Source organism: Podarcis muralis, chromosome 7 (assembly GCF_964188315.1).
Source record: "Podarcis muralis chromosome 7, rPodMur119.hap1.1, whole genome shotgun sequence".
Taxonomy (NCBI): domain Eukaryota; kingdom Metazoa; phylum Chordata; class Lepidosauria; order Squamata; family Lacertidae; genus Podarcis; species Podarcis muralis.
Window position 1 is genome coordinate 89,986,205 of NC_135661.1, and position 54,801 is coordinate 90,041,005.

General features: G+C 48.1%; 1 protein-coding gene across 1 annotated transcript; it reads left to right on the plus strand.

The window, feature by feature from the left end:
• The first annotated feature begins 2,938 nt into the window (after positions 1–2,938).
• On the plus strand, positions 2,939–42,508 carry LOC114603015 (neuroglobin-like). Its single transcript, XM_077932412.1, has 6 exons — positions 2,939–3,344; positions 12,391–12,670; positions 35,017–35,124; positions 38,067–38,187; positions 39,349–39,429; positions 41,052–42,508. The coding sequence occupies exons 2-6, from the start codon at positions 12,447–12,449 to the stop codon at positions 41,175–41,177; spliced, it is 660 nt and encodes a 219-aa protein (XP_077788538.1). The 5' UTR covers positions 2,939–3,344; positions 12,391–12,446; the 3' UTR covers positions 41,178–42,508.
• Positions 42,509–54,801: the final 12,293 nt, after the last annotated feature.

Sequence of the window (54,801 nt, forward strand, 5' to 3'; positions counted from 1 at the left end):
AGCGCAGACAGAAAGGACATCTGCGGACGTAGGGGGTGGGGGACAAATTTGAGCCAGTCTGCATTTAAATGCAAGCTTTCCCAAACTTTCCGGAACAAGGCGGAGATTGAAACGCAGTCTTCCTCCGAATTTGGTGTTTCTCTGAATTTTGCACTGCCGTTCTCCAGCCAAACGACGCTTCCATAAATCCATCAGTTAAGGAAAGCATACATAAAGATCATGGATAGGCAAACTAAGGCCCGGGGGCCGGATCCGGCCCAATCACCTTCTCAATCCGGCCTGCGGACGGTCCAGGAATCAGCATTTTTTTACATGAGTAGAATGTGTCCTTTTATTTAAAATGCATCTCTGGGTTATTTGTGGGGCATAGGAATTTGTTCATCCCCCCCCCCAAAAAAAATATAGTCTGGCCCCCCACAAGGTCTGAGAGACAGCAGACCAGCCACCTGCTGAAAAAGTTTGCTGACCCCTGATAAAGATGAATATTTATATTGGTGAGAATAATTGCTCCCAGAATATTAGTCAAAGCGGTATATAAAAAAATGTGTGCTTGTTAGAAGTTCATACCAAAATGTCCCAGTGAAAACGTATCTGCATTTTGGTGTGTGGGTGTGGGTGTGTAACACCAAAAAAAATAAAACTCAAATAGCTGCAAAATGTGGGGAGCTGAATTTAAGACAAGAAGAAATGAGAAATTGACAGATCCTTCCGTCTCTACCTGTGGGCCAACTGGAAGATTTGCACCACAAATACCTTATAACTCTTTTATTGGTTGCGGCCAAAAGAGTTATAGCTTGCTGCTGGAAAACACTTGAAAATCCTTTGTGGTCTGTCAGGTTTATGGAAAAACTGACCGGAGCCTCGGAATGTCAATCAGAGGGCAATGAATTTATTGGCATGTGGTTTCACTTTGTTTCGATATATCACAGAAAAAGAACATTGCCATACACCCAGCCAACAACACATGGATTCCTTCTTTCTGGGGTGTGGAGACTTTGAAAAGGTAAAGGGACCACTGACGATTAGGTCCAGTTGTGGCTGACTCTGGGGTTGCGGCGCTCATCTCGCTTTATTGGCCGAGGGAGCCGGCGTACATGTGGCCATGTGGCCAGCATGTCTAAGCCGCTTCTGGCGAACCAGAGCAGCGCACGGAAATGCCGTTTACCTTCCCGCCGGAGCGGTACCTATTTATCTACTTGCACTTTGACGTGCTTCCAAATTGCTAGGTTGGCAGGAGCAGGGACCAAGCAACAGGAGCTCACCCCATCGCGGGGATTCGAACCGCCAACCTTCTGATCGGCAAGCCCTAGGCTCTGTGGTTTACACCACAGCGCCACCCGCATCCCTGTGGGGACTTCAGCAGGGAGATCCAAAGTGTAGGGGCTGCCATACTAAAAGATGGAATTCTTGCATCCCACTCCTGTGGGAGGGAGCTCCGCAGATTAACTCTGCGCTGTGAAAAGAAGCACTTCCTGTTATGTGTTCTGTAGCACCTGTCGCAATGCCAGTTCTGACAGAGGTAAAGTACTGATTGAGGGTTTCCCGGCTCAAGCACTCATGCTGAGGGATCCTTTGCACACCTACTCAAGAAAAAGGGCTGCCCATTGCCAGTTCCAGGAAGTGAAATTGGCGCCTTTAGGAGAGATCCCTCGCTCCCTCGCTCTCTCCTTTCCTTCCCAGTGTTCCCCAAGAAGTAGGAATTCCTTTTAAGCAAGGTTCGCTCAAGTGGGGAGTCCACAGTCCAGTGTTGCAGCTCACAGCACCTGGGGACACTCTCTTGAACCCGGATCAGGACCACAACGCCACGGGTGTGGGCAGGGTCGGATTGAGGTTGGATGAGGCCCTAAGCAACTGAAGGCAATGGGGCCCTTTCTATGTCCAGCTGTCCTTTGTCAACAACAAATGGTCACTGTTTTTTGTGTTGAATAGATGCTAGATGGTAATTTATGGACCTCATAGGTATCTCAAGCCATTTGCATATCACAAAATATGCATTTTATCAAAGTAACTGTTGAACTGAAATACAAATAAGAAGTTGTTTATCTTATATTTTGGAAATGTACATCCAGATTTTTTCCCGTTTAATTTTTTTGGGGGGCCTCCCCAAGAGTGTGGAACCCTAAGCTGTAGCTTGTTTAGCTTATACAGTGGTAGCTTGGGTTAAGAACTTACGGTAATTTGTTCTGGAAGTCTGTTCTTAACCTGAAACTGTTTTTAACCTGAAGAACCACTTCAGCTAATGGGGCCTCCCGCTGCCTCTGCTGTGCAATTTCTGTTCTCATCCTGAAGCAAAGTTCTTAACCCGAGGTACTATTCTCGGTTTGCGGAGTCTGTAACCTGAAGCGTCTGTAACCCGAGGTAAAGGTAAAGGGACCATTAGGTCCAGTCGTGGCCGACTCTGGGGTTGCGGCGCTCATCTAGCTTTATTGGCCGAGGGAGCCAGTGTACAGCTTCCATGTCATGTGGCCAGCATGACTAAGCCGCTTCTGGCAAACCAGAGCAGCGCACGGAAACGCCGTTTACCTTCCCGCCGGAGCGGTACCTATTTATCTACTTGCACTTTGACATGCTTTTGAACTGCTAGGTTGGCAGGAGCAGGGACCGAGCAACGGGAGCTCACCCCGTCATGGGGATTCAAACCGCCAACCTTCTGATCGGCAAGTCCTAGGCTCAGTGATTTAACCCACAGCGCCACCTGCGTCCCATAACCCGAGGTACCACTGTACATAAATCCGGCACTGGCAAATGCTCAGCACAGGGAGTGGGGTGCAGGAAATGCAGCCCACCCGGGTGCCAAAATGCAACGCTCCTTTTCCTTCCTTTCTCCCATTCCTGGCGCCCAGCCCTCCTGCCTGCCAGCCCTTATTCCCCAGGAGGGAGGGAGAAATCCTCTCCAACGCGCTTGTTGTTCACAGATGGGCGCCGGCAAACATTCCCCCCTCCATCTCTTCTGCGCATTAATTGAACCTCTGCTTTCATTGCTTTGCTTCAGGTGGAGATGAAAGGGAGAATGATCCATTTGTATTTAAATAGAGCGGCGGCAGGAGAGCTAAGTGATGGTGATGGCGTTGTTCTGCTGTCTCGGGAGAGGAAGGAGGGCGCGCGGGTCTGAACGAGGCAGGCTCTAAGATCCTGGAGCTGCCCTCGTGTGCTTGATCTGCAGGCTGCATATGGGATTCACCTGCTGGAGAAGAGAGAAAAGAGTGTGAGCCGGAATCACAGCAGCGCAGGAGGGAATTTTCTTCCAAAGACAGTTTGTTGCTTTTCCTCGCTCTGGAATTTCCTCCTGGAGTTGCTGAACCGGGGTTTTTTTTTCCAGCCCTTGCGGAGAAGAACTTGCGCGGGTAAGTGGGCAATTTTTGGTCTTTTATCAAGGCTGAGTCTTTGCCGCCCTCCTTCCCCGGTGCTGGCTGCAACCCCAAACCGAGGCGGAAATAAGTATCTGCGCCAGAGAACTTGCAAACTTAACTGTGGACAGTGGGGCATTCTGGGGTCTGTTGCATCGCCAGGGAATGAGATCTCTCTCCCCCTGCCCCGCAAAAAAAAAAAGCTGGCTGCAGTTCTAACATTGCATTAATTTCATAGATAGGCACGGGAAAATAAGCCCACGTAGCGTGCGCCCCCCACAAAGCAGGGAACAGGTCGCTGCCCCAGAGAGCTTACAAACTAAATGTGGACAGTGGGCGCTTTTCGGTCTGTTGCATTGCTAGGGAATGAGATCCGCCCCCCTCCCCCCCCCGCAAACTGCAATATTTGTTGAAGTTTTGTTGCATTTGTTGCACCAATGCACCCTTTTATCCAAGGAGGTTAAGGGGGCATAAATGGTTCTTCTCCCCATTTGATGCTCACACAACCCTGAGAGGTAGATCAAGATGAGAGGCAGTGACTCGCCCAAGTTTCATGGCTGAGTGGAAGATTTGAACCCTGGTTCCCAGGTACTACTCTGTGACGCTCTAACCATTGCATCACACTGCCTCTCTTGCTGTTCTAAGATAGTATCACTTTCTCTGCCATCACCGAAATAAATAGTGGTCTATTGGGCAAATAGCCAAGTAGAATTGTCTTCCATGAACATGGTCTTAACAGTGAGTCCGTAAGTGACTGTGGAGGCCAATTCTGGATCCACACGTCCTTCCACAGTGGGGACAGAGGTTTCCGGGCGGGAATTGATCCTGGTGTGGATTTGCCAAGCGTGCCTTCCTCTTAGCACGTTTCTCCCTTGCGTCCTGAGTTTGAGTGTCTTCAAAGCCCAGGACACCTTTGGTCAAGGCTGTTCTCCAACTGGAGCACTCACAGGCCAGTGTTTCCCAGTTGTCAGTGTTTATACTACATTTTTTAAAGATTTGCCTTGAGAGAGTCTTTAAAACTCTTTTGCTGACCACCAGCATTACGCTTTCCCTTTTTAAGTTTGGAATAGAGTAGTTGCTTTGGAAGACGATCATCAGGCATCCGCACAACATGACCATTCCAATGAAGTTGATGTTGAAGAATCATTGCTTCAACACTCGTGATCTTTGCTTCTTCCAGTCCACTGGCATTAGTTCACCTGTCTTCCCAAGTGATGTGTGAAAATTTTTGGAGACGCGGTTGATGGAATCTTTCGAGGAGTTGGAGATAAACACACACACACCCCCCAAAAGTGGGGGAACAAGTCTCTGTGCTCCACAGAAGTTACAAGCAGAATGTTGACAGGGGTGGGAAGCAAAGTGAATCTTCCCTTGCTTGTGAATTTTATTCTAGCTTGACCTTTCTTGCATCACAGCACAATCCTATGTGCGTTTAAGGTAAAGGGACCCCCGACCGTTAGGTCCAGTCTTGGCCAAGTCTGGGGTTGCGGCGCTCTTCTCACTTTACTGGCCGAGGGAGCCGGCGTACAGCTTCCGGGTCATGTGGCCAGCATGACTAAGCCGCTTCTGGTGAACCAGAGCAGCGCACGGAAATGCCGTTTACCTTCCCGCCGGAGTGGTACCTATTTCTCTACTTGCACTTTGACGTGCTTTCGAACTGCTAGGTTGGCAGGAGCTGGGACTGAGCAACGGGAGCTCACCCCGTGGCGGGGATTCGAACCGCCAACCTTCTGATCAGCAAGTCTTAGGCTCTGTGGTTAACCCACAGCGCCACCCGCGTCCCTAGCTTTACACAGAAGCAAATTCATTTAGTTTGGCGGGGCTTGCTCTCAAGTAAGTGTGCACAGGATTGCAACCTCAGTCTGAGTTTGTTTTCTGTGCCGCTGGGTGGATCAGAGGCTGACCTCTCCTCCAGTTCTTATTTATTTCCCTTCCTTCCCTCCCCCTCCCCTTTTTATGAAGATTACCCACTCAGGGATCCCATAGCTAATTCTCCCCTGGTCTCCTCGCTGGCCCAAATAGGACTAACTTACCCAGCTAGCCCTGGTGCTCATATAATGTTTATTGGATGGATTTCCCCCTTAAATTGATTTTTGAATTCTGAATTTATTGTTATTGATACTGTATTTTATGCTGTTTTTTGTTGCATCAATTAAGTGTTTTAAATTTGTTGTTAGCCGCCCTGAGCCCGGTTTTCTGAACTGGGAAGGGCGGGGTATAAATGAAAATTTATTATATTATTATTAACCCTCCTGGCAGCATGGGTGCTGCTCCAGGGTTCACCCAGTCCCCAAGACCCACCAGTCAGCCCCATCCTTGTCTCCCTGATGGTGGCTTGGAAGTGAACGTCCAAAAATGCTCAACCTTGGGAGATTTAGGGCAGAGAGTTATCCTATGGAACTCCCTCCCACTGGAGACAGTGATATCCAGCAGCTTGTAGGACTTTGAAGGAAGAGTGGGCCAGTTCATGGAGGCTATTGATGGTTGCAGAGACATTACCTTGCCAACAAAGGTCCGTATAGTTAAAGCTATGGTTTTCACAGTAGTGATGTATGGAAGTGAGAGCTGGACCATAAAGAAGGCTGATCGCCGAAGAATGGATGCTTTTGAATTGTGGTGCTGGAGGAGACTCTTGAGAGTCCCATGGACTGCAAGAAGATCAAACCTCTCCATTCTGAAGGAAACCAGCCCTGAGTGCTCCCTGGAAGGACAGATCCTGAAGCTGAGGCTCCAAGACTTTGGCCACCTCATGAGAAGAGAAGGCTCCCTGGAAAAGACACTGATGTTGGGGAAGATGGAGGGCGCAAGGAGAAGGGGACGACAGAGGATGAGATGGTTGGACAGTGTTCTCGAAGCTACCGGCATGAGTTTGACCAAACTGCAAGAGGTAGTGGAGGACAGAGGTGCCTGGTGTGCTCTGGTCCAGGGGGTCACGAAGAGGCGGACACGACTAAACAACTCAACAACAACAACAATTGATGGTTGCTAGCCAGGATGGCTGTGTTCTGCCTCCACAGTCGAGGCAGCCGGGCTTCTGAATCCCAGCTACTGGAATCCGCAGGAAGGGAGAGTTGCTAATTGTGCTGGCATTCTGCTTGTGGGTTTCCCAGAAGAGCCTTCTGGGTGGCGGCAGGATCCTGGAGTGGCGCTGAGAACATCAACATTGCAGGTTCGATCCCCAGATGGGACAAGTGCATCTTCCCACATTTTGGGGGGGGGGGGTGAACTAGATGACTCTGGGGGTCCCTTCCAACTCTACAGATCTATGATTCTATGACAAGAGGGGCCATTAGCCTGATCTAGCAAGTTCTTCTTACATTTGTTAAGTGATATGCAGGAAATTTGGCCCCGCTCAGTATCGTGCTTTGCACAGACCTGGTCAATCTGTGGGTCCCCAGATGTTGTTGGACTACAACTCCCATCATCCCTGAACTAGGGATGATGGGAGTTGTAGTCCAACAACATCTGGGGACCCACAGGTTGAGAACCTTGCCAATTAAGGAATTTGAAACTGCTCCTTGGCTTTCTTAACTGAGGAATCGGTTACTTTCTAATAACCCTGAAAAGCCTCACTATAGGTTCCTTTGCTTACCGGTAATTAAATATTGTTGTTGCTCCTATACAGGGCATAGCTGTCAACTTTTCCCTTTTTAAAAAAAGGGAAATTCCCTTATTCCGAATAGGATTCCTCGCAAGAAAAGGGAAAGGTTGACAGCTATGATATAGGGGCGTCTTACTCACAGAGATTAGTGGCGCAGGGGCGCCAGATTTTGGAGAGCGCCACAGGCTGAGTGTCCGGAAAGGAGAGTCAGGGCGCGCTCTCTTCCCCGCTCCCCTCCTCTCAGCCTCCCATCGGAGCGCGCTGCGTCCGGCTCAGGGAAGCCCCTTCGCGTCCTCTCCCTCCGGGGCTGCCTGGGCACCTGGCGGGCGCAATCGGGGCGGGCGCAAAGCGCGTCTCTCCCGTCCCTCTCTGGCCACCTCGCTGCCTGCCGCCTCCCTGCGGAGACTGCCAGCGGAGCAGGGAAGCGCCCAGTGCGATCCCGGAGCCGGGCGAGGATGGCACAGCTGGCGAGCCACCTGTTCTTGCTGGTAATCCTGTCGCGCGGACTTCCTCGGAGGGGGACAGGTAAGGGGCGCCGGGCTGCGATCCGGGAGCTTCTTACTTAAGTGCAGCGCCAAGCCCGGGATGTAGACGAGCTGGACAGAAGTCCCCACCCCTCCGCTTAAAAAACGGTCCTGGCTGTTAATAATCATCAACAACAAAAGGTACCCATTCTTTAAGAATATTTCTCTTTCACTATTCCTTACATTAACACACCAGAAACAAAAGACTGCTCCCTTCCTGGCTTCGACTGGTTGTTAATCAACAAAAAAATTGAGTTGATTAATCTGTCAGTTAAAAAAAACAACCCCAGACCATTTGAAAAAACTGATTATATTAGAGATCTCTGGTTGCGTGTCTACATTTCCTCCTTTATGTCCTACCTAAAAGTAAAGGGACCCCTGACTGTTAGGTCCAGTCATGACCGACTCTGGGGTTGCGGCGCTCATCTCGCTTTATTGGCCAAGGGAGCCAGTGTACAGCTTCCGGGTCATGTGGCCAGCATGACTAAGCCGCTTCTGGCGAACCAGAGCAGTGCACGGAAATGCCGTTTACCTTCCCGCCGGAGCGGTACCTATTTATCTACTTGCACTCTGACGTGCTTTCGAACTGCTAGGTTGGCAGGAGCTGGGACTGAGGAATGGGAGCTCACCCCGCCGCAGGGTTTCGAACCGCCGACCTTCTGATCGGCAAGCCCTAGGCTCTGTGGTTTAACCCACAGCACCACCCACGTCCCTATCTCCTACCTAACTTATTTGCAAATTAAGTCTCTGTGGTGTAGCCTGAAGCATTTAGCATGCGGGGGTGTCAGCCGGGTGTTCAGAAGTGCATCTGTCTCCTGGTGTGTGTTGAGTTTCTGCTCAGTTGCAAACCCGGGTTTGTCACAGTGCAAGGCGAGAAATTAAGGTCGGGGGACACATTCCTGTGCATGCAAACCCCTCGAAGGCTGCATTCTAGCGGGAGATGGTGGCCTGACTTTTCCCTTTGTCCTGTCGGCTGAATTCCGGCCACACACAAATTTCTACAGATATACACAGGCACACAACTCACAGTCCACTTTTCCATTTTCCAAAATTGGAGAAGAGGTATAATACCGACAAAAGTGGCTTGCCAAATTATTGGAGTATTACAATATATCCAAAACAATGGGCGAAATTGGAAGGATCTCAAAAGAGAAAATAGACAAGGACTGGAAGGATATTTGCAAAATCATTGTGAAAAATCAGAACTCCTATTAGAATAAATAAGTTCCGTTATAAATACTGAAATACTAAATAAGATGGATAACAATGTGTAACAGAAAAAGAAGTAGAAAGTTGGTTTAAAAGTGTGTGAAAGAAAGTAATAGAAGTGGAAAGAAATTGCAATTGAGTAGATTGGAAGTCTAACACAAGGGTGGGGTGAGGGGTGGTGGGATTGAGTGTAGGTATGTTTGAACATTTTAAAGGATTGTGTGAAATGTATGTTTGTATATTCGTAATATGTATGTATTAATGTTGAATTATTTTAATAAAATAAAAATTTAAAAATTGCAAAACAACAACAACAACTCAGTCCAGTTTGGGAAAAGGCACAGCCACACCTTCCATGCAGGTAACAGCACGCAAGAATGGCGCAGAGAGACGAGGGCTGAGGAGGGGCACACCTGGGGAGAAAGGATGTGGATTAGGGCTGCCAGACCTCCAGGCCTGATCTGAAGTCTCCAGGTGGGCAGGGGGAGAAAGGGCTTGAATCTCCAGGTGCACAAGAGCACCCTTAGCAATAACTTCAAAAAATATTAAGAAGTTTGCTCCACATCACAGCAAAGGCGCTCTGAGCAAGGCTGATCTGCCCTCCCAATTAACCTCCGTCTCCAGGGCCCAGTAGAGACATCACCTTGCCGACGAAGGTCCGTCTAGTTCAAGCTATGGTTTTCCCAGTAGTGATGTATGGAAGTGAGAGCTGGACCATAAAGAAGGCTGATCGCCGAAGAATGGATGCTTTTGAATTCTGGTGCTGGAGGAGACTCTTGAGAGTCCCATGGACTGCAAGAAGACCAAACCTCTCCATTCTGAAGGAAATCAGCCCTGAGTGCTCACTGGAAGGACAGATCCTGAAGCTGAGGCTCCAAGACTTTGGCCACCTCCTGAGAAGAGAAGACTCCCTGGAAAAGACCCTGATGCTGGGAAAGATGGAGGGCACAAGGAGAAGGGGGTGACAGAGGACGAGATGGTTGGATGGTGTTCTTGAAGCTACCAGCATGCGTTTGACCAAACTGCAGGAGGCAGTGGAAGACAGGAGTGCCTGGCGTGCTCTGGTCCAGGGGGTCACGAAGAGTCGGACATGACAACGACTAAACAACAACTCCAGGGCCCACCTTGTAACATTGCCAGAGTCCGCCCTAAGTTTGTGCCTCATAAACTCGGGGCCTGAGATGCTCCTTGCGAGCTTTGGGGTCCCCCCATCCCCATCTCCATGCTCCCTTTGGGTCCTCGGAGATTCCCCGGTCTATCTCACCCACCCTCGTACTTTTCCGGGTGGGAACTGGCACCGCTTCAGCCAAACACTTTGCCGGCGCCTCTCCATGGATCTCCTCCAACAGCTCAGAGGCTTCCGTTCGCAGCCTGGCAGCGGCTCCCAAGTGGCCATGTGTACCAGCAGAGCCGGTGGGTGGGAGGCAAGAAGTGCCCCCCCGCTGGCGCCAACCGCTTCCCATCCACCGCCTGCCCCCCACTGCAAAACCTCAAGCTCTTTGTCGAAGTGCAAGGAACACTGTTAATTGCAACGTGCACCCTGCGTTTACTGAGTTTAGGCATTCCCACGCCGCTCTGCGTACAACCTGGGAGCTGCTTACAATGAAAAGAGAAACCAACTTAAAATATGCACATTATTATTATTATTATTATTATTATTATTATTAAGAGTCCCATGGACTGCAAGAAGATCAAACGCATCCATTCTTAAGGAAATCAGCCCTGAGTGCTCACTGGAAGGACAGATCCTGAAGCTGAGGCTCCAAGTCTTTGGCCACCTCATGAGAAGAGAAGACTCCCTGGAGAAGACACTGATGCTGGGAAAGATGGAGGGCACAAGGAGAAGGGGACAACAGAGGATGAGATGGTTGGACAGTGTTCTCGAAGCAACCAACATGAGTCTGGCCAAACTGCGGGAGGCAGTGGAAGACAGGAGGGCCTGGCTTGCTCTGGTCCATGGGGTCACGAAGAGTCGGACACGACTAAACAACTAAACAACAACAACAACAACAACATTATTATTATTATTATTATTATTATTATTATTATTATTATTATTTATTACATTTTATTTATACCCCGCCCTTTCCCAGTTCAAAAACTGGGCTCAGGGTGGCTAACAACAAATTTAAAACAATTATAAAAGCAGCATAAAATACAGTATAAAAACTTCTTGTTGTTTAGCTGTGTCCGCCTCTTCGTGACCCCCTGGACCAGAGCACGCCAGGCACTCCTGTCTTCCACTGCCTCCCGCAGTTGGTGGCCTCTCCTTCCTCGGAGGTTTAGAAGCAGATGTCGGATGGCCATCTGTCATGGATGCTTGAGTTGAGACTCCTGCATTGCAGCGGGTTGGTCTAGATGACCCTTAGGGTCTCAACTCTGATTCTAAGTTATGGTTACCAGATTTTTTTTCAATGAATCCAGGGACACTTTCCCCCCCTTTTTTGAATCTGAGTAGCAGCAGGGAGTCAGTAGTGGGGATGGCGAGGCAAAAGACCCTGGGCCCAAGCACTCATGCATATTGTAGAAAGGTGCAAAGCCCTTCTTTCGCACCCTGTGAAACATAAATGGGCAGAGACTGGGCAACGGCGCCCCCCGCGCCCGTGACTCCCGAGCCTTCCCCAATCTCCTTCCCCCTTTGTTTTGACAGATCAGGGGAGGCTCAGGAGTCACAGGCAGGCAGCCGTTGCCCAGGAGGGGCCAGCCTGGTAGCGCAGTTGGCTCTGGCTGGCTTCAGGAGCTGCTCGCTGCCTTGGCGCAGGAAAAATGGCAGGCACCATTGCAGCGGGCAGCTCCTGAAGCCAGCCAGAGCCAACTGCGCTACCAGGCTGGCTCCGGGCTGCTGAGGCTGCCGCTGCCACGTTTCCCGGGGACAGATTTGCAAATCGGGGGACATTCCGGGGACGGAATTTGTCTGGGGACAGATTTGCAAATCCGGGGACTGTCTCCGGAAACCGGGGACGTCTGGTAACCCTATTCTAAGTTCCAAACGCAACAACCTTTTCTCACAGGGAAGTGGGGCGTTCTGGTTCCCTTTTCCAACAATATCCATTTTGAGGCAAGGCGACCAGAACGCTACACAGTGTTCCAGATGCACTATAGATTTGCATAACGGCTTTATTATGATAACAACAGTTTTATAGTCTGTTCCTTTCATAATGATCACTAGCATTTGCCCTTTTCACAGCCTCCACGCACATCTACCCTTTTCATTCGTTTGAGCGTGTGCATGAGTGTTTTTAACCTGAGCTCTGGGTTCAAATCCCTGTCCAGCCCTTGAATGTCCTGGGTCGCTGCCATCAGTCAAGCTGGCCTACCTTACAAGGTCGTGATGAGGTTATCTGGGGTGGGGCGGGGAGAGTCTGCCCTCTGCTCTTCAGGGAGAGGTCTGGATAGGAATATAACTGAAACTAGCTTAGGCGGGAAAGCTCAGTGGGCAGAGCATGAAGCTCTTAATCTCAGAGTTGTGGGAAAGATTCCTGCATTGCAGGGGGTTGGACTAGATGACCCTCGGGGTCCCTTCCAATTCTGTGAAACAAAGTGGGCCTGGTGGACCGCTTTCTGCTCGCGTGCAATTTTCAACGGGAACAACGTGTGCTGCGAAGCCATCGCCAGCGCTTCTCCCTTCTCCCCTGAGAGCTGATTCAATTAATGCCTGTTTGTTCCGTCTCCAGCTATCTTTGAAATAAAAAAATTCTGTTTGCTTTAGCTGGCGTGGAGGGAAAGGAGGACACAGGGTGCCAGAATCCGTCCCCCCAGAGAAAGATGGGGTGTGCCTTATCTGGACCAGGCGTCACACCGGAGCCAACTTTTGACGTGGAAAAGAGAGGGTCGTTTGTGGAAGGCGGGCTGGACTTGAGCAAGGAGACGGAGTGCGGGGAAAACCCTGAGTGGCTCTCCCTTTTAGAGTCTCAGAAGGCCCTGATCCGAGAGTCCTGGAAAATCCTGCACAAAGACATTGCAAGGGTCGGGGTCATAGTCTTCATCAGGTAAGGGCCGGGTGTGTGTGTGTGTGTGTGTGTGGCACGGAGGGGTTCCTTTCAAATTTATTATTTCGGTCACAGACCAGCTCACATACACTATCAAGGAAGTCATAAAACACAACAGAGATACATTTGGATTCGCAATTAGATATAACAGGGACAATACAGATACAATGGATGCTCAGGTTGTGAGCGTGATCCGTGCGGGATGCACGTTCGCAACCTGCAGCGTTCGCAACCCACGTCTGCACACGCACCCATTGTGATTTGGCACTTCTGCGTATGCGCAAAGCACAATTTAGCGCTTCTGCGCATGTGCAACCGCCGAAACCCAGAAGTAACCCATACTTCCGGGTTTCGGCATTCCGTACCCCGAAAAAACGCAACCTGAAGAGGCTGTAACCCAAGGTGTGACTGTATAAAAAGGTAAAGGGACCCCTGACCATTAGGTCCAGTCATGACCGACTCTGGGGTTGCGGCGCTCATCTCGCTTTATTGGCCGAGGGAGCCAGCATTTGTCCACAGACAGCTTCTGGGTCATGTGGCCAGCATGACTAAGCCGCTTCTGGCGAACCAGAGCAGCGCACGGAAACGCCGTTTACCTTCCCGCCGGAGCGGTACCTATTTATCTACTTGCACTTTGTGCTTTCAAACTGCTAGGTTGGCAGGAGCCGGGACCGAGCAAAGGGAGCTCACCCCGTCGCGGGGATTCGAACCGCCGACCTTCTGATCGGCAAGTCCTAGGCTCTGTGGTTTAACCCACAGCGCCACCTGCGTCCCGTGACTGTATAGCAACAGTTTAAAAACATATAAGTTAAAACTTAGTCACTACAATATAACCTAAATTTATCATTTAAGGCCTTAATCATTATGATAGCACAGCTTGTTCCCCAAGTTTTAGGGCAATCACACAGAATTTGGCTACCCTTAACGTGATCTCAGGATCCTTGTCCTCTACCAGGGATTTTAGACTTTGAAGTTCAGATTCAGTTGGAATTGAACTGGTCAGAACTGAACATCCTTGTGATGCGTAGGAATCTCACAGGTGCGGCTGATGCATTAAGAGCCAATTGACAGCGGGACGGTCTCCTCGGAAGTCAGTGGACTCCATTGGAGGTTTCTAGGCAGGGGTTGGATGGCCATCTCTCATCGTTAGTTGTGATTCTTGCTTTTCAGGGCGTTGGGCTAAATGGAGGACCCCCTCCCAAGTCTAGAATCCTATAATTCTGTGATATGATAAGGTACAAGCCAAGTTCTCAAAAAAAAGGGAGCAAAAAAGTTCTGCTATTTCATGAACCTGTGGGGAATGCATTGGAGCAGACCCCTGCAGCTAGCAGGATTGGACCCTGGTGAGCAGAGGGTTCAATCCTGCTCGCTTTGGCTTTGCAGGTGTGTTCCCCTGCTTGGGAAAGAGGCGCTTGCATAGCCAAGGCTCAGTGCGGGGCTGTTTCAAAGCCCTTTTGCAAAGAGCCCTGTGTTGTTCTTTGCAGAGGGGACCTGCGACTCCCTCTCCCACCTCCCCCCCCCCAAAAAAATTCTTTATTATTCCAAAACCAAAGAGAATTACAAACATCAAATTCAGAATCCATATTCATTTTCTAACTTAAACCTATTGCATAAGTTACCTGAATTAAAATATACCTAATTACCCTAATTACTCTATGGATGCGGGTGGCGCTGTGGGTAAAAGCCTCAGCGCCTAGGGCTTGCCGACCGAAAGGTCGGCGGTTCGAATCCCCGCGGCGGGGTGCGTTTCCGTTGCTCGGTCCCAGCGCCTGCCAACCTAGCAGTTCGAAAGCACCCCCGGGTGCAAGTAGATAAATAGGGACCGCGGGAAGGTAAACGGCGTTCCGTGTGCTGCGCTGGCTCGCCAGAAGCGGCATAGTCCTGCTGGCCACGTGACCCGGAAGTGTCTGCGGACAGCGCTGGCCCCCAGCCTCTTGAGTGAGATGGGCGCACAACCCCAGAGTCTGTCAAGACTGGCCCATACGGGCAGGGGTACCTTTACCTTTAATTACTCTAAACTTCCCTTTGCTGTATATAAATACAACACGATTAGAAAATTTATATTATAAATGATATTATAAATTCCCATATACCCCCCACTCCCATTCACCCATGCGTGATCTCAATTTTTTACTTCTTCCGTCTTCTTGTGTTGTTCCCTCTCCCACTTTTTGAGATCCCTGGATCTCTCTGGGCAGGCCAATGGCACTGTCTGAACCAGATTCGGCCGAAGCCAGGATCCACCCAAATCGCCCTGATTTCAGTTGAGGATTCGGACTTCATCCAGATGGAGAGCACGGCCCTATTCATTCTGCACCCCAGCATTGCGTAGTTAAACGAGGGAACTCCCTCCAGCAGGAAACAGTGGTGCCCACCATCTATTGATGGCTACTGGCCATGATGGCGCTGCTCTGCCATCACCACTGAAGGCAGCAGTGCTTCTGGGTACCAGTTGCTGGAAACCACAAGAGGGGATAGTGCTCTTGCAGGGACTGCTTGGAGGTTTCTCACTGGGGCACCTGCTTCCCTGGGAGAACAAGATGGGCCCTTGGCGTGATCCAGGAGTCAGGCGTTCCTGATGGAACCTCCAGGCCAAGAGCAGTCTATCTAGAGACCAAGGTTCTTGTGAGATCAGGGTGCTGGAGTGAATGATCCACCAGGCTCTTCTTCTCTTTTTGGGTACCTTGACGCAAGCATTGGTCCCTAGCCCAGCCTAATAATAATAATAATAAATTTATAATTTATACCCTGCCTGTCTGGCTGGGTTTCCCCAGCCACTCTGGGCAGCTTCCAACACAATATTAAAATACAGTAATACATCAAGCGTTGAAAGCTTCCCGGAACAGGGCTGCCTTCAGATGTCTTCTAAAAGTCTGGTAGTTGTTGTTCTCTTTGACATCTGGTGGGAGGGCGTTCCACAGGGCGGGAGCCACCACCGAGAAGGCCCTCTGCCTGGTTCCCTGTAACTTGGCTTCTCGCAGTGAGGGAACCGCCAGAAGGCCCTCGGAGCTGGACCTCCGTGTCCGGGTAGAACGATGGGGGTGGAGACGCTCCTTCAGGTATACTGGACCAAGGCTGTTTAGTGTTGCCCACACTGGCCAGCAGCTGCTTCCTGAGGCTTCAGGCAGAAGTCTTTCCCAACACCACCGCGGAACGAATCTTCGGCGACTCCCTTTCCAAACATGCATTCGGCCGCTGGGCCAAATACCGTCGCCGTGACGACCTCCCTTTTGTTTGCTGACATGCTTAGGGATCCAGAGATGCTGAGAGCAAGTTGCCATTGACCTTCTTGAGTTTGTTTTCCCTGTGCTCTCTGCATTAGAAGGGATTGATTCCAAGAGAAAATGGGGCGTTTGCGGTTACCGCGCTCAGGATGCCTCGATATTGATTCCCAGGTAATGGCGAGAGCAAGCAGGCCGCCTGCCTGTATGTTTACTCGGGGGGGGGGGTTGTTGTTGTTGTTTGTGCATTTCCCTGGCAAGCGGGCAATTCACTTTAGGACTTTAAAGCAAAGTAAAAATGGGCAACTGCTCAAGAGGGGGGTGTCAGTTTCCTTCAGGCAAGATGCCTCCTTCGCAGGCATCCTCCATCTTTGCTAAATCATAGAACTGTAAATCCAGTGTCGGATTTCCGTATAAGCTAAACAAGCTGTAGCTCAGGGCCCCACTCTCTTGGGGCCCCCAAAAGAATTAAAGGAAAAAACAAACTGGATGTACATTTCCAAAATACAGTGACACCTCTGGTTGCGAATGGGATCCGTTCCGGAGCCCTGTTCGCAACCTGAGCAGAACGCAACCTGCATCTGCGCGTGCGCGGGTCGCGATTCGCCGCTTCTGCATATGTGCGTGACGTCATTTTGGGCGGCTGCGCATGCGCGAGCGGCGAAACACAGAAGTAACTGTTAAGTTGTGGGCGAACATATCAGACGACGCAGCGATTTCTCCAAAGCAGCTCTTTATTTGTAAGCTGGAACAGAACTGAACAGCAAACAGCTCAGCCGGCCTGCTTTTATAGGCAGCCGGCTGTCAACATTGTAGCAACAACAGCCCAGGGTTTCCCGCCTAAAATAACTGACGTGGACCTGAGTGAAAACTACATACACAATACTCCTAGTGGCCAGGGTGAGAACTTCAGTACATAACACCCCTCCCCACCGAGATAAGGTGTTAGTTACAATCGTAATGGTTTCCTTATATACAGCACTACACGTAATGGTTCAATTAGGCACAAAAGCATATCAGTTACATTTCACATATTTCCATTAGACCAACAGTGTTACATGTCCAACAACATAGTCCTTTAAATACGGTCTACTGGGCTTGTGGATTTCCTGGGCGGAGAGTTCAGCAGCTTCTGTGGCCACGGCCTCCTCAATGGCTTTCTGCAGCGTGAGGTCTGGCCTGGCGAGGAGATGCCGTTGCAGACGGATGTCCCGGACCCCGCAGACGAATCGATCCATCAGGGCATCGTCTAAGTCTCGGAACTCGCAGTGCATTGCAGCCTGTCGGAGGGTGGTGGTGTAGTTGTTGATTGACTCCCCCTCTGCCTGGTTCCGGTGGCAGAACGCATGGCAGGCAGCAATCTTGGACGGCTTTGGCGCGTAGTGGTTGCAGAGCTTCTCTTGAATCGTGTCCCAAGGTGCTGCCTGGACTGCTAGAGGCGCAACTGATGCTCGGGCCATCGCGAACACTTCGGGGCCACAAAGTCTGAGGAGAGGCCCCACTTCTGCTCTACAGACCCTCTTGTCAGCTCATTTGCTTGGAGGTAGCAGTCGAACCGGGCGAGGTAGGAGTCCCATGATTCAGAGGCTGGGGCAAACAGCGGTAGAGGCACGAGCGAAGCCATGGTTCCGATGGCGGAGAGAAGGGCGATGGATGGAATACTGTGCCAGAACGGTCAGCTCTGAATTGGTTCTGCTCCGTGATTTCGCTCCGTGTTTCAGCTCCGTGATTCAGCTCAGCTCAGAGGATGGCCGCATCTGGCTGTGCTCTGATGTCCACCGATCCCATCCTCGTCGCCAGTGTTAAGTTGTGGGTGAACATATCAGACGACACAGCGATTCTTCCAAAGCAGCTCTTTATTTGTAAGCTGGAACAGAACTGAACCACATACAGCTCAGCCGGCCTGCTTTTATAGGCAGCCGGCTGTCAACAATGTAGCAACAACAACCCAGGGTTTCCCGCCTAAAATAACTGACGTGGACCTGAGTGAAAACTACATACAGTGGTGCCTCGCAAGACGAAATTAATTCGTTCCGCGAGTTTTGTCGTCTTGCGATTTTTTTCGTCTTGCGAAGCACGGTGTCGGGAAAGCTTTGGAAAAGCTTCAAAAATCACCAAAGTCTTTAAAAACCTCAAAAAAGGCTACCACACCGCATTCTATGAGTTGCTTCTCGAAGTCAAGTCGCAACTGTATTAACGGTGTTAAGAAAAAGGAAACAAACTTGCAAGACGTTTCCGTCTTGCGAAGCAAGCCCATAGGGAAAATCGTCTTGCGAAGCAGCTCAAAAAACAAAAAACCCTTTCGTCTTGCGAGTTTTTTGTCTTGCGAGGCATTCGTCTTGCGAGGTACCACTGTACACAATACTCCTGGTGGCCAGGGTGAGAACTTCAGTACATAACAGTAACCCTTTCCAGTACTTCCAGGTCGCCGCAGGACGCAACCTGAAAATGCTCAAGCTGAAGCAAACGTAACACGAGATATAACTGTATAAGATAAAAAACAAATGAAACAAAACCTACCTACAGCAACCGTGTTTTGTGTTGTGTAGGCTCCTATGATGCAAGTCATGGGCTCCGCCTGCTAGCCTGCTCCCTCAATATCCCTGGTTTGCTCCTTTCTATATATAGGGTGCCCACATTCTGCATGGGCTGGTTGCAGGACAACATGTGCAAATGGCTTGAGATACCTATGAAGTCCAAAAATTACCATATAGCATATATTCAACACAAAAAACAGTGACAATTCATTGTTGAGAAAGGACAGCTGGACATAGAAAGGGCCCCATTCCCTCCAGGAGCTGAGGGCCTCGTCAGACCTACATCTGGCCCTGACCCAGCCCTGACCCTCTGCATCCAGGACAGATCTCTTTAAAATCAAACAAGGAAGGGGAGCCCAAAACCTTCCAAGGGAGTCCGTTCCACTCTTGAACAGCGCTTATTGCCGGAACGTTCTTCCTCATGTTTAGCCGTGACCATATAGCACTGGTCCGGAAAGACCTACATTGGCTCCCAGTACTTTTCCGGGGACAATTCAAAGTGTTGGTGCTGACCTTGAAAGCCCTAAACAGCCTCAAAGGCCCAGTAGACCTGAAGGAGCGTCTCCACCCCCATCGTCCAGCCCGGACACTGAGGTCCAGCTCTGAGGGTCTTCTGGCGGTTCCCTCACTGCGAGAAGCCAAGTTACAGGGAACCAGGCAGAGGGCCTTCTCGGTGGTGGCGCCCGCCCTGTGGAACGACCTCCCATCAGATGGGATTTCTATTAGCAATCCGTTCATCCAAAGCTTTTTGATGCATTTCCCGCTCACCTCCCTAACTGCAAAATATCCAGAATTGTGTTGTTGTTTTTAAAGTGGCTTTGTTGCACTTTGCTAATCCAATTTAGCCTACATTTCTGGTGCATGTGCTTGAATAGTGACATTGCAGAAACATCTTTTCTTTCTGGATCAATGTATTCCCCACCCCACCCATTGAAACCAGGAATTCTGAGACTTTTTTAAGGAGCGTGCTTTGAAGATAGCAATCCAGTTTGCAGATGAGCAGCTACCTATAGACCATTAGAGGTGACTTCCTTCTCAACCTGTTCCTTTAGCCTTCCTTCCTTGATCTGGTGTGCTTTTAGCTTCTTGCAAGAGGAAGTGCGCATTGGTCAATTGAACCACCTGCCCTCCGGCCTTCAAGGAAGAACTTCTTTGTTTTAGATGTACAAATAAAGCAGGCACGCTGGATGGTTACGTGGCAGCCGGTTGAAGTTAAATCCTTCGAAGACAGAGGTCCTTTGGCTGGATCGGGACGATATGGAATTGCGGGGGGGGGGGGGGGGCAACTCCCATCTCTTGCGGGGGTGCAATTAGTGCCAGCACCATCCGTTAAGAGTTTGGGTGTAATCTTCGATACCTCCCTCTCCATGGAGGTGCAGATTGCAGCTATAACAAAGGCGGCATTTTTCCATCTCCGCCAAGCTAAGCAGTTGGCTCCTTCCCTCTCTCGCCCTGACCTAGCCACTGTGATCCACGCGACCGTCACCTCCAGACTGGATTATTGTAAATCGCTCTACGTGGGGCTGCCCTTGAGACTGACCCAGAAACTCCAGCGGGTGCAGAATGCTGCAGCGAGACTCCTTACGAGGTCTTCGCTGCGAGATCACATTCACCCGGTGCTATACCAGCTGCACTGGCTCCCGGTGGAGTACAGGATCAGGTTTAAGGTGCTGGTTTTGACCTTTAAAGCCTAGGACCCTCGTACCTATGGGACCGCCTCTCCCGGTATGCCCCACGGAGGACCTTACGGTCTTCAAACAAAAACATCTTGGAAGTCCTGAGCCACAGAGAGGTTAGGTTGGCCTCAACCAGAGCCAGGGCCTTTTCAGTACTGGCCCCGATCTGGCGGAACGCTCTGTCACAAGAGAGTAGGGCCCTGCGGGATTTGACATCTTTCTGCAGGGCCTGCAAGATGGAGCTGTTCCACCAGGCCTTTGGCCAAGGCACAGTCTGACCCCCTCCTTTGGTGAGCCTTGTAGAACTCTAACCCAATGGTTGCCATTAATTTGATTTTGAATTGATTTTAGAATACTGATTTTAGAATGCTGTGTTACTTTTATTGCTGTTAGCCGCTCTGAGCCCGGCTTCGGCTGGGGAGGGCGGGATATAAATAAAATTTTATTATTAGTAGTAGTAGTATGGTGGGAATGCACTTCACACATGCTCAGAGGTATTTACGCACAGCAGCAGGCTGTGGGGCCGCCTTAGCGTTGGGGAGCAAAAGGAGAGGAACCAAGGTATTTTGAGCTGAAACGAGCCTTTTCTAGCACCCCTCCAGAAAAGAACCTTGAAAATAAACCTTGTAAGAAAAAAATCTGCCCCTTTTCCCTTATGGGGTACCCAAGAGCCCATATATAGAGTCCTTATGTAGGTTCCCTATTGGTAGGAGAAAATAACAGAGGCCAACCAGAGAATATTGTGAAATAAAGCAGCTAGTAAACCTGATCTTTATTAAAGCTGTTGCAAGAGGGTCCTCACCTGTGCCCCACGCAGGAGGGAGGAGGAACCCAGAACAATGGCGCTCCAGGCCTTTATATAGACTTTTGAAATTGCCCACCCTGTAGATCAAGACCACCCCCAAAAACATCATACATACATCACAGAAGGAGGCGGTCTACAGCAGAAATCCTGCTTTGCCAGGATACCTGATAATGGTCACTGATTGCTTTACCTGGGCATTCTTTTGTGATGGTAAATACGGTAATTCCTGAGCCCAGGACACAGGCTCACCCTATTCATACCCAAATACGCCCTTAAGACAGGATTTGTGAGCGCAGAGACAATGGGGAAGCTTTTCCCATTTCCATCCAAACCACAGAGGAATACTTGAGGTCAGTGAAAGAGTCAAAATGGCTTTAGGACTGTTTTTCCTTTACAGTGGTACCTCGGGTTAAGTACTTAATTCTTTCCGGAGGTCCGTACTGAACCTGAAACTGTTCTTAACCTGAAGCACCACTTTAGCTAATGGGGCCTGCTGTGCTGCGCCTTTTCTGTTCTCATTCTGAAGCAAAATTCTTAACCTGAAGCACCATTTCTGGGTTAGCGGAGTCTGTAACCTGAAGCGTCTGTAACCTGAGGTACCACTGTACTGTTTCAGACACGTGGTTTCTATATTTATGTATGTGTTTGCCTGGTACATTTATGAACGTTTGTTTTATATCTTAGACCTTGCAATTCTCGTAACATTTACATCACGCAGAACTATAATTCCCAGCACCCTTAACAAACTGCCGTCTCCGGGATTCTTGCTGGGGACATGCTTTTAACCGTCTGGTGCGGCTTCCTTGAGGCCGTTCTTGGCATGCATGTTTGTTTTTGACCTGCGCTGAGCAATGCGTTGTTTTTTTCCAGGGATCTGTTTTGTGTCTGGCTAAATCGAATTGGCTTTCAGGAAAGCAGTTTTGCAGGTGGCTGTGTGTGTGTGTTTGTGTGTGAGAGAGGGAGAGAGGCAGCTGAGAGAAGGGGCTTTTCAGGCAGGGGATCTGGAGCCAGCCCATAATTTTTCTCCCTCCCACCCCGTTCTGGAACTTGACTTGCCCTCCTCTTCGTTCAGACAGGGTGGGATCGCCCTGATCTCTTGTTTGTGGAAGAAACTTTTTATTTGTTTGCGACGGAACCGAGCGTGCCAAGTTCTTAGGCAAATATCAGAAGCTGCTGGAGAGGCAATCATCTTCTCTGAGGCTGTTGGGGGTCTCCCAGGTTGCACCGCTGGGCCCAGACCCGACCTCAACATTGGGGGCAGGGGGGGGCAAGAAGAATCTGCTCGATCAGACCAATGTCTCCCCCTGTTTTCACAGTGGCCAACCAGACGCTTGTAATAATAATAATAATAATAATAATAATAATAATAATAATAATAATAATAATAATATTTATACCCCGCCCTCCCAGGCCAGAGCCAGTCTCAGGGCGGCTAACACCAATAAAATCACAGTAAAAACATAATAGGGGGGGGGGGGCAAACCAATTTAAAATACAGGTTAAAATGCAATTTAAAATGCAGCCTCATTTTAAAAATAGCTGATAAAACCCACGATCAGGATTCGAACTCAAGAGCCCTCTCGCCTCCTGCTGTTTCCAACAACTGGCTATTCAGAAGCTCAGCTGACTCAGGCCACAGAGGCAGAGCAGAGTCTGTTATGTACTGAAGTTCTCACCCTGGGCCAGCAGGGGGATACTGTAGATAGTTATGCAAATGAAGGATCGAAAAGTGACGTTCAGTGATTGGATAGTTTGTATGCAAATGAAGGATCGAAAGTGACGTTCAGTGATTGGATAGTTTTAGAAAGTTGCAACAGTTACGATTGTTCTGGAGCTCTATATAAGCAGGCTGACTGAGCTCTTCAGTTCAGTTCAGTTCAGTATCTGAATAAACAAGAGCTGTTTGAAGAATCGCTGTGTAGTCTGATATGTTCGCCCACAACTTAACAGAGTTGTTGTGGCTCATATAAGGTTACCAGACGTCCCCGTTTCCCAAGGACAGTCCCCGGATTTACAAATCAGTCCCTATACAAAATCAATTGAAGTTGAAAAATGTCCCCGGATTCATGGGGGGGGGCGGGATCTGGTAACCTTAGGCTAGTAGCCTTTCTTTCCTCCATGAATTTGTCCATCCGAGTTGGTGGCAGTGAGTTCCACAGTTTAACTGTGCACTGAAATAGTACCGTATTTTTCACTCCATAAGACTCACTTTTTCCCTCCTAAAAAGTAAGGGGAAATGTGTGTGCGTCTTATGGAGCGAATGCAGGCTGTGCAGCTATCCCAGAAGCCAGAACAGCAAGAAGGATTGCTGCTTTCACTGCGCAGCGATCCCTCTTGCTGTTCTGGCTTCTGAGATTCAGAATATTTTTTTTCTTGTTTTCCTCCTCCAAAAACTAGGTGCGTCTTATGGTCTGGTGCGTCTTATAGAGCGAAAAATACGGTACTTTCTTTTATCAGCCCTGGACTTTCCTTTATATATATATATTTATTAATTTTTTAACATATCATTTTCAACAATTATAAAACATACTTTTATATCCTAGACAATTTTTTTTTACTTCCGTCAATCACATCTAAAATTTTTCCAACCTTTTCCACTTAGTTTACATTTATTACTTTCACTATTGCTTTTAAGTATCATAACTAACGTCTCTGTTTTTTATCTTCTTTGCAATATTTCATATATTCCTCCTTACAAAACTTCTTGTGGTCCTACTAGCATAATTTGTTGATTACAGTTGCTCTTCAAATAGTTCATGTATTTATTCCAAACTTCTGTAACCCTTTGGTCCCGCAGGTTTCGAATTCTTCCTGTCATTTTATCTAATTCTGCGTAGTCCATTAATTTTGTCTGCCATTCTTCTTTCGTCGGTAATTCTTCTTGCTTCCATTTCTGGGCCGACAATACTCTGGCCCTGGACCTTCCAACATTCAGAAACCAAAGAAATGGATACCCCTAAACATTTTGTGAATCTTTGTACTTTTGTCCATTTACTGTATTTATTTTCCCCGATTTGAAGTATAAAATGGTGATTTTTTTTTGAGTCAAAATCGGAGTACAGCGGTACCTCTGGTTGCGAATGGGATCCGTTCCGGAGGCCCATTCGCAACCTGAAAGGAATGCAACCCGCATCTGTGCATTTGCGCAGGTCACGATTCGCTGCTTCTGCGCATGCGCATGACGTCAGTTTGCGCGTCTGCGCATGCGCGATCGCGAAACCCAGAAGTAACCCTTTCCGGTACTTCCGGGTCGCCGCGGGACGCAACCTGAAAATGCTCAACCTGAAGCAAACGTAACATGAGGTATGACTGTGCCCCTAAACATTTTTTAACAAAAAAGCACTGATGATGATGATGATGATAATAATGATGATGATGATTAGTTAAACACACTGTGTTTTCCCCTGACGGGGACATAAGGCTTACAGAGAAGCTAAAAGCATAGGGGGAAATAATTACAAAACAATTTAACATGGGTAGGATTTTAAACACTCTATATACACATTTATAATCAGGTTGAAACTGAAAAAAATGGAGGCTCCCCTGGTTGCCAAATCCGGTCCGGTCAGATACAATCCCTGTTGTAAAAAAATGGGACGAAGGGGAGACAGGAAGGAAGGATGGGGGCAAGCAGTGCAGGATTTACATATAGCTTAGGGCCCCACTCTCTTGGGGGGGGGCCCAAAAAAATTTAAATGGGGGGAAAACCCCACTGGATGTACATTTCCAAAATATAAGATAAAAAACAAATAAAATAAAATGTACATACAGCAACCGTGTTTTGTGTTGTGTAGGCTCCTATAAGTCATGGCCCCCACCTGCTCGCCTGCTCCCTAAAAGATCATTGCTTTGCTCCTTTCTATATATAGGGTGCCTACATTCTGCATGGACTGGTTGCACGGAAACATGTGCAAATGGCTAGAGATACCTCTTAGGTCCATCAATTACCATCTAGCATATATCCAACACAAAAAACAGCGACAATTTGTTGTTGTCCAAGGACAGCTGGACATAGAAAGGGCCCCGTTACTTTCAGGAGCTCAGGGCCTCATCAAACCTCAATCTGGCCCCATAGTGGCTGCCCACTAAACCAAGTTCAAAGTCCTTGTATTAATTTACAAAGCCCTGAACAACATGGGTCCAGGATATCACAGGGAACGTCCTGAACCTCCTTCTATCCCAGTTCAGTCACCGAGATCATCTGAAGGAGCATCGCTGGCCATTCCCTGAGCTGGTGAGGCTCATTTGACAACCATAAGGAACTGAACCTTTAGTGTCATCCGCCCAGTCCTGTGGAACTCTCTGCCACTAGAATCAGGCACCTTCTGTAAATGCCTTTTAAATGTCTGCTGGAAACTTTCCTATTCTTCCACCCCTATGGGCAATGAAGACTACAACTTTCCATAATACTTAGTGGATTTCTGATTTTAAATTTTCCATGGTTTTTATTTTGTGGTTTTATGTACAGTTGTAAACCGCTCAGATATGTGTGTGTGTGGCCACATGTGCAAATGGCTTCAGATACCTATGAGGTCCATAAATGACCATCTAGCATCTATTCAACACAAAAAACAGCATCAATTTGCTGTTCACAAAGGACAGCTGGACATAGAAAGGGCCCCATTACCTTCAGGAGCTGAGGGCCTCATCAAACCTAAATCCGGCCCTGGGAAGGGGAGACAGAAAGGAAAGGTGGGAGGGAGGGATAATTTCTTATTTTTAAAAAACTCTCCAGGCTGCAAATGGCTTAAGTGTGGCTCGTGTGCGCCCCCTGCTGGGGCTCCCTCGGGTGCTCAAGCTGCTTGCTTGAAATCCATCAACACCTCTCCATCCTTCGGCTGCTTGGCTGCCTGCATCCTCTCCCTAATTTTGTTGTTGTTGTTTAGTCGTTTAGTCGTGTCCGCCTCTTCGTGGCCCCTGGACCAGAGCACGCCAGGCACTCCTGTCTTCCACTGCCTCCCGCAGTTTGGTCAAACTCATGCTGGTAGCTTCGAGAACACTGTCCCACCATCTCGTCCTCTGTCGTCCCCTTCTCCTTGTGCCCTCCATCTTTCCCAACATCAGGGTCTTTTCCAGGGAGTCTTCTCTTCTCATGATGTGGCCAAAGTCTTGGAGCCTCAGCTTCAGGATCTGTCCTTCCAGTGAGCCCTCAGGGCTGATTTCCTTCAGAATGGAGAGGTTTGATCTTCTTGCAGTCCATGGGACTCTCCAGAGTCTCCTCCAGCACCAGAATTCAAAAGCACCCATTCTTCGGCGATCAGCCTTCTTTATGGTCCAGCTCTCACTTCCATACATCACTACTGGGAAAACCAGAGCTTTAACTATACGGACCTTTGTCGGCAGGGTGATGTCTCTGCTTTTTAAGATGTTGTCCATCGCCTTTCTCCCAAGGAGCAGGCGTCTTTTAATTTCGTGACTGCTGTCCCCATCTGCAGTGATCATGGAGCCCAAGAAAGTAAAATCTCTCACTGCCTCGAATTCTTCCCCTTCTATTTGCCAGGAGGTGATGGGACCAGTGGCCATGATCTTCATTTTTTTGATGTTGAGCTTCAGACCATATTTTGCGCTCTCTCCCTAATTAACAGGCTGCAACTGGGTCAGGTGCGGCTAAGTAAATAGCACCCCCTCAGACTTCACCCCAGGCAGCCCACATGCAAGAGGCGCCCCATAGCCGCCCCCCTTCCCTAATTAGCACCTCTCTTTTCTATTTCTCTCTCCCCACAAGAGCACTCATTAAATCCCCTTGCCCTCCTCCCCAGCGTTTAACCTGATTTGCGTGGCAGCAAATGATTGACAGGCCGGGAAGTGAGCGGATCCTCAAAGGCATTCAAAGCGGCGAGCCCATGCGCTTACTCAGGAGTAGCTCCCATGGAACACCGTGGGAGGGTGGCGTTGTGGGTTAAACCACAGAGCCTAGGACTTGCCGATCAGAAGGTCGGTGGTTCAAATCCCCGCAACGGGGTGAGCTCCCGTTGCTCGGTCCCAGCTCCTGCCAACCTAGCAGTTCAAAAGCACGTCAAAGTGCAAGTAGATAAATAGGTACCGCTCTGGCGGGAAGGTAAACGGCGTTTCCGTGTGCTGCTCTGGTTCGCCAGAAGTAGCTTAGTCCTGCTGGCCACATGACCCGGAAGCTGTACGCCGGCTCCCTCGGCCAGTAAAGCGAGATGAGTGCCGCAACCCCAGAGTCTGTCACGACTGGACCTAATGGTCAGGGGTACCTTTACCTTTACCTTTTAAACCCGCCTCGGACAGCACTGTGAGCCGCCCGGTTCTCACCAGTGATTTTTCAAATGTTGCTTTAAAGAAGATGAAAACCACACATGTTACTAGACAGGAAACAGATGTCCTTCTGAGCTGGGCATCTTTGCAAGCGGTTATTCCAAAATAGAACAGAAGGAACCTCTTTCTCTCTCTGTGAAAGGTTCTGCCCACTCGCATTTCATGCTCAAATTGTTTTTTTATATATATGGTACATAATTTTTTCAGCATATCATTTTCAACAGTAATTAAACATATTTTAACATCTTATACAATTTTTTTGACTTCCATCAATCTCATCTGAAAATTTTCCAATCTAATCACACATTTCCCACTTCTTCAATTACATTTAGCTCATAACTAATATCACTATTTCTCTAATTGCAATGCTTCATACATTTCTCCTTACACAGCTTCTTGTAGTCCTACTAGCGTAATTGGTTGGCTACAGTTGATCTTCATATAATTCATATATTTCTTCCAATCTTCTGTAAATCTCTGGTCCCGCAGGTTTCGAATCCTTCCTGTCATTTCTGCATAGTCCATTAAATTTATTTGCCATTCTTCTTTCGTCGGAATCTCTTCTTGCTTCCATTTCTGGGCTAACAATACTCTTGCCGCTGTTGTTGCGTAAAAAAACAAATTAACCTCTTTCGTGCTCAAATTGAACCCGATTAAACTGGCAATTTTAACAACAGTATAAAGGCTGGTCATTACAAAAGACAATTCAATGCTTCTCCACCAACATTATTATTTCTGTTAAGTGGTGGGTGAACATATCAGACGACACAGCGATTCTTCAAACAGCTCTTGTTTATTCACAGGCCAGAACAGAACTGAGCTGAAGGGTTCAGTCAGCCTGCTTATATAGAGCTCCACTACAACGCAACAGTAACCACTTTCTGTAACTATCCAATCACTGAACGTCACTTTCGTCCCTCATTTGCATATGTGGACCTAAGTGAAAACTATCTACAGTATCCCCCTGCTGGCCCAGGATGAGAACTTCAGTACATAACAATTTCACAAACCTGGACATGTGTGTGTGGTTGTCATTTGTCTGTCTGGCATTTATAATATTTCAGCTGATTTATTGATTGATTCGTCAGATTAGCCTTAGCCTTCCTTCTTCTAAACCACAAAGCTCCAAGCTGGCTTCCAAAAACTGAAAATGATGAATCGAATGGCAAATGAAAATTAACTGGCATGATAAAAACAAAGACTCGAATAAATGTGAGGGGAGCAAGTTAGGTGCACCCCAGACCCTGAGATTTCAGGGCCCAAACTATGATCTTGACTCCACGGTCGGAGGAAGCACTGCTTCTGAATCTCAGCTGCTGGAAACTACAGGAGGGGAGAGCGGGTCTTGTGTTCGAATCCTGCTTCCTGGTTTCCCATTTGGGTATCTGGTTGGCTGCTGGGCTGGACGGGCCATTGGCCTGATGCAGCAGGCTTGTCTTTATGTTCTTACGTTCTCATTTCCCGGTGCGATTCCCCTGTCACATCCCTTCTTGCAAAAAGTTTGACCTTTGGGGAAAGTATTCCCCAAATGTTGCTGTGTTAAGGAATTGGCTTTCTCCCCCCATGGCAGCAGACAAGCAGAACACAGGAAAAGGAGCCTTCTTACCTAAGCTTTAATAATCGCAGCGAGAGAACAAAGAGCAAATCTCAGGATTGAGGTTGAATCCTGACAAGACAGAAGTACTGTTCTTGGGGGACAGGGGGCAGGCAGGTGTGGGGGACTCCCTGCTCCTGAATGGGGTAACTGTGCCCCTGAAGGACCAGGTGCGCAGCCTGGGAGTCATTTTGGACTCAAAGCTTTCCATGGAGGCGCAGGTTAATTCTGTGTCCAGGGCAGCTGTCTACCAGCTCCATCTGGTACGCAGGATGAGACCCTACCTGCCTGCGGACTGCCTCGCCCGAGTGGTGCATGCTCTAGTTATCTCCCGCTTGGACTACAGCAATGCGCTCTACATGGGGCTACCTTTGAAGGTGAGCTGGAAACTGCAACTAATCCAGAATGCGGCAGCTAGACTGGTGACTGGGAGCGGCCGCCGAGATCACATAACACCAGTCCTGAAAGACCTACATTGGCTCCCAGTACGTTTCCGAGCACAATTCAAAGTGTTGGTGCTGACCTTTAAAGCCCTAAACGGCCTCAAAAGCCCAGTATAGCTGAAGGAGTGGCTCCACCCCGATCGTTCAGCCCAGACACTGAGGTCCAGCTCTGAGGGACTTCTGGTGGTTCCCTCCCTGCGAGAAGTAAGGTTACAGGGAACCAGGCAGAGGGCCTTCTCGGTGGTGGTGCCCGCCCTGTGGAACGCTCTCCCATCAGATGTGAAAGAGATAAACAACTATTTTACTTCTAAAAGACAACTGAAGGCGGAAGTTTTTAATGTTTGATGCTGTATTATTTTTAAAATTCAGTTGGAAGCCGCCCAGAGTGGCTGGGGAAACCCTGCCAGATAGGCGGGGTATACATAAATAATAATAATTATTATTATTATTATTATTATTATTATTATTATTATTATTATTATTATTTTATTTAATGGCGGTGCTCCCAATTAAGGATTCCACCGCCTTACGTCCCTATTAATCTACGTCACGTCTACATCTTGTAATCTGATCTTGTTCCCTCTGTGCTGTGTGTGCTTTCTGTTATGCCGCTTTCTGAGCTCTTCTTGTCCTTGGGAAGAGCGCAGGAATGCTGTCCGGAGACTGTGAATCTTCCAGTGTTTCTTCTCCTAGCTGTTCCCCATCCCGTATTTCCCAGCTTCTGCCTTCTGAACTATGTCCCTCTGCAAACCGCTGTTCCAAATCTATACTGTCCTCCTCAGTGCAGCCCGGTCCCTGACACCACCCCTGCAAAAACTGACAGTCTGCAAGTGCCTCGTGTCGCTGGGAACTGTTGCTTGCACCAACCCCGCTGAGCTATAATTCCCAGCACCCTTAGCAAACTTCACTTCTCTTGATTCTTTTTTTGGGGGGGGGGGCGGAATCATGCGCCTTAAAGTTATGAGGTGTACACAGCCACAGAGACACATTTTACCGCCGTACGGGGACCCTGCAAAAATAACACGGATTTAGGCATACAACTGATATTTTAATAGGCGGTCGTGACTGATTGAATTTCCCCCACTGATCAAAATCCTCCTGGGTTGGTGCAAACATTGTCTCCTGATTCAATCTAATCCGTTCGCTCAGGTCTGAGCTAATCCTTCTCCTCAGTTAATTAGGACGCGTTATTAAATTCCAATCCAATTTTCAAAGCTTATATCCTGCTGGCTGAGCCTTCTCTGCTTTAAACCCCTTATCCATATTTAACTTATACCTGAGCATGTTGGAAAACTCACAGATAACGGCTAATAAAGCCACGGCAAATCTTTGGGGGATTTTGCAAGAATCAAACGCCGCCTGCCTTTCGCAAGAGTTTTATCGCCTCCTCCCCAGCCTTTGATATTAAACGCTGCCCTGTCAGTGAGAGGCAAGAGGCCAAATCAACAGTTGCCTCTGCCTTAATCCAGTCCAGCCCTTGAAGGGGAGTGAATCTGCATCTGTCCTTGTGGGAACATTAAGGATAGTAGGAGAGGATATATTGATTAAATGTGACCCTTCCTTCACTCAGGCTAGTGAGTCATGTAGCAAACCAGTTCCCCCTCGATACGGCAGGAAGCTGGTTTTCAGATTTGTCTGAATCTCTTTGTTGTTGTTGCCGTTTAGTCGTGTCCGCCTCTTCGTGACCCCCTGGACCAGAGCACGCCAGGCCCTCCTGTCTTCCACTGCCTCCCGCAGTTTGGTCAAACTCATGCTGGTAGCTTCAAGAACACTGTCCCACCATCTCGTCCTCTGCTGTCCCCTTCTCCTTACGCCCTCCATCTTTCCCAACATCAGGGTCTTTTCCAGAGAGTCTTCTCTTCTCCGGAGGTGGCCAAAGTCTTGGAGCCTCAGCTTCAGGATCTGTCCTTCCAGTGAGCACTCAGGGCTGATTTCCTTAAGAATGGAGAGGTTGGATTTTCTTGCAGTCCATGGGACTCTCAGGAGTCTCCTCCAGCACCAGAATTCAAAAGCATCCATTCTTCGGCGATCAGCCAAATTATGGTCCAGCTCTCACTTCCATACATCACTACTGGGAAAACCATGGCTTTAACTATACGGACCTTAGTCGGCAAGGTGATGTCTCTGCTTTTTAAGATGCTGTCTAGGTTTGTCATTGCTTTTCTCCCAAGAAGCAGGCGTCTTTTAATTTCGTGGCTGCTGTCACCACCTGCAGTGATCATGGACCCCAAGAAAGTAAAATCTCTCACTGCCTCCATTTCTTTGAATCTCTTTATTTAAGCAGATTGGATTATTCCTGGTGTCCCCTTTTATCCCCCTTAAAAGAATAAAGACACAAGAGTCTCTCCTTAAAAGCAACAAGAAGTTTACTCACATTCAGTTCACAGTATGATCCCTTAAGGCAGGCTTTAGCTAGTAGTCACAGAACATAGTAAGGGATGCGGGTGGCTCTGTGTGTTAAACCACAGAGCCTAGGACTTGCCGATCAGAAGGTTGGCGGTTCGAATCCCCGCGACGGGGTGAGCTCCCGTTGCTCGGTCCCTGCTCCTGCCAACCTAGCAGTTCGAAAGCACGTCAAAGTGCAAGTAGATAAATAGGTACCACTCCGGCGGGAAGGTAAACGGCGGGAAGGTAGGCGGCTTAGCCCTGCTGGCCACATGACCCAGAAGCTGTATGCCGGCTCCCTTGGCCAATAAAGCGAGATGAGCGCCGCAACCCCATAGTCAGCCACGACTGGACCTAATGGTCAGGGGTCCCTTTACCTTTACCTTACAGAACATAGTGTGAGTTCATCCCATATGAGCAAGGCCAGATTGAGGTTTGATGAGGCCCTAAGCTACTGACGGTAAGCTATAGCTTGTTTAACTTATACGTATGGGGACTGAGCCCATGTGTTGCTGGCTGAGGGCCAGCAGAAAGCAAAATACATTAAGAGAACATTTTCCTCCCGGTCCTACTTCTTTTGCTTTAGGTTCTAAATGTGTTTCCACCTAACCTGTGTGTTGGTCGTTATTATGGAAGGCAGATACATCCCTCAGGGAAAGATTTTTGCTATTTACCATACTGGGTGAGAACTTGTTTATGAAGTACCATGAAACCAGAAATAATCTTCCTCATAGGGCTGAAGAGATGTTTTGAAATCAAGGGGACATACTTCTGAGGAGGCATGTATGGAGCTGCGCTGTAAATCTCTGATATGTAAAAATGTGTAACTATCCTTCAAGAAATACCAAAAACGAAAATATAAGAGTACTTTTAAGCTGGAGGACAGACCATTCTGTTGACCACCAAAGTCATAAAAAGTACTAATTCTTTTAATCCCTCTTAAAAGAATAAAGATGCCACCGTCTTATTCAAAGTCAATAAAATAAATTTACTCACATCAGTTCACAGCTGGATCCCTGAAGGCAGACTTAGTTACAAATACAGTGGTACCTCCAGTTGCGAACGGGATCCGTTCTGGAGCTCCGGCCGGATCCCGAGGAATTCACAACCAGAGGTGCTGCTTCTGCGCATGTGTGAGATGCGTAGAGCACTTCTGTGCATGCATGCACGACGAAATCTGGAAAAATTGTTCCAGGTTTGTCGCGTACATATCCCAAAGGATACGTAACCGGAGGTGAACGTGAGTAGAGGTACTGCTGTATGTACATGTGGATCTACCCCATCGGGGGAATAATCCAGTCCTAGCTAGAAGCTGATCAAATGACGAAGGAAGTGAAAAAGAGAGGTGTGCTGCGTGACTCGTTCTATTGTTACCTGGACAGGTAAGGTCACGCCCACCTTCTACCACATGCAAAAGGAAGGATGCTCCAGCCAGGAGGAACAGGAAGTTTTGTTGTTGTTTTTTTAAAAGATATTTATTAAAGTTTTGAACAGAAAAACGAACTTCACAGTCGAAACAAGAAAAGAAAAAAAAAGAAAAACACCATCACAGTCAAGCAAAAAACAGAAAAATACAGTGGAACACACACAAAAAATAAAAGAAAAAAGACATAAAAAAAACAAAACAAAAAAAACCAATTTCTTACTTATTGTTTTCTTAACCCTCCTTCCAGACTCCCTCACATCTCCCTTTTCTGTGTTCCCTTTTACACAATCTTATTCAGCAGTGGCTCCCCCTCTTTCAAATCTTATTTTGTATTATACATTTCAACTATTATGTCTCCAATTTTTCCCTTTATATCAATTTGTTTAAATTTGACATAATATTATTCTAGCTTCACCCTTAGTCTTATGAAACATTTTTTACATATTCCTTTCAACTATGTCACTAATGCCATATTGTCTTTATATCCTGCATCATTTTAACATTCATACATTTTGCACTGCTTTTGCAGGTAGTCTTTAAATTTCTTCCAGTCCTCCTCCACTAGCTCTTCTCCCAGGTCTCGGGTTCTGCCAGTCATTTCTGCCAATTCCATGTAGTCTATCACTTGCATCTGCCATTCTTCCAGAGTGGGCAAGTCTTGTGTCTTCCAGTGTTTTGCGATGAGTATTCTTGCTGCTGTTGTTGCGTACATAAAGAAAGTTCTGTCCTTCTTTGGCACCATTTGGCCAACAATGCCCAAAAGGAAGGCCTCTGGTTTCTTCAGGAAGGTATATTTAAATACCTTTTTCAATTCATTATAGATCATTTCCCAGTAAGCCTTGACCTTTGGGCACGTCCACCAAAGGTGAAAGAATGTTCCCTCAGTTTCTTTACATTTCCAACACTTATTATCTGGCAAATGGTATATTTTTGCAAGCTTGACTGGGGTCATGTACCACCTGTATATCATTTTCATAATATTTTCTTTTAAGGCAGGAACAGGAAGTTTTGACTGACTGGACCAAACATCCCTTTGCATGTCCACTCTAGGAAAACAAGGAATGTTATACTTGACTGCTTCTCATGGATCACATCCCACACTGAACACCATTGGGGCAGCTCCATCCCTCTCTCTCCTGTTACATCCACACTGGGAAACTATGGTTAGCAGCCTCCACACATCAGGACATCATCTCCTGCCTGTAGGTTTCCCGAGCGTGCATCTGGGTGGCTCCTGTCAGGATGCTGAGTTTAAAAAAAAGAACTGTGGCGATCCCACTTCACTCTTCTTGGCTTCTTAAAACAAATGGAGTATTTGCATATTTCCCCAGAACCGATTCCAGCTGCAACGCATTAGACATTTCCTGTTAATTTCCCCAAAGCAGGACTTTGTGGCAGGAACAAAAAGATCAGCTGCAAAGAGCTCGGAATCAGCTATCCAACACCACCCTCTCCTGGGAGCACGTATTTCTGTGTGGATTGGAGTTGGCCGTATTTAAAGGTAGACAGCATCTTAAAAAGCAGAGGCATCACCTTGCCAACAAAGGTCCGTATAATTCAAGCTCTGGTTTTCCCAGTAGTGATGTATGGAAGTGAGAGCTGGACCATCAAGAAGGCTGATCGCCGAAGAATGGGATAAGTAATGCTTATTCCACGAAAGGTTTACAAAGTTCGGTTATTGCAAAAGTTTTTCAGTGTTAATTTTAACTTTTATGCATTTTTTAAAACCACCACTGTATTACAACAATAACATCTTACGCCCTTTAGAGGAAAAATTGTGAATTGCAGGATTTTAAATCCCCGTCATCATCCTTGGCTTCACTCGGTTTTGTTTATAACCCTCTTCCATTTTCTTCTAGTCCATCCAAATCCAGCCCTGGTGGTCGGAGAGTGGCGTCGGTGGGCGAGCCTTACGGTGAGGAAAGCCTTCCCTCTGGATAACCCAGAGAACTGAAGCTTCTCCTCTTATTCCTTCTGCAGACTGTTTGAGACCCACCCCGAGTGCAAAGACGTTTTCTTCCTCTTCCGGGACATCGATGACCTGCAGCAGCTGAAGATGAGCAAGGAACTGCAAGCCCACGGCCTCAGGTGGGTAGCGCCAAAAACAGCCCCTCTTCTCTGGGTCTGAAGCTGAAAATCGGAAGATTCAGGACAGATGATGATGATGATGATAATAATAATAATAATAATAATAATAATAATAATAATAGAACTTCATGTAGCACCTTGTAGGTGTTATGGGAATTACGAGTTGGGGCACATCTTTAAAGTTGTTAAATGTTACAAATATTATGCCTGAATGTATCCTGACGACTTGACAGCTCAGGGAAGTTACCTAGCTTTAAAAATCATATAAAATCAACTCCTTTGCTAGTTTCCTCCATTCCAAAGCTATTTTCCCCTTGAAAAAAGGGACTCCAGGAAGTTCCCAGAGGTGACAATTGCTGAGCTGATTGTTGGCCAAGGAAAGCCTAAGCCCATCACCAAACTTGCTGTTAAGTACTGAGTTGAATAGGATCCAGAATGCAGCAGTCTGATTGGCCCTAGAACAATAGGACCCAGAATGCAGCAGTCTGATTGGTCCTAGAACAATGCAGCAGTATGATTGGTCCACAGGAGCCACCCAATCCAGCTCCAGGTGGAAGTGAATCCGCAACCTGATTGGCCTACAGGAGAATCTCGGAATTAGCCAATCACGTGGGGCCCATTGTGTAAATAATGTATATAAAGCAGACATTCTGGGGGAACTTCCATTCCTCCTCACCACCAAGAGCTGAATAAAGAGCATGAAATCCACTAATAATAATAATAATAATAAATTTTATTTAAATCCCGCCCTCCCCAGCCGAAGCCGGGCTCAGGGCGGCTAACAACAATAAAAAAGTACAAAAGTACAGCACAAACAACACTCTCAACTCCGAGTATATTTCACTTGCCAAGGGGCCAGGCAAAGGAAGTTCTCTTGTACTTTGGGCGGTGGGACTTCAGAGGTGTTTGCCTATGCTAATCTTATACCTGGATCTTGCCCTTATGCTAATCTTGTACCAAGGACTTGTCTGGACATGTTTGCCAAGGTGAAACTAGTGTAACCCCTGTCTACCCCTCCCCGTTTGTGACATATCAGAGATGTAGCAATGATGCTGTATGAACTGTATTCTGGGATATGGTGGGAAAGTTTTAAATGTCTTTGCCACCCCATCCTCAGGTTTCAAAATTCCTCTTTGAACCTGTTGCGCAATAAACTTTGTTGTTGTTGTTTAGTTGTTTCGTCGTGTCCGACTCTTCGTGACCCCATGGACTAGTTGGTAAATTCATTACGATCTCTTGACTTAAGCAATCCAGCCTGGCTTGTCCAGATTGGATTAGTTCCTGGCAAATCCCCTTTGTTCCCCCTTCAAAAGAATAAAGACGCACCAGTCTTCTCTTAAAAGTAATAAGAGGGTTGCTCACATTCAGTCCACAGTGTGATCCTGAAGGCAGGCTTAAGCTTGTAGTTACAGAAGAGAGTGTGGGTTCATCCTATTGATGATTGAGCCCATGTGTTGCTGGCTGAGTACCAGCAGACAGCAAAAGGCATCAGGGTGGAATAAAGCGAAGAAGCAGAAGGGAAGATGGCTGCGTGACCAGCCCTTTTACGGGGTCTTCCAGGGTCACACCCATCTCTTCTTCTTCCTCCTCCTCCTCTTCTTCTTTGGCGATCCCTCGTAGCCAAGTAAGATTGTCTTCCATAAACACAGTTTTAACAATGAGTCCGTAAGTGACTATGGAGGCCAATTCTGGATCCACACATCCTTCCACCCATCCTTCCACTTCCTCTTGGCACGTTTCTCCCTTGCGTCCTGAGTTTAAGTGCCTCCAAAACCCAAGACACCTTTGGTAAAGGCTGTTCTCCAACTGGAGCGCTCGCAGGCCAGTGTTTCCCCATTGTCAGTGTTTATACTACATTTTTTAGATTTGCTTTGAGACAGTCTTTGAACCTTGTTATGATTATAGGGGTTGCTCGTGCGTAAGTTGCCGCCACTCCTGGCTAGTGTGCCTGGTTAAGCCTTTTCTGTCTGGACAGCCCTTCACTTCATGGCTGTTTCAGTCGCTAGCAGAATCCGTCAGTGGGCGTTTCTTAAACCTTTTACAGCATAAAAGCTGTTTGACGCCCAGTCTCCTCCTACTCTCTCTGCGCGGAAGTCTTCTGTGCAGGGAGGGTGTGGGTAGCGGAGGACCCGTGCTCTCCCCGCTGGTCTCCGGCGAGGAGTTCTGGAGCCCCCTCGCCGATTCCCCCATCTGCCCCCCTTTATCCCTGGTGTTACGCTGATTTCCTTCCCCAGCTGATGAGCTGCCTCTCTCCCTGCTGGGCCCTTCTCCAGCATCGCTTGGGAGCCTTGCCTCCGCCTCTGGCTCCGATGTCAGTTCCCTGACAAACCTCTTTTGTTGACCACCAGCATTACGCTTTCCCTTTTTAAGTTGGGAATAGAGTAGCTGCTTTGGAAGACGATCATCAGGCATCCGCACAACATGACCAGTCCAACGAAGTTGATGTTGAACAGGAGTCAGCAAACTTTTTTCAGTCTACTGTCCCTCAGAACTTGTGGGGGGCTGGACTATATTTTTTTGGGGGGGGAGAATTAATGAATTCCTATGCCCCACAAATAACCCAGAGATGCATTATAAATAAAAGCACACATTCTACTCATGTAAAAACATGCTGATTCCTGGACCGTCCGCTGGCCAGATTTAGAAGGCGATTTGGCCGGATCCAGCCCCCAGGCCTTAGTTTGCCTACCCATGATGTTGAAGAACCATTGCTTCATTCTACCTGAGGATGCTCCAGACCAGGTGTGACAGGAAGTCCTCCTGGCTGGACCAACATCCCCCCTGCATGTCCACTCTCGGCAAACAGGAAATGTACTTGACTGCTTATGTTACATCCCATAGAGACAGCATGTATCTGAATGCGCGTTGTGGGCTCCCACCTGTGGCTGTTCTGATGCCAAGCTTCCTTCTCTGTCTCTTCCATGTCCTCTTTCCGTCGCCAGAGTGATGTCCTTCATCGAGAAGAGCGTGGCGCGGCTCGACCAGGAGGACAAACTGGAGCAGTTGGCCTTTGAGCTGGGCAGGAATCACTTCCGGTACAAGGCACCCCCCAAGTACTATGAGGTGAGGAAGGCAGGGGCAGGCGGTCCCCTCTGCGGCCCCACAGATTAATGTAGTTCGTGGGAAAAACGGGAGAGGAATTTATTAGATCCGGAAGCTGCAGCCAGGAAATCCTTGATTGATACTTCACCTCAGTCAGAACTGGCATTGCTACAGGTGCCAGGTAATACCTGGTCCGCATTTGGAAGAAATCGTTCTTTCAGTGTGATGGCATCTGTGGAACTCCCTGCACATTGATATCAGTGCCTTCCCTGTACGCTTTCCCGTGGCTGCTAAAAACATTTTCATTTAGACACGCCTACCCAGCTACTGGGATGCGGGTGGCGCTGTGGGTTAAACCACAGAGTCTAGGACTTGCGGATCAAAAGGTCAGCGGTTCAAATCCCTGTGATGGGGTGAGCTCCCGTTGCTCGGTCCCTGCTCTTGCCAACCTAGCAGTTCAAAAGCACGTTAAAGTGCAAGTAGATAAATAGGTACCACTCTGGCGGGAAGGTAAACGGCGTTTCCGTGCACTGCTCTGGTTCGCCAGAAGCGGCTTAGTCATGCTGGTCACATGACCTGGAAACTGTCCATGGACAAACGCCGGCTCTCTCGGCCAGTAAAGCGAGATGAGCGCCGCAACCCCAGAGTCGTTCATGACTGGACCTAATGGTCGGGGTCCCTTTACCTTTACCTTTTACCCAGCTATTTAGAAAGTTGATGTGAGTTTCAATCTGTTTTTAGTTCATTGTCACTTTTTGAGGGTCGTCAATTATTGTTAGGGACGCGGGTGGCGCTGTGGGTTAAACCACTGAGCCTCTTGGGCTTGCCGATCGGAAGGTTGGCGGTTCGAATCCCCGTGGCGTGGTGAGCTCCCGTCGCTCGGTCCCTGCTCCTGCCAACCTAGCAGTTCAAAAGCACACCAGTGCAAGTAGATAAATAGGTACCACTCTGGCGGGAAGGTAAATGGCAGATTCACCTATTCCTATGCGCTGTGCTTCCAAACCATCCAAGAAAAAGAGAATTAATGACCCCCAGATTTTGCCAGAGCTGAATGGTTCTTCCCTGCTCCTCGTTTCCAGAATCAAAAGATGGGGCTGAGTAGAGAATACAACCTGTCTTCTCTTCTTCCTCTCTCTTTTGACCTCCCCAAATAACCCTCCCTTCTCTGGACTTCTCCCCCAGTACGTAGGTGCTCAGTTCATCCAAGCTGTCCAGCCCATTCTAAAAGAACACTGGACTCCGGAGGTCGAGAAGGCTTGGCAGGTAAGAGAAACTTGCAGGGCTGACGCCAGTTAAGTTCCACTCGGAGCAGACCCAGCGAAATGAGCAGAACTAAGTCCGTCACGCCCAGTGCCAGATTTACATAAAAGCTAAACAAGCTATACCTTAGGGCCCCACTCTCTTGGGGGGGGGGGGGCAAAAAATGTAGAGGGGAAAAAACCTGGATATACATTTCTAAAATATAAAAAACAAATAAAATAAAACCTACCTACAGCAACAGTGTTTTCTTTTTTTGGTAAAAATTGACAGACCATTTTTTTGGGGGGGGGGATATTTCTGAAATAAATAAATAAACACCCCCCCACAAGCAGCATGAGACAAAACAGTTTTGGGCATTTCTTTTTTAATGAATGAAAGCAGCATGGGACAGAACTATGTTTGTGGGGTTTTTTTCCCCGCCCCTCCCTCTGGTCCTCTTATCCCCGATTAAGCAATTTTCCCCGATTAAACCTGTGTGGGACTGAGCATGCCTGTCCAACGTGCTATTTCCAAAGCAATGGGGAGGCACCTCTTTTGGGTACCTTCCGACAAACCGTTGGACAAGCATGATCGGCTTTGATTTCATAGGCCCTTAATTAGATTTCCGCTCCATAGAAATATCCTATTCTTCTTTTCTCTTAAAACAAGAATGTGGTGTGTCTTTTTTTAATCATTCCATGTGGGTTTTCTTTCTGAATCTAGCACCTGTTGTTTATCTGACGTAAAGGTAAAGGGACCCCTGACCACTAGGTCTAGTTGTGGCTGACTCTGGGCTGACTCTGATCGGCAAGCCCTAGGCTCTGTGGTTTAACCCACAGCGCCACCCGCGTCCCCCTAATCTGACTTAAAGGTAAAGGTAAAGGTACCGCTGCCCGTACGGGCCAGTCGTGTCCGACTCTAGGGTTGTGCGCCCATCTCGCTTAAGAGGCCGGGGACCAGCGCTGTCCGGAGACACTTCCGGGTCACGTGGCCAGCATGACTAAGCGGCATCTGGCGAGCCAGCACCAGTGCCACACACGGAAACGCCGTTTACCTTCCCGCTAGAAAGCGGTCCCTATTTATCTACTTGCACTTAGGGGTGCTTTCGAACTGCTAGGTGGGCAGGAGCTGGGACCGAAAGACGGGAGCGCACCCCGCCGCGGGGATTCGAACCACCGACCTTGCGATCAGCAAGTCCTAGGCACTGAGGTTTTACCCACAGCACCACCCGCGTCCCTAATCTGACTTAAAGGTAAAGGTAAAGGTACCCCTGCCCATACGGGCCAGTCGTGTCCGACTCTAGGGTTGTGCGCTCATCTCGCTCAAGAGGCCGGGAGCCAGCGCTGTCCGGAGACACTTCCGGGTCACGTGGCCAGTGTGACGAAGCTGCTCTGGCGAGCCAGCACCAGCGCAGCACACGGAAATGCCGTTTACCTTCCCGCTATAAAGTGGCCATAGCAAATTTCAGATTGACGTAAAAATGGCAAGCGTCGGTCGGGTGTTGCGTCTCTGTTTTTGGAACGTAGTCCTATCCTTTCACCCCCTGGTTCTGCCATAACCCTCCATGCCCCCCATTCCTCCCCCTTTTGGGGGGCAGGGTTCACCCAGTAAACGTTTGCCTCTCTCTTCCCCCTTCTCCCCCCCAGAGCCTCTTCGAATATTTGGCGGCCACCATGCGGCGAGGCTTCTCCACGGAGGAGAAGACTGCGGGAACCGGCAAGTCTCTTTCCTCGAGGAAGGCTTGCGCTGAGTCAACTCCAAACAAAAACTAGCAAGACACAAATCTGCTCTTGATGTGACTCAACGATGGACACACACACACCCCGGACTCCCCCCTTTTTTGCTCCTCTCTTCCAAGTGGAACTCCCAGGTGCAGGGAAAGTCCTTTGAAGTGATTCTGTCTCTGTTGGAAACAGGGGTTGGTAATAATATTTTTAAAAGAGAAACCCGAGGCAAGGATTTCTTGAAAAAAGGACCAATCGTCCATCAATCTCCTTCCCATGAACTTTATAAATGCGTATTTATGTCTGGGAGGGATTGTTGCAGGAATGGAGTCCTGCTCAGCTGAGCGCATGTTGCCCTGCTGTTTCAGAGGGCTCCTAATAATAATAATAATAATAATAATAATAATAATAATAATGCCTTTATTGTAATTGTACCACCTGTGTACAATGAAATTAAATGAGCCTCCCCCCCAAAAAACACTCAATCTCTTATCGAACAACACGCCACCTCGCAAGTCAATTTCACTAAGTTATTTTCGATGCAGTATGATAATCTTTATTGTCATTGTCCCATACGGAACAACGAAATTGAAAAAATCTCCACCAGACATTCAGAAACCAACAAGCCTGCTATCCCAACCTGGTTAGCCCCCTAAAAACTCTGATACCCCCTAATTAAATACAATATACTCCCACAGAGACTACCTTACACTGCGTTTAGAACCAAAATTGCATTTGGATAGAAACTGTTTCTCAGGCGGCTAGTCCTAGTCTTTATAACCCTGGACCTTCTTCCAGAAGGCAGAAGTTGAAAGAGATCATTTCCGGGGTGCGCACTATCCTGCGCTATCTCTGCAGCTTTCTTATGGCACCTGGAAGTGTAGATTTGATCCAAGGTGGGAAGAGTTCACCCAATAATTCTCTCCACAGTCTTTACAACCCCGGACAGCATTGTTTTTCCCCTGACCGTGCAGCTCCCAAACCACACACAGAGACCATAAGTTAATACACTCTCCACAGTACAATGGTAAAATGCCATCAACAGGTCCTTTGAGAGATTATTTTTCTGGAGGATTCTCAGAAAATATAACCTCTCCTGTGCTCCCTTCATCAGGTCTTTGCTGTTTTCTCCCCAGGTTAGGTCATCTCTCAACTCCATTCCCAGAAATTGAAACACCGAGACCTGTTCCACACACTTCCCCTCAATAATGAGTGGCTGAATATTCAATTTACATTTCCTAAAGTCCGCAATAATCTCTTTTGTTTTCTTTAAGGAGTAAGTTGTTTTTCCTGCACCACTCCCCCAACTGCTCAACTTCCTTCCTATAGGCCGCCTCCCCCTCTCCAGCCGTGATTAAACCAACCACCGTTGTATCATCTGCAAACTTAATGATCTTATTATTGGGGTTTTGGTGGGCACAGCCAGCTGTATAGAGCGTGTATAAAAGTGGGCTCAACATGCACCCCGTATTCATGATGAGATCCACAGAGACGTGGGAACCCATCCTGACCTGTTGGGAACGGTTTGGTGGAAAATCTAATATCCACCTGCACAAACACGGTGGAAGTCCCAGGTCTAATAATTTGGGCACCAATCTATGCGGAACAATAGTATTAAATGCAGAACTAAAGTCTACAAATAACAGTCTCACATAGTTCCCTTTCTTCTCCAGATGAGTCAGGACAGCATGTAAAGCCATTCCTACAGCATCCTCCATGGAACTCTGCCTTGTAAACAAACTGGTAAGGGTCAAGTCCCACTGGCAGACAAGATATAATGCAGTTCCTCACCAGTTTTTTGAAACATTTCATTATAATGGGTGTCAACGCCACAGGGCGAAAATCATTCAGGCTGTCTATCTTTGATTATTTTTTAATTTAAAGGAGGAGACTCCCTCCACACAGCCCCCCCCCCCCCATATACAACGGCGCAGGTTCCCCTCTCTTCCTCCAGAAGTCCAACACCATCTCCTTTGTCTTGTTGTTGTTTAGTCGTTTAGTCATGTCCGCCTCTTCGTGATCCCCTGGACCAGAGCATGCCAGGCCCTCCTGTCTTCCACTGCCTCCTGCAGTTTGGTCAAACTCATGCTGGTAGCTTCGAGAACACTGTCCTACCATCTCGTCCTCTGTCGTCCCCTTCTCCTTGTGCCCTCCATCTTTCCCAACATCAGGGTCTTTTCCAGGGAGTCTTCTCTTCTCATGAGGTGGCCAAAGTCTTGGAGCCTCAGCTTCACGATCTGTCCTTCCAGTGAGCACTCAGGGCTAATGTCCTTAAGAATGGATGCGTTTGATCTTCTTGCAGTCCATGGGACTCTCAAGAGTCTCCTCCAGCACCAGAATTCAAAAACATCCATTCTTCGGCAATCAGTCTTACTAATATTTAGGTGCAAGTTATTCTCTAAGCACAATGTAGATACTTTTTGAACCTGCCCCCTGTACGCTGTTTCATCTCCACCTGCAATTAGACCCATTATGGTAGTATCATCTGCAAACTAAATAATTACAGTGGATGGATCAGATGAAATATAGTCACATGTCTACAACGAATACAGGTCTTATAGACGGAAAAGTACGGTAGTTCTGCTGGAGGTCCAGGAAAACGAAGCGTCTAGTCTGGACCTTTCAGCGGCCGAACGCCTGTTTCAAATGCATGCAGAATGCCCCAGGTTAAACCTGCCCCCCCCCCAGCGACTCCGGTTTTAAAAGGGTTGTGGTGATGGGGGAGACGCGTTTCCTTAGAAAGCCTCTGACAACCCAGTTAGGCTTGAAGAAGAAGAAAAAGATTTGGTTTGCATTGATTCGCATTTGCAGCCCATGAACCCAAAGCACAGCTGTCCTTCGAAACTTGCACTTCTTTTAATTTTGTAACGCAGATTTGTATTTTTTTAAAAATGCATGCACTAGAATGAAGTAGGCCCCAAAATGCATTTATTAGTAAAAGAACATACATACAAGCATCAATCATATTAGGGAGATTGCTTTGCAAAAATATTAGGAAAATTGCATAGAGAAACATATATATTATACGTTCACACTAAAATGCTAATTAATTTTCATGAATATTAGAGAGAGAGAGCTGAATATGACTGGAAAAATGAGATACTTCGATGGGAATGCTCTTGGGTTTCATTGTTCTGGTCCCAAGTTCCGAGAAATCTCTAAAATAATTAAATCCAGTTGTTCAGGCTCCCTCACAATTGCCATCACTCAGTATGTGAACGACTAACATGAAGGCTTGTCACCCGAAAGAGCTTTCATCATGAGTCTTAGCTGCAGCCAGGATTTCGAGGACCCAGCAATGGGAAAGAACTTACATGTGGCATAAGAACTTAGGGTCTTTGGCTATGGGGGGGGGGAATATGCATGAATTGCACGTTTCCAGGCAGGTTGAGGATCCAGAATATTTCTGTACTATCTGGCCACATTTTATTTCCTATGTTTTCGGACTCAGATGTTCAACATCCACCATCCATGCCTCCTTGGGAAATAGAGATGGCTCTGTTGATATCAGTACATCGCCATTTCTTTCCCCTATTGTTCTTGTTGTTTAGCCGTTTAGTCGTGTCCGACTCTTCGTGACCCCCTGGACCAGAGCACGCCAGGCACTCCTGTCTTCCACTGCCTCCCGCAGTTTGGTCAAACTCATGCTGGTAGCTTCGAGAACACCGTCCCACCATCTCGTCCTCTGTCGTCCCCTTCTCCTTGTGCCCTCCATCTTTCCCAACATCAGGGTCTTTTCCAGGGAGTCTTCTCTTCTCATGAGGTGGCCAAAGTATTGGAGCCTCAGCTTCAGGATCTGTCCTTCCAGTGAGCACTCAGGGCTGATTTCCTTCAGAATGGAGAGGTTTGATCTTCTTGCAGTCCATGGGACTCTCAAGAGTCTCCTCCAGCACCAGAATTCAAAAGCATCCATTCTTCGGCGATCAGCCTTCCTTATGGTCCAGCTCTCACTTCCATACATCACTACTGGGAAGACCATAGCTTTGACTATACAGGCCTTTGTCGGCAAGGTGATATCTCTGCTTTTTATTGCTTTTTTGCTTTCCATAAGCAATACCCAGCTACATCACTTTGGGGTTGTTAATAATGCCAATAAAAATCAGGAAATAAAGAAAGGAAGAAATGGACCCAGATGGAGAGATTTGCCCACCATCCCTAGACAAAAAAATAGCCTGACCTGGTTTTACTCTATTTCGTAGCCTCACTGCTGCCCTTGTAGATATTGCTTTGGGTCGCAGATACCGCCAGACTGGCCACACCTGCGCTCCAGATGTTTCTGTCCCATCCCACGGGGATGGAGCATTTGGGAGCTTGCTTTGCACCATCTGTGAGCAAACCGTGAGCCCTTGAAACGTCAGCTCCTGTTCCTCTTGCCTTTTACAGCCTTGCGCTCCTCAAGCCCCGCTGCTTTGCAAAATGATTTGCTTGCGATTTCGGCAATTAGGCTGCCTTGAAATGTGCTCTCGCTTTCCATCAAATGGTTTGCCCACAGGATATTCCCAGAGCAGTTTTTCCTTCTCTGTAATTTCCCCCACACACCCCTCTCTCTATATAATTTAGGGCTGCGATGTGTAGTTGGTTACTCACTCGCGTTAATTGCTTTGAAAGCAGTCTGATCGATTTGCAAAAGAAAATAGAGCACAGGCTATATCTCAAAAGAGGCCTGCAGAGATTGAGCCCACCGGAAAGATCTCCTGCCTGGACCTCATTTACATTATTCTTAATTTTTTTAAATTATTACAAACTTTCCTGGCAAAAAATTAAAACTACCAAGTGTTGTCTTCCAGGACAAATGCATGTACAGATGATAAGTCCTTTATGCTGTCATCCACGGGGCATCGAAACAGACTTGGGAAATCTTTTGCGCTGCAGATTGAAATCATTGAGTCGGGCAGGAGAACGTCCTGGTGGATCGGTCCCATGGTGGCTCGGATCTGCCTGCCTCCCACCCACTCGCCTTTAACTGCTTCCCCAATCTCCCCCCCCCCCCCATGCTGACAGTCGCCCCACTGAGCCGCAATCTTGGTGACTTTTGGACCCCAACAATCTTGGTGACTTTTTGGATCCCTTGTACTTTCAGAAAGATGTGCCTTTGGGGTTTTCCAGCCTGCTTTTGACGCTTCTGTACTATCAGATTCCTAATAAAAGATTAGAAAACGGGGAAAAAATGCACAGCAGTTCCTCTTTCCTGTCTCTTCCTTCTTATTGCCTTCCGTGTCTTTGCAGAGAGCCGGAACGGACGGGGCGAAATGTGCAGCTGGATAAGGGAAGCTCTGCATCTGTGTGTGATATTCTAAAACATGAGTAGGCAAATTAAGGCCCGGGGGCCGGATGCGGCCCCATCGCCTTCTCAATCTGGCCCACGGACAGTCCGGGAATCAGCGTGTTTTTACATGAGTAGAATGTGTGCTTTTATTTCAAATGCATCTCTGGGTTATTTGTGGGACATAGGAATTCTTTCATTCCACCCGCCCCCCTCCAAAATATAGTCTGGGGAACAGTGGACCGGCCCCCTGCAGGAAATGTTTGCTGACCCCTGCTCTAAAACAATTAAAAACCGTCAGCCATCAGAGCCAACTCCTAGGGGCCGAGCTCCCTTCAGCCCCCCCCCCCCAATAAAAAAATTGAGGGAGCTGGGCTGGACGGAGTATGCATGCACATTCAATTGCTTAATGGCGTCTGTATCAACCAGGAAATTTCAGTGGTGGAGATGAGAAGAGTTGTTCCATTGCCTGGAGAGGTCCCTGCAACTAATCCAGAATGCGGCAGCTAGACTGGTGACTGGGAGCGGCCGCTGGGACCCCATAACACCGGTCCTGAAAGACCTACATTGGCTCCCAGGACGTTTCCGAGCACAATTCAAAGTCTTGGTACTGACCTTTAAAGCCCTAAACGGCCTTGGCCCAGTATACCTGAAGGAGCGTCTCCACCCAAATCGTTCTGCCCAGACACTGAGGTCCAGCTCCGAGGGCCTTCTGGCGGTTCCCTCATTGCAAGAAGCGAGGTTACAGGGAACCAGGCAGAGGGCCTTCTCGGTAGTGGCACCCGCCCTGTGGAACGCCCTCCCACCAGGTGTCAAGGAAATAACGAACTACCAGGATTTTAGAAAACACCTGAAGGCAGCCCTGTTTAAGGAAGCTTTTAATGTTTAACAGACCACTGTATTTTAATATTTTGTTGGAAGCTACCCAGAATGGCTGGGGAAGCCCTTCTTCTTCTTCTTCTTCTTCTTCTTCTTCTTCTTCTTCTTCTTCCTTCCTTCCTTCCTTCCTTCCTTCCTTCATTTCTTTCTTTCTTTCTTTCTTTCTTTCTTTCTTTCTTTCTTTCGTTCTTTCTTTCATCAAGAAACCATTTTCAGTGGAGCCCAGCAATGGAAGTGAACAGCTGTGTTGAGGCAGCACCTGGTGTCACAGTTTTGCACCCTTTTCAATTTTGCACCCGGGGCAACTGCCCCTGTGTTGCCTCCCCACACGCGACACTACTGCAGCCCAGTGCCAGATATATGTATAAGCTAAATAAGCTCTAGCTTAGGGCCCCACTCTCTTGGGGGCCCCAAAAAAATTAAAGGGAGAAAAAACTGGATGTACATTTCCAAAATATAAGATAAAAAAACAAATGAAACAAAACCTACTTACAGCAACAGTGTTTTGTGTTGTGTAGGCTCCTATTATGTAAGTCATGGGCCCCGCCTGCTCACCTGCTCCCTAAAATATTCCTGGTTTGCTCCTTTCTATAGATTGGGACGCAGGTGGCGCTGTGGGTTAAACCACAGAGCCTAGGACTTGCCGATCAGAAGGTCAGCGGTTCAAATCCCCGCGACGGGTGAGCTCCCGTTGCTCAGTCCCTGCTCCTGCCAACCTAGCAGTTTGAAAGCACGTCAAAGTGCAAGTAGATGAATATGTACCGCTCCGGCGGGAAGGTAAACGGCGTTTCCGTGCGCTGCTCTGGTTCGCCAGAAGCGGTTTAGTCATGCTGGCCACATGACCCGGAAGCTGTACGCCGGCTCCCTCAGCCAATAAAGCGAGATGAGCGCCGCAACCCCAGAGTCGGCCACGACTGGACCTAATGGTCAGGGGTCAAAAAAAATAATTATATATATAGGGTGCCTACATTCTGCACGAACTTGTTGCATGGAAACATGTGCAAATGGCTTGAGATACCTATTAGGTCCACAAATTACCATCTAGCGTCTATTCAACACAAAAAACAGTGACAATTTGTTGTGGTCAAAGGACAGCTGGACATAGAAAGGGCCCCATTACTTTCAGGAGCTGAGGGCCACATCGAACCTAAATCTGGCCCTGCTTAGCCTGAGAAGGCCCTTCCCTGAATTTCCACCAAATGGGCCTCAGACGTTGGTCCCAGATACCTTTTTTAAAAAACCAAGCTGTCTTCTATGATAACCTGGCCCTTAGGTTGCACAGAGTTGCAGCAAGCCCCTTTGGGGTTTGCCTGGAAATGGACCAGTTGGATTTCTGCCTGCCCTGAAAGGAGGCAAGGGGAGAATGGCGAAAGGTTTATTTGTACAGTTGGGTCGGCTGAGCGTTTTATCCAAAATGAGTATGGGAGCTTCTCGCAATTAACGTCTTTGCCTGAGGTCAGGCACAGAAATCACACAAGTGGGGTCGTTGAGCCCTCTTTTATCGGCATTGACTTTTTATGTAAATGCATTCAAACAATAACACTGAACAACAAAACTGGGCTTTATGAGCCTTTGCAAGTGCAAACAGACTCATACTTGGAGCCTGGGAAGATAAACATCCACCATCCATTGCGCAATCTGAAGCCTTTAATGGCCTTGTTATCTTTGGGTTTGGGCTGGGTGTCCATCAATATGCAGATGATACCCAGCTCTACCTCTCTTTCAAATCAGAACCAGTGAAGGTGGTGAAGGTCCTGTGTGAGTGTCTGGAGGCGGCTGGAGGATGGATTGAGGTTGAATCCTAACAAGACAGAAGTATTGTTTTGGGGGGACAGGAGGTGGGCAGGTGTTGGGGACTCCCTGCTCCTGAATGGGGTAACTGTGCCCCTGAAGGACCAGGTGCACAGCCTGGGAGTCATTTTGGACTCACAGCTGTCCATGGAGGCGCAGGTCAATTCTGTGTCCAGAGTTGCCACCGAGACACCATAACACCACTCCTGAAAGACCTACATTGGCTCCCAGTACGTTTCTGAGCACAATTCAAGGTGTTGGTGCTGACCTTTAAAGCCCTAAATGGCCTCAAAGGCCCAGTATACCTGAAGGAGTGTCTCCACCCCCATCGTTCAGCCCGGACACCGAGGTCCAGCGCCGAGGGCCTTCTGGCAGTTCCCTCCCTGCGAGAAGTGAGATTACAGGGAACCAGGCAGAGGGCCTTCTCGGTAGTGGCACCCACCCTGTGGAACGCCCTCCCATCAGATGCCAAGGAAATAAACAACTATCTGACTTTTAGAAGACATCTGAAGGCAGCCCTATATTGGGAAGTTTTTAATGTTTGATGTTTTACCGTGTTTTTAATATTCTGTTGGGAGCCGCCCAGAGTGGATGGGGAAACCCAGTCAGATGGGTGGGGTATAAATAATAAATGATGATGATGATGATGATGATGTTACTCTTGAGATCAAGGCGTGCTTGCGCTGTAAGGTTTGTTGCTTGCTTATATTGTAACCTTGCTGTCTGAACAGCATCCAGATCACCTGTCCCTTTCATTCCATGTAACTGGCCAACCCTTCTTTATTCCTCTTGTGCGAGAACATTTTGTGGGCTTGCAAACACATATTCATAACAAGCGCACATTATAACTCTAGCCAAACCCCTTAGTAGCTTGTGTAGGAAGAAGCATGAGTGCTGGACATGCATGTGGGTTCAGACACGCCCCTTACAACATGTGCATGACATAACAAACACGTCATGACACAACATAAGATTCCTGCATTGCAGTGGGTTGGACTAGATGACCTTTGGGGGGACCCATTCCAACTCTAGAATCCTAGTATTCTATGATCTTTACACAGAGGCCCCCCCCCAATGCCTGCTGCAGTGCTGGACCATCTCCCCTCTTTCATCTTTGCAGTGACTCTGGGACTTCTTTGGATTGTTGTTTAAAAAAAAACATTACTTTTTTTAAACGACTTTGTTGGCTGGAAGGGAAGGGTTGTGATTGTACTGGCAGCTGTCTTTAGGCTGGCCAGCCAGCGAATGCTTTGCAGTCGTCTCCTTGTTTTAACGCCAAACAGCCATCCTGAAGCGAGAGAGGTGTGGCAAAGATTGCATCCTGCCGAGTGTCCGGAATCGCTGGTGCTGCCTCGGTCCAGCCAGAAGGGTCTACGACGCAGCGAGGAGCCAGAGGGCAGACGAAAACAGCAGTGGACCAACATCCTTGGCTTGGTGAGTCAGGATGGGGGAGTGAAGTGCCTGGCTTGTCTTGTTTGCAGGGCTCTTTCACCCACCCAGCTCCTCCACAACCCCAAGAACTACAGCTCTGGAACTAAGAGCATTCGAGGTGGAAACAGGTAAGTGGAACAGAAGCTTCTTGCCAGAACCTAGAGGTTTACCTTGCCGGCAGCAGCAGCAATGGGAGTCTGGGCTATTCCGGAAGCACAAAACCTTGCAGGATTTGAGCTGTCGATTGGATGGGATAGAGCTGTAGGCTTCCAGTGTGAGATGCCGTCTCATTTCAGCACAGAAAGCAGAACATGTGCAAATCCATGGCCATAGCAAACAGCACCCACTTGGAGTCCACGGGAGACCCCTTGCAGCCAGCTGCAAATCCTGCCTCTGCCCATGCTTCCCGTAACTCCGGAAAATGCGAGCTGCGTGTGTCTTGTCCAAGGGGCATCGTTCAGGCTGGGAACGCTGTTGAGCAAGCATCTTCTGTGAGTTCAGAAAGATCAGCCGGTCGCCGCTGTCCACTGGCAAACCGTCAGATATCCAAGAGATGCACTCACTCATCTGTTGCGAGGGTTTGGCTTAGGAAGGGAGGCTTACGGAGGAAAAAACCCCAGGGAAAGGGAGTGCCGTGCTTGTAGTTTAGGGAAGGCTTTAGATGCGAAAGCAAACGCTTAAAAGCTTGCCATTAATATGTTTCGGTTGAAAACCTCTGGGCGGGTTTTGGATGAGTCGCACTAATGGGAACCAGCACAACGGTTCCCACGAATGCGACAGGACTCCTAGGTTTATAGAATCAGGGAGCGGGAAGGGTTCCTGAGGGTCATCTAGCCCAACCCCACGCAATGTAGGAATTTCAGTTAAAGCATCCATGACAGAGGGCCATCCGACTTCTGCTTAAAAACCTGCAAGGAAGGAGAGCCCACCATCTTCCGAAAGAGAACGCTCCACTGTCGAACAGTTCTTGCTGTCGGAAAGTTCTTCCTGATGTTTCGGCGGACTCTGCTTGGTCATTTGAATCCATTGGTTCAGGCCCTACCTGCTCTTTCGTTGATAATAATGTTATGGGGGGGGGTTAGGCCCCTAGCTGTCAACCTTCCCCTTTTTTGCGGGAAATTCCCTTACAGTGGTGCCTCGCAAGACGAAATTAATTCGTTCCGCGAGTTTTGTCATCTTGCGATTTTTTTCGTCTTGCGAAGCACGGTGTCGGGAAAGTTTTGGGAAAGCTTCAAAAATCACCAAAGTCTTCAAAAACCTCAAAAAAGGCTACCACACCGCGTGCTATGAGTTGCTCCTCGAAGTCAAGTCACAACTGTATTAACGGTGTTAAGAAAAAGGAAACAAGCTTGCAAGACGTTTCCATCTTGCGAAGCAAGCCCATAGGGAAAATCGTCTTGCGAAGCAGCTCAAAAAACAAAAAACCCTTTCGTCTAGCGAGTTTTCCGTCTTGCGACGCATTCGTCTTGCGAGGTACCACTGTACTCTTAAGTCATAGCTACATTGCCTGGAGACAATCAGTCAGGTTGTGTATCCATAGCAGTGACCACAGGAGGAATGACCACTGAGAGGAGCGCAGAGGGAAGAAATGTGCTGGAGCATCTGCAGCAACACAACCAGACGCCTTCCTCTGCCCTAGATGCAACAAAATATATCTCTCCTGTATCGGTCTCTACAGCCACCGCAGGCGCTGTAACCCTCCAATGGTTTGACTTCACCCACAAAGGTGCCTTCCATTGTTTGCTGAGGAAGATGGATGCTAATGGTATTTGCCTATATAATGGAATGGTATTCTAGTGCCATTTCCCGCTGTTTCCCGCTGCTATCCCGGATTGTTAGATATCCCGTAGACTGTCCCCGGGACAGGTGAGGCTGCTGATCCCTTATTTTCAAATCTGAAAGTGGACAGCTATGGTTAGGCCCCCTGTCTAATTCTTGGAATATCCAGGCTAGCTTCCCAGTGGGGTGATAGACTGGGCGATGGGCCATTAAGGGGAACAAAGGAAAGGGCTGTGCGCAAGGCGGCAAATGGGCGGGACCCTCTCCCTGAATTTGCAAGTATTTGGGACAAAGGCAGAGTTGAGAGCAGAGGGCTGAGGCACGTGAGCAAGAAGCAGGCAGAAGCCGGAGGGAGAAAACTACGTTTGGTTTCTGTTTGAATCCAAGGTTGTGGCTATGGGAGAAAGAAGACCAGCTGCAACCCCAGAGTCGTCTGCGACTGGACCTAATGGTCAGGGGTCCCTTTACCCTTGAGAGCAGTACATGTGAAAAGGATCTAGGAGTCTTGGTTGACCACAAACTTGACATGAGCCAACAGTGTGATGCGGCAGCTAAAAAAGCCAATGCAATTCTGGGCTGCATCCATAGGAGTCTAGCATCTAGATCAAGGGAAGTAATAGTGCCACTGTATTCTGCTCTGGTCAGACCTCACCTGGAGTACTGTGTCCAGTTCTGGGCACCACAGTTCAAGAAGGACACTGACAAACTGGAACGTGTCCAGAGGAGGGCAACCAAAATGGTCAAAGGCCTGGAAATGATGCCTTATGAGGAACGGCTAAGGGAGCTGGGCATGTTTAGCCTGGAGAAGAGGAGGTTAAGGGGTGATATGATAGCCGTGTTCAAATATATAAAAGGATGTCATATAGAGGAGGGAGAAAGGTTGTTTTCTGCTGCTCCAGAGAAGCGGACACGGAGCAATGGATCCAAACTACAAGAAAGAAGATTCCACCTAAACCTTAGGAAGAACTTCCTGACAGTAAGAGCTGTTGGACAGTGGAATTTGCTGCCAAGGAGTGTGGTGGAGTCTCCTTCTTTGGAGGTCTTTAAGCAGAGGCTTGACAACCATATGTCAGGAGTGCTCTGATGGTGTTTCCTGCTTGGCAGGGGGTTGGACTTGATGGCCCTTGTGGTCTATTCCAACTCTATGATTCTATGATTCTACCTTTATGTGGGTTATTAGCCCTGGCATACTTCCCAGGGTGGGGGAGGACAGTCTCACAGACCCGCAGATCGCCCGTGATCTGTCAGCTTACATCAAGGTGCGAGCGGCAGGTGCGCTGGGTCTAATAATAATAATAATAATAATAATAATAATAATAATAATAATAATAATAATAATTTATTATTTGTACCCCATCCATCTGGCTGGGTTTCCCCAGCCACTCTGGGCAGTTTCCAACAAAGATGGAAAAAAACATTAAAATGTCACACATTAAAACTTTCCTGAACTGGGCTGCCTTTGGATGCCTTCTAAATGTCAGATAGTTCTTTATTTCCTTGACATCTGATGGGAGGGCGTTCCACATGGCGGGCGCCACCACCGAGAGGAACCTCTGCCTGGTTCCCTGTAGCTTTGCTTCTCGCAGGGAGGGAATCGCCAGAAGGCTCTCGGAGCTGGACCTCAGTGTCCGGGCAGAACGATGGGGGAGGAGACGCTCCTTCAGGTCTACTGGACCAAGGCCGTTTAGGGCTTTCAAGGTCAACACCAACACTTTGAATTGTGCTCGGAAACGTACTGGGAGCCAATGTAGGTCGAAGAGCACGGCACGGCTGGCACTCTCCAGAGCCACTCCTACGCAGGCGCACCTGTTCCTTAGAAATCAATAACAGAGAGATCCCAAGTCAAGAGGAGAGGATCTCCTTCCTGTGATGTCCCGTCATATGGGCAATTCATTAGCAATCTGTTGAGCAAATAAGTCAGAAAGTGTAACAGCGGCAGCAGCTGTTCATTTGGGATTTGGGGATCTATTGGGTCTCTGAAATCCATGCAGTCGCCTGCCCTAGGCTAGAATGCCAACATGTGGCTCAGTTAGTTAGACATTCTTCAACTTCCCAACCCTACAATGGGTCGAAAGGTGCTTTCAATGTGCGAAAAACACTTTAGACGTGCAGCGAAGCATCTGCTTCTGTTAAGATGCAGAGATTGCAGAGCAATGAATCAGGAGATCTGTCAAGTAACCACTTAGATGTGCTTGAGGTCTGTTGCCAGACGTTTGAGTAGATGCTGTCTAAGTGAATCATAAAGCTGGGAAATGATTCTGAATAAAAGTTGTGAAGAAGCGGCTTGAAGAGCAAACCTCATGAGGATTGCGTCCTACATCAGCCTCTGCCAAGCTGGCTCGCTCCAGATGTTCTGCGCTCCAGCTGTTAGCAGAGAGACTGGAACAAATCGAGTCCAGAGAGAAAAGAAATTGATAGCACTTTACTGATAACAAGCTCAACAAGAGCAGTATATAATTCGAGGGGAATCTTACTGACAGCCTAGTTGAGAACAGGGGGACTTTCAACAGCACGTACTGAGGTCAAACC

Excerpts from the sequence above, each read along its gene's own strand:
- LOC114603015 (XM_077932412.1), top strand. The coding sequence starts at position 12,447 with ATGGGGTGTGCCTTATCTGGACCAGGCGTCACACCGGAGCCAACTTTT. Across the intron at positions 12,671-35,016 it reads GGGGTCATAGTCTTCATCAG|ACTGTTTGAGACCCACCCCG; the intron begins GTAAGGGCCGGG and ends TTCCTTCTGCAG. Across the intron at positions 38,188-39,348 it reads CACCCCCCAAGTACTATGAG|TACGTAGGTGCTCAGTTCAT; the intron begins GTGAGGAAGGCA and ends CTTCTCCCCCAG.